We start from the raw sequence: 56,803 nt of genomic DNA, 5'->3' as shown, positions 1-56,803 counted from the left end.
GAAAATGACATTGACCTACTTACAAGGTCACAGGGAAAAATATGTCAAGCAACTTCTGAAGAATCAAAAAGCATAGAATCTTGTAATAATATTTTGCTGGTAGTTTCAACAGATGGAGCCAACAAAGTTTGTGAGGGAAATATTTTTAGTGCAATATAATATTTAATGAGAATATTTTGCTATGACTGCTTAAATATTCAGGTGAGCGATACAGGCCCTCTTGTTTAGTCTTCTCTCCGTACGACGCTTCCCTGTCAGCGTTCTTTGTATATTATTCATGGGTAGTGACTGATGTCATAACGTGTTTAGAGCTTTAAATTATAATTAAAAAAATATAAATCATTAAATAATGGTTCGAATGATACTAGCTTTTATAAACAATGCTTAACGTGCATTACACGGTATAAAAGTAATCATATGTCTAAAACGTCACCATGTTTATCCTTCATCAGTAGTGAATGTATAGCATATCAATTTCCCTTCTTTTATAAAATCCTAAAACCTAGTCAGACTAAATCACGTGCATTTCCATCTGTTATATTTCCACGTCGAGAGTCAATTTTAATGCCTTTGATCATCAACAAAAATGAAATCATATTTTTGAGTGACGTCAAGAAAACCACATGGCTTCTGAAGATGGGGTCGAATAAGACGTATTTACTGCGTCTAAGGTCATTTGTGACAGATAGCCATCCCTTGGATTGTGGTGACTGATAGTCATTCCTTAGATCGTTGGTGTCAGACCGTTAGCAAATCCTCATGTCTTGATTTTACTGGAGGCAACAGGAACGAGGAGACATCCTCTGCGGAAATGTTCATCATTCATGATCACCCAGTTTCCCTTTTGAGGATGTATGTGAATCCATGATGTGTTTTTGTTTTATTTGTTGCTCCCTAGTTTATGTTTTATTTTCTTTTCGAGTTAAGTTAGGGATGTTATAGTGGTGATATGACGTTGTAGTACATGTATGTATTTTTATTTCGCTGAACACGTATACATCTTTACTAATGTAAAACCCCAATTAATCTTACCAGCAACAAGGCCCACCTGGCTAGTTACATCATACAACAAAGCATGATTGATACAAATGAAAATGTTTTCTCGGTCGGCTTTAACATATTCGTTACGGACATGAAGCCGAAACCAAGCTATCAATAAAAAATTACATATTTAGATATATAGGTATCACAAAAGAACGTTCGACAGATTGAAATGCACACCCTTAAGCTAGAGTGTTATTTGACTGATAAAACGTCATGACAGTTTGAAATATTACGACTCTACAGCAATCCTATTAAGGTAACGTAATGCTAATTCGGAGTATGTGGATGATAAGTGGGCACCGATCGGTCCGCGGCCTGGTTTAAACAACACATCTATAACTAGTTATTACAATAACAAATCCTTATTTACAGACTTTAAGGCACTGGGCTACAATTTATCTCATATATGTGATCAATACATTTAAACTGGTTTATCTGTTCTACACCTGCATTAGCTGGTAATCTCAGCATAAAGGTATTCACCAATGTCAAACTATCTCAGATGTTTATGAGGTGATCTGGTAATAAGTTGACGACTTTAACGATGCACAAGATAGTCAGATGTGTGCCTGTTTCTAATATCATAGTATAGAGGAGATCGTCTTTGTAAGGCAATAAATACCATACGTGTCTTATTGTGAGGTGAGGCTTTATATTATATATTTTCACTTGTGAGGAATGTGATTTAAAATATTAAAACACTCATATCATAGGTTGAAATTATATAAAGTAACAAGGTTTGCTTTATTTAATTCAACCGTAGAACATTTTCCCTTGCGTCTTTCAAAATCCGCTTTATTTTGATATACCTTCTTACAATTCATCGACAATATTTATAAGTAAAAAAATCACCGGTTATGATTACAATATAGCATCTGTCCCTTACTTTGGAGAACCTTACTTCACTTGTAAATGTTCGTGTGTTATGTGAGAGTTTGATTTATATGGAAATTGAACTTAACATGATTAAACACTTCAAAATCATCAGTTTATGATATCATATTTAATTGATGACTTCCTATGGCAATGACTTATACATTTCTGTTGTAACTACATATCATTAAGATACAATCGCTCTTTGCTATACTGAATCGTGTTTGCTGTCTCTTGGAATATTAAAGATGTACATGTTCATCGACATTGGCACCAGACATCGTGACGGGTGTCACATTCGGAGTGAAACACTCATCCTTCCGGAACACCTGTCACTTCTGCGACCGCTAGGGCCGAGTGGTTAAGGTATATGACCACCTACAATTACTAGCCTCCCACTGCTGGGCTACGGGTTCGAGACACAGACTGGGCAGACACAAGGTACTGGCTGCAGATTAGTGGGGGTTTTCCTCCGGTAACTTCGATTTCCCTCCACCACTAAGACCTGGTACGTCCTTAAATGACCATAGCTGTTCTTATGACATAAATCACAAATCAGTCAACTAACCAAATATTTCACCTCCGTTTTTTTTTATTGGGGTTATAATAGCCTTCCCTTTGGTTTGGTTTTGTCTCTGTTCCTTTCGTTGTTTTAACAAGTCGACTTGGAATTGTGATTTTGCTCTATGTTTCCGTACCTTATGCAGCTGACACGATTTAACGTATTAATCAATTATAAAATTACAATGAATGTTACCAATTCTGTTTGAAATTTTATAATTGAAAGTTAGTTTGTTTTTATGGCCCGAAATCCTTGATATCGAATAGGTCCAACAGTACCAAAAGATATATCATTAGGTCTAACACAGATACATAATTAATAGAAATATAACTGGTGAAAGGTATTGTGTTGAACTCTATGAAATCAGTTTAATATGTCTGTAGTGAAAAACGACATGGTACATATGACACGCAGTCGTGAATGACACAGCCTTAAACGGTCAGGCTCTTTGATATGGGTTGCTGTGTGGGATCAATACAGTTTGTATATGAAAGAAGTAAGTAATCCCTAAGTCATATCGTTATACATTTTGATTTAGTTAAGCCACATCAATTCTTAATTGGTGTCATACGTATCGTAGTTATAACTCGTTACAAATGTCAAATTTAGTCTATTGTTTAGAATAGTGTAGCAAGACTTTCTGGTTCCTTTTCGAAATTGTATGAAACGTACAGTATACTGATTTCATATATTCACCTCTTTTTTGTAATGTGTTATGATGACGACATTTTCTTTCTAATCTTGAATAACAATGTCTTTATACAGAAACATGACTCGAATGACTCTCTGGTAGAGTAACAATAAGGATAGGCAAATTATTTTTTAACTATATAACCTTATCAAGAACGAACCCACAAACAGGTGAGTGTACCTTTCAAAATTGGGAACAGATACATTATTACACTTCATCTTACGGCTATTTCGTCCATCTAGGACTTATCGGTGATGCTAGGCACCAAAAAGTTGAAAATCCAAATTGGTTAAACAACCTTTATGCTTAGAGAAATAATGATAACGATAGTTTCCCTGATTTCAGATTTTCTGTTACTACCTCATTGCTCTTGCCATTTAGGGGAATTCGGAATTCTTCAATGATATTAGATACTTGTGATTTTCGCCTTTTAAAGTTAATCATCCTTAGCCCAATAGACCAATATGACCGAGACAATTATAATTATAAAGATACATGTGTTTCAGAAAACAAAGTATTCAATACAAAACAAACTAAAACTGCCATGAAAGTTCTTTCAAATGTTACTTTTTCATGTCAATTTAGTATAAGACTCCAATTATCCTTGTGGCTACCATTTCAAGAATACCATTCAATCACATTTGATTTGATGGCAATCATATATATTTGTTGTACACGTTAAAGTGCTTAAATTCCTTAAAACTGTTTGAGAAGCTTTCAAGTTTGGTGATATAAACCACTTCTGGATGTGATATGTGACATCCACAAAATCTAAATAAGCCGAACAGACGATTTTGATTGTGAACTGTGTAAAAAAATAATTGTGTGCAGAATATTCTAACCTTTAACATTTCCATTAAGATAATATCCCGTAAACTATCAGCGATGTATAGTATATTCTTACGTATTATATTACTCTGGAAATTATAATCTCGCGAATTAACAGGGATATACAGTATGTTCCAATCCATTACATTACAGTAAAAGTCATGAGCTTGTGAACTACGTTTGGTTCACACTATAGAATATATTGAGGTTGCTCTAAGCATGCTAAGGATTGAAATCTTCGATGAAGCACTGTTAAAATACTGTGTTATAAATGTACATGAATACATACACTTAATCACTGTGGTCGTTATCGATTTTGCAGACGCTGGGTGTCATAAGTGGACCATATAACATATCGAGTGTTATACCTGCAAGGTAAATTATAAATCATTCTCTAATGAATAAAATAATGTTCAAACACCATTTGTTTACACTGCTGGAACCTACTGTACCCTGTTAACTTAGTAATACATTACCGTAACCTGGCAAAATGAAGGATGGAGGATAATAGCATCTAGCCTGATCTATAGTTTTCCTTGTGTAAGAATGACGCGAGCTTAAATTTTACGTCAACACACAAGGGCAAGATATGAATTCAAAATCGACAAAAAAAAAAAAAAAAAAAAAAAAAAAAAAAAAAAAAAAAAGAACCAAAACATCATTTAAGCAAACTGAAAGACACATGAAAAGCCATCCAGCAGGCCAATATTATTCTGAAACTTATAAGAATTCAGTATTCATGTAACATGAAACAAATCTTAATGTTCGTGTGGATACGTGAATGGAAATAGATTTAATTACGCCACTGGCTGGACTTTTTTGGTTTTGTTTCGGACATTAACCTACAATTTGTAAAATATAATCACTACTAAACTCTATGTTACACGTGACTACTTCACTTCCACCACTGTTAACTTTCTTTTTCTTGGTAGTCACATTTATACCACCCTCTACCTCCTGTTGGGTTAACATATCACAGTAGATTCGTTTATCCAGACGGGACACATGTGATAAGGAAACTATACCCAGGGTTCAGCACCGTTATACAATACTGTACATGTATTTCGTTTCGTTTTTGGGCATCTGAAGTTCTATTTTTCTATAATTGTTGATACGTATCGGTTGTGAGTTCCGATTTTGCCCTTGATCTTTACTTATTTAAGTCTTGTTTTCACTCTTCATAATTTTGTAATAAAATTATGTTTTTAATTAAATACATATCCTATATCTGTTCAAACAAAGATTTTTTTCCTAATAGAAACTCAATATAACAAATTGAAAATCACTTATTACTTTCACTTTTGTGCACTCTAACAATAATAACTTTCGTGTCTTTCAAATAATAATCAAATTGCTAGCTAGCTCATACGCGTAATTTAAACGATTTAAATATTATGGAAAACATACATCGACTGCAATGCTAGCGAGACCTCGAGGCTATTGGTTCTAACATGAGAAGTGGAGGCAATTAAGCTTGATAAGTTGTGAAAATCTAGGTGTGCTTCGATCGTTTTCAGTAAAGACATCTGCGTTTAGTATTCAAATACTGTTAAATTGCTTCCCTGAAGACCCAGATCAATGTAACACCAATTGTCTCCTTATGTAAAGTACCGTGCTCGAGCGGTTTTTACTGTCCTGTTCAACACGTAAACAGGAACTAAAATGATCAAGTATGGTTACCTTAATAGAATGAAATGTTTCGTTGACGTTGTTATGAAACAGTATTAGAAACTTATCTTGTGTGAGATTAAAAAGGGCTGGGCACAGTTATAGATAAAACAAAAACGTACTGTTTTTCTACACGCAACATTTGTTAATACAGATTGGTTACATGCGAGTTTTAATCGTTAAGCTAACAAACCGTAAGGAGTAAATTCAGGCCGAATACACAGCGAACTTCAAATGGTGCACGAACGATTAAAAGGGGGCAGTAAACCTATTAAATACCAGCCCTCGATTATGGACAAAGTATTGTAACGACATATAGAAGTCAGCCGAAATGTGTTTAAAATGTTGATCAGAGCTGGAGTATTAGCAGAGGAAGATAACAAAATAAAAACAAGCCGTCCGAAACATATTTCATAAATATTTTGTAAAATGAATAGATCTATAATTTATCTGTAATATAAATTTCAGGTACAAATATAAAATCAGAAGAAAAAAAAAAGAAAAAAAAGTACTGTACGTTATATATCCATCAATGATTGTTATTTTTAAACCATTGTAATCAGAAACCAATTAAAGCGTCATTAAAACAAACTTAAAGACATACAATGTCATACTACTGCAGTGGAATACATCAAACCAATTTTAGTCTAAAACTTAGGACGGTACACTTACAATACAACACACTAAACATATTCAAAAATTAGTGTAGGTAAACGATATACCTCTAAGAACATGTAAGTAACTATAACAATATGTTTTGTGGCCATCAATGATTACTACCCTTTGTAGAAATCATTGAACAGAACTTGTAATCGGTAAAGGAGACTTTTTCTACCTTCTAGTGTACTTAAAGTAAACGCAAATAGTGAATTCACATTCGTAGAAACCATCCGTTAGTGTTAGTTTCAAGGAAATAGTAAACATTTCCTTTTTAAAGGCGGTACTCGTGTCACACAAAAGTGAAAGATGAGATTAAATTCGATTTATCACTCGATACATAAAGGATGCAAATAAACAATGTACTTGTGTTTCAAGTTAACATGTTACCGAAAGGTAAAATTCAATCAAAGGTCATAAAGGATGTTTTATTTCGCTTTGTATATCATGAATCAAGTGAACAGTAATTTTTAAAATGCTACAATGATATCGTTCAAATGTAAACTAGACAGTAAACAGGTATACGATACGTTTGTCTGTGTGGTGTTACTGCTTTAATTATGATAATCTACCAAGGTGTATTCAGACTGAACACGTACACACAACCCGGAACGACATTTAGGGTACTTAGCGAACACTTTAGTGTCATACATCATAATTTCACCACTTCGACATGTGTGGGATATAGATTTTTACATAAATTATCTGTTTGATGGGCGACACAGAAGTTGAATTGGAATCCAGACCAACGCGATTCCAATTTATGGAACTCTCCATATTAGGATTTCTCTGAAGTTCTAAAGAGCAAAAATTGTCTAATGAGTGTATTAGAATGTATAAGAACCTGTAGAATGGTTTTGATAAAGTTAAGTAAGATCAGGAAACGTTATGTTACATGTTGCATTTTCATGTATTTAAACATAATCTTACATAAGTTTTAATAAAATATAAAATTGCTAATTAACGGAGCATTGAGCAAGATAGTCATTTCGTGTACATACAACTGTAGTACAGCTTTTGATATGGAAAATGAATTTCGGTGATATTTCAAAACCTTGTTCAAGACATTGTTGACGAAGAACAAAAAAGAAAAAAAAGAAAATACTATCGAAATTCAGATGTTTTCCTTTAAATTTATATTTTCAGGTTAACAAGCATTGCATAGCAAAATTGCTCACCTTAAAAATATTATACACTACATTGTCAACCGTTCCGAGACTTCTTAACCTTGCTGTTTTGTATATTAGTTTCATTTAGAATAGTTTTTAAATGGAGTAATTATAGCTACTATAGTGAACGGATTCAGGTACTATGACAAAACATTGAGAGCACAGTCAAAATTTGCGCAATGACATTGTGTTCATAAGTCTAATACTTTTATTTCTTTTTTTAAAATGCAATGCAGCGTTGTAAAGGACGTTATTTTAAATTGCCTACTTGTTTTTCACAACGTCTAGTATTACCGACAGCATTTAGAATGACAATACAGATTTAATCTTAATGCTGATATTACATGGTTAAAAATCAAATTATTTCGTTTATTTATCTTTACCTTACAATTTCACCGTCTAATAAATGTTTGTACTTAAAATTGCTGTGTTATTTATATGTTATTTAAACTTCGGTTTGCTATTTCCGTTTTGTCTCAGGGCCCATGTGTGTTTTAGTTAAAATTGCGTGTACCTTATTTGTTCCTATTCCTGTCACAGAAAGGTGTTAACTGCACCTGATAAAAGAAAATACTCTTGTAGATTGTGTAAGCTAATACTTTTTATGTTAGGCTTTGAATTAGCACAGACAATATCCTGCAAAGTGCCAATACTAAAGAACAAAATCAGAACTGAAATTCGACACGAAATCAACAGTAACTGAGGAGACATTAAATAAACCGACAGACAGCATTAACCCACTCGAACCACGGAGGCTATAGCAAGTTGTTCTAAAGACACGTGTTTTTTGTACCAAATGTTTATTATGTAGTCCGTCATTTCCAGGAATGAAATTATATACCATTTTGTGTGTACTAAACTTGAAACAAATCCTAATCAAAGAAATATCAAGTTTCGTCTTCTGTGATGAACAAAGGACAACACTGTATTTATTATAAAGCTTATTATCCTAAAAGCGTTGCACAAGTAAGTTATGACTTGTATAAACGCAATCAAATAATATACACTATTACGTGTTAATGCACCAGAAGCCTCGATCAGAAGTTACATATGACGCAATATGTATTTAGTGAATATAAATCCTCACAAATAAGGTATTTGGGATACATTTCCAAATCATGACTCCGAAAAAAGGGATTGTTATACACTATTTAAATACTTTTAGATCAAATAAGGACTCCGAGACAACGGGCTATTTGAAACACATGAGTTTGTTATCAGATTGTGAACATGTTGCTCGCTTTTTTCAAAGATAAGTCGGTTGCAAAATACAATATTTCTGGAAAATGTTTTCGGTGGTAAAAGAAATATCTCCCTAGCATCTTGGTGCTAGACTATCTGACACGCTTTGTCTCAAAATGACGTAACATCACACCAACGATAGCAATGATGTCTAATCAACAAAACAATCGACATCACAGTCACTACTTTACGTTACCGGAAATCTTCGTTGTTTTCAATACAATGTATTCTTTTTATAGACTAGAAATGGCATCAATATGTCATTCATTAATTAGGCTTGATAATGTAATTAAAACCCGTGGGAAGAGATTTCATAAACTTTATTCTTACGTCATAAGAATTTGACCCTATGGGTTTAATTACATTATCTGCACATCCGGACGTTGATGAATCGTATATTTTTTTTCATGGTTGTAACTTCAAATCCTTGCGAGTATATTACATCCGTGAAGACAAGTTTCCACAAAAATAAAATGTTTTTCAGTTTATAAAGCCGAAGATCTGTAAGAGTATATCCAAGGGCCTATTGAGAAACGAGAGCATGACATATATACTATAATACCTCCTCTACATGCAATGGAATACGCTAAGCCTTAACTTAAAGGGGCATTTTTAAATACACAACACCATTGAACATAAGCCAGATGACACGGAACGAGATAGTGTTGGGAGTTTTGGCCGTACGATTATTTGTCTATAGCATAAGAAATACCATACAGGGCTAATCGACAGGTGTATCAGTAAACATCCAATACCTATATAACCGTACTACAGATAGGAGTTTACCTGTACTGGAAAGGTAACAGTTCAGGTGTGAGGACTCTACTGAAACTGTCCCTGGGAGAACTTTCGTGTTAGGAGATGTAGATATATTCTTCAACTTGTTTTGTCCGGTATTAAATCTCAAGCGTATTGTTACACTTGCGGATGTACACGCGTAAGTGAATATTTACATATTTTATTTGATTTCAACATCTAATGCCGTTATATAGGTTGAGCGTGCCCTGACATAAAGCACCACGAGATATTGATGTTTTCTGACATTTAACAGTGGACGTGGCTGCTATCGCTCTAGGTAGTCCAGGATAAACACATCACACCTGGAGTTAAACCATACACAGCGCAACCTGTGCCTAGTTTGGTATTGTGTGGAATATTTAACAGTCATAGGAAGTGGACATACTTCTCTAGATACTACTTTCATTTGGTAAGATACTGGATAAGAAATACAATGTCTTGCGAAGTGATTTTAAAATGATTTAATGAAAGAGACAAAATTCATCATGTTTCGGATAGCTTCCTACTCCTCTGCTGATGGCCACCCTCTGTCTCTCGAGTCAGAGCGGAGAAAGGCTATGAGTTTAGTGTTCGCTGTTGAACGAGAACTGGAAACGTTCTACAACAAATGGTTGAAAACGGCAAACGATGACCATGTGGATGAATGGGTCACATACCTCACAGCTGTCAAAGGCAAGATAGGAGTGAAACAGTGGTCCAGCTACAAAGAATTTGCCTTTCACATGGAAAAAGTCAAAGAACAATCCATCGCAAACGCCAACAAGAAGATATACTTGGAACTGAAAAGAGTCGTGAATCGTGCAAAAGCATTTGACGCCATGATTGTTCAAAGTAGAAGGCGACTGCAAAGTGCGCTACATGACCATGTACGCAAATATTGTCTAAGCTTCTGCCAGGAAACTGCATGTAAAGGTAGGTCCAGTTTTCTTCATCTAAATACTTTTATTTACCACGAGCAAACGTAAATAGTTATTTCATACAAATACAAATGCAATAGTCCAGTAAACATTAATAGTATGTAACGTTTGTATTTTATTAGGATTTTATTATCTTTATTTTCACCACCTGAAAAAGTACGAGCATATTAACTCCTTGAAGTCATTGCTCTTCCGAAAGAGTTACATGAAATAACAGGTAATAAGAATGACCTGTATGGTATAAATTTGGAACGTTATGACAGGTTTTGTAGGCACCTATCCCCTTTGCTGTAGTTCTTTGCATGTTTCGGAATATTTTAGACATTGAATTTTCATTTTGTTGACATTTAGTACCACAAATTTCTAAATGGACGAAGTGGCCATATGCTACCGTTTACTTTGGTCTTTTGCATCGCTTAGTTCAGTTTTGAATAGGTGTTTCCTTTTTGGTGATGTTCTTATGTTTAAGAGGGTATAGACAGTTTGATCCTGCACATTTCAAACACTGTACATCATCGCATAGCGGGGACGTATACGATATGGTAAAGAAATATGGAAATTTTCGAAATATATTCGCTGGATAAATTTCTACTAGCAAATTTTGTGAAAATCAATTGCTAGAGAACCATCTTAAGATTATCAATTCATGTCATTTGACAGATATTTTAGCAGCGCAAGAATACGAGAATCACATCGGAGTGTGGACAGAGAAAGTTCTGGATGGCATTGCGTTGCTGGAAAACCGTTTTCGAGACTACCATGAATTTGCCTTGTCCAATTTCGAAGAATATATCCAACGCTACGGTACACTGTTGCATTTGATGTCAGAAGTCATTGAAGTGTTTCCGAAAATCACAGCTCCTATCAAAGACTGGGTAACAGCAGATGAGGCCTACCCGAGGAAACTGCTCGATGAATCTAACAAATATCTACAACAGAAGCTGGATATCACAGAAAACATACGCAGGCGACATATGAACTCTGAGGAGCGAAAAGGAAAAGTGAAGAGGTCAGGGTTTAATTCAAAGTTAATAAATGGTAAGCTCCAGCATGTACTGACAGAGAGGAGGGTATGTCGGAAACAGGAACTGGCATACTCGGATACACTGGGATTTATAAACGACGAAATAGAAATGCAGAAAGAGGACTTGATTGAAACCCTTGATAAACTTCATCACAAGGACACAACGACGCAGAAAGCTGTAGATATGATAATGGAAAATGCAGAAAGCATAAGGCAGGAAATCAAACAATTGGAAAAACGTGCTAAAATGATAACAAAGAAAATGATGGATATCAAAAAGGGAAGATACGAGGTGCAGAAAGAGGTTCATAAACTGAAGAAAGTGTACGAAGGAAGTATTAAAGTGACATCAAGAATGTACGATGCATTTGACAAAGACGAACGTGACACACGTGAACTGGAGGAAGCACAGAGGAAACTGATAGTCAAAGTCAAAGCAGCCAAAAAGATTCGAGACGTCAAGATGAACGCAATGACTGTCAAAATGGTGCATGCTCATGGATATATGCCAGGCTTGTTGCAGGACATCGACAGTGGAGGTAAGTGGGCGGTTAAAATATAAGAAGTTTTCTATAACCAAGAGTTATCTTTGACAAATAATATTAGCGTACAAATATGGTGCATATCAGATTGTCGACAATTTCCTTTCAACAATCTCTTATCAAGGTCGACATTGACCTGTAGGTGTCGAACATAAAATATCGTGAAGTGATCAAATAAATTGAGTAGGCACAAAACATTTACGAAAAAAATAGTCACTAAACTACTTGTAAACTTATTATCATTTTCTTTATGTTTTCTAGAGTTTCTTAAGTGGAATAGATCGTTAATGAATAAACATGTGTTTTTCATATTCAATATTGAATTAAGATCATAGATAAACGTATGAAGTTCGAGGCTTTCCCAGGTTGTTTGGTATAGTTTCTGTAATCTTTCTCTCCAGGTGCTATATAAACACATTATCGCTACGTTATATTGACCCTCCTGGTCGCTTAGGTCAATATTTCACCAAGCCGGGTACAGTGGTCAATACACTCGGTACAGATCTCTTTAGGAAATAATCAACTAGATAAATAACGATACACTTTATATCAAAATGTCTCCTGTCCAGCACCAGAGCGACAAATGTGCTTTTGTGTTCAGATAATCATAAGCTTAAAAACTCGTTCTCTTACAGACATATACCGCATTCTATAAAACCGATAACCTGTGAATAACAACGAAAATAAATCGTTAGTGTTTGAAGTGTTGGAACTTTCATTTAAAATCACATAAACTAATTTTAATTCAATCTAAACAGACTTGTTTGTACCATGTAAATATGGGACTCGTTATGGTCTTAGAATGATGTTTTTCTTGTATACGTGTGTATTCTGTAAGGTGTATTAAGAGGCATTATACTGACAGCAAATAGTTTCTGTTTACGTTATCAACGTTATCAACGTTATTATCAACGTTATCAACGTTATCAAAGCAACTTCCTGTATGTATTATTTCTTTTAGGCATTTTATCGAAAGAACCTGCTATGGTAACAATATCAATGATTTTCTTTTAAACCCATATCGAACAATTACCATTATAATGTAAATAAATGAATAAAAAACAAACTGCACTACTTTACCTGTATATGATACACGTACATTAAATACAAACATTTTTTTTTTTACAATACTAATGAAACAAGGTTTTTTTCGAAACTTATAATGTTGGCCCGGGTGGAAGAGCTCCGACGGTCGGGCAGGTGACCCTTTGCCTTTTCACGTCCGATCGGGGAATCAAACCCTGGTCGTCTTGGTGAAAGGCGGGTGCGCTTTATATTGCGCCATCGGAGCACACTTATATAAGGGTAAAGGATATGTTTCCACTGACTTTCTTAATTCTTAAACATTATGAAGCATTTCTTATTGACAGAATAACAATATGAACGGTCAGATAGGTGAGTGCAGGCTCATTGTGTTTTGATGAAATCCTGATGAGTTATAAGATGTGCCAATTTCGTGTATTTTCTTTCTATGGGTACAGAACAAGTCACCGTTTTAAGCGTTAAAAGTATGATCAGATACAGAGGTGAACAACTGTATCACTACCACATTAAAAAGTTGCATACGACAGGCTCCGTCGTAGTAAGTACAATTTTTTTTTTATCAAATAGTCGTAATGCTTTACATATTTCAAGCAGTTATTTTCCCCGAATAATCTGTTGGTATCTTTTTATAAATATGTTATTAAAATGTGTTTTTCCGTCTCCAATGGTGTAGTGAAAGAGTTCAAACCAACTGTTACCTTCATCGCCGCAGAAATATGCGCCGATGTAATTGTAATATAAGTTCCTAATATTATAAAATGTGAATATAGTATATTTTACTAAGAATAATTAGTTGGTGTCTCGTGTAGCTAATACATTAGTCCCGACTGCCATAAAGTAGTTTCATATAGACGTAAATATACACTACACAGGCCATGACATGTCAATGAAGATATAATTATAAAATCTTACAGGTAAATATCACTGTATATTATTGAACGTCAGCTTTTTAATATTGTTAAAAGTACGTCTCGTACATTTAATAAAGTTAGCGACTCTAATAGTCTTGCCAAGTGCAGCCATATCCACTGACAGAATATCTGACACCCTGTATACGAGCTTAGATATCAATACCGATTACCTTATCCAGAATCAGGGACGTGTAAACGTATCTCTGGTATTGATAACAGACATGTCAGCGAAGTTTGATTAGTATTAGATTTAATATGCCTCGTTCATAATCAACAAAGCGAGGGTGTAGATAATCTAATCTTTACTCCAACAACACCGTATATCAAGAATCTGATTACTTTTCAAAAAATGAGGTGCTTTAATATTCATGTCTATCTAAAAAAATAAATCAATTTGCGAGATATAATTGTGTTTACATTATCACGTTCTTGATTAGTCAATTATACGAAAATATTTAACGACAATTCATTGAATATATTTTGCAGGTTACCTATATGCAGTGTGCTATTAGTTTAGCGTTAAGCATCGATTTCAAGTTCGATGCGCAGTATGACGCGAATAGCTATTGCTACATAACGGATGATAAACACGCTCATTGAAACATGAACTTATTTCCTAGCGGATAGTTTCGAATAGGTCAGTTCGTTGAACTAAGTATTCGGGAGATATAACCAATCTACCGTGGTATGTGTGATGATATAAACACTGTACAACACTAAGTCTCATGTATGTTCGCAAATTCGTATATGGATCTTAATGGAAATCAAAATTTCGCGAATCTTTCACTTCGTTCACATTCTAGACCTATCGTATACCACTCTAGACTGGCAGAGTTAAATAGATACATCATCATCCTATCGTCTGAAACTGACCCGAACTTACGATTCTTCGTCAATATGTGTGCTTTACCAGCTTTGCAATCACATGCATTATCTTACACCTCAACAGTTTTCGCGAGGCAAACTAATTCTCGATATGTTATGCATTCAAAAATATCAGTACACAAGCACAGGATTGTTGATTTTGTAATTGTATGTCTGGTTGCACCAGAACATTGTGAAAACTCAGGATCAGCTATACTTCAAGCAATGGTAATGTTTCCCCCAGTATCTGCTATACTTGAAGTAATGTTAATTTTGTCCTCGGGTTCTGCTAAACTTAAAGTAATGTTAATTTTGTCCTCATGTTCTGCTATACATAAGTCAATGTTGATTTTGTCCTCAGTATCTGCTATACTTAAATCAATGTTGATTTTGTCCTCAGTATCTGCTATACTTAAATCAATGTTGATTTTGTCCTCAGTATCTGCTATTCTTAAATCAATGTTGATTTTGTCCTCGGTATCTGATATACTTAAATCAATGTTGATTTTGTCCTCAGTATCTGCTATTCTTAAATCAATGTTGATTTTGTCCTCGGTATTTGCTATACTTAAATCAATGTTGATTTTGTCCTCAGTATCTGCTATACTTAAATCAATGTTGATTTTGTCCTCAGTATCTGCTTGGTTCGGAAATGTTTACTCTCCGCAGTATCTGGTTTGCCGTCGGGTTTTCGGGGAACACATTGTGTTTGTGTTGGTGTCTCTCGATTGTTGCATGGTCCTGCGGACATTGTGGTGTAATTTATCCTATTTGTTGACAATATTGATTTCGTTTGTGAAACTTGGCTTCGCGGAATTAATAGAGGGGTATGATGTATCTCTTTTTGTTTCGGTGTCTCCTCGATTTCTGTTTTTGTCATTTGGAATTCATTATTTTATTTTGTTCTTGTATGTTGACCCTATGATTCTAACACACGAAATTAAATTGTTTAAAAACGTAAAGCTTAACATAAAACAAGGTCCATATACATTTATTTTGGAAAAGAAGGTACGCAAATATTTCATCATTCCAACGGTATCAATTTCCAATTATTAAACCTGATAATTCTAATACGACAACGAGTAAAGACCTCCGATATAGACCCCCACACTATTGGCCCTGACACATATACCTTCTGAGTAGATCCGGTAACAATTAAGTACGGATATCTTTGTACTTTAATCATTGATAATTGATTGATCGCCAGTGCTGCTATATCTGTAAGAGTTACCTTTCATCGAATACAAAGTTGTTCTCAATTATCGATCTCTTTCACCAATTTATTAAACAAATAATTCTTTAAAATACGTATTGAATACTGCATAAACCTTGGCCTGTGTGTATGTTAACGTTACTGTATATCAAAATTAGTGAAAGCCGACTGATTTTTTTCCCACTTTACCTGCCCATTGATCTTTATGTATCAACAAAATACAGAAGGGACTTCCGACATTGAAGTAATTATATGTTTTTAATTTCAAAAGTTGGATATCTATCATTCGCGAACGTACAACTAAAAGCGTGGCCATATTCAATGGATAATATTATAAGATAGCAAATTTTAACCTGATCAAGTTTCGTGAAACAGTCTACTGGGCGCTCCAACACTATACCATCGCCGAGTCATTTCTTCAAGGTTCCTCTCTCGACCAAGGTAGCGTTATATGTCTGGACCAAGGTAGCGTTATATGTCTGGACCAAGGTAGTGTTGTATGTCTCGACCAAGGTAGCGTTGTATGTCTCGACCAAGGTAGCGTTATATGTCTCGACCAAGGTAGCATTATATGTCTGAACCAAGGTAGTGTTGTATGTCTCGACCAATGTAGCGTTATATGTCTCGACCAAGGTAGCGTTATATGTCTCGACCAAGGTAGCGTTATATGTCTTGACCAAGGTAGTGTTGTATGTCTCGACCAAAAAGGTAGCGTTATATGTCTCGACCAAGGTAGCGTTATATGTCTCGGCCAAGGTAGCGTTATATGTCTTGACCAAGGAAGCGTTATATGTCTCGACCAAGCTAGTGTTGTATGTCTCGACCAAGGTAGCGTTATATGTCTGGACCAAGGTAGTGTTGTATGTCTCGACCAAGGTAGCGTTATATGTTTGGACCAAGGTAGCGTTATATGTCTGGACCAAGGTAGTGTTGTATGTCTCGACCAAGGTAGCGTTATATGTCTCGATCAAGGTAGCGTTATATGTCTGGACCAAGGTAGCGTTGTATGTCTCGACCAAGGTAGCGTTATATGTCTCGACCAAGGTAGCGTTATATGTCTGAACCAAGGTAGTGTTGTATGTCTGGACCAAGGTAGCGTTATATGTCTCGACCAAGGTAGCGTTATATGTCTCGACCAAGGTAGCGTTATATGTACCGACCAATGTAGCGTTATATGTCTCGACCAAGGTATCGTTATATGTCTCGACCAAGGTAGCGTTGTATGTCTCGACCAAGGTAGCGTTGTATGTCTCGACCAAGGTAGCGTTGTATGTCTCGACCAAGATAGCGTTATATGTCTCGACCAAGGTAGAGTTATATGTATCGACCAAGGTAGCGTTATATGTCTCGTCCAAGGTATCGTTATATGTCTCGACCAAGGTATCGTTATATGTCTCGACCAAGGTAGCGTTATATGTCTCGACCAAGGTATCGTTATATGTCTCGACCAAGGTAGCGTTGTATGTGTCTCCATTCCATTTATTACCTGTGTTTTAATAGCATGTTTACGGTAACAAATGGTTCCCAGTGCTAGAATTCACGGATTTCCACAAAAACAAATAACGAAATCTATCCGCTATATAGTTTAGCACCATATCAAGAAGCATTCCAATATTTGTTGCGTTCATACCATCACAATTTGAAGCTTTCCCATTTCGATAGGTACTTTTTTGGAGGACGACGTTATGAAATAATGAATGCTCGATTTGATAGAAATATCTTCGTGTTGAAATTAAAATCTTAAATCTTAAACGTGTTTTTTACCTGAAGATTTGGGAGTTCATAAACATATATTTCGTTAGTTGATTTTGTATCGATATGCAACTCTTCGTTTTGTTGTAATACAAATATCAACTAATTATACTGGGTATTTAGAAAATAATACATACAGATGTTCCAAGCATACAGCTAATGTTTCGTATTGCTTAACAGTAAACTAATACCATCTTTAGATAATTTAACACAGCAACGATAGAAAGCTATTAACATATATCTTAATGAATTTGAACAATCGCCTTCATAAAGATAAGCATTTTTCGTACATAGAATATACTTTGTTTTGGACTTAACAAACCTTTCATTTACTAAATGACTAAGATTGTCCATTTAAGTTGTTTGGCCACGGAAAATGAGTGAACAAGATCAGATAAGACAAAAGAGCAAAATAAGACCCTTTTCAAGACGTACATGATTGTAATTCGTATTGCAAGTTGTATCCACAAATTCATTAAGATAGTGAATTTTCTAGTTAAGCAACCATACGAGTCACTATCTTACTAACAACATGACACAACATCTAATTAAGTAAAAAGATAACTTATCTTATCTATTTACAATGACTCTTCATCTCGTCAAGTAATGATATGACTCGACATCTAATATGGTAACAATACAGGTTACGACATCTAATATGGTAACAATACAGGTTAACATCAAAGTAAGTGAATATAAGACAAAATATAATCAATTAAAATAAGTCAACGATCGCGAAACCGCAAAAAAAACACTGCGCGTACCCAAAGTTGTATTTTGCTTTTTGAAAATCAACCCACTACGGTACAAGTTTACCCAGATTCTGAACTCTCACAGCTAAATTAAACTAGCAACGTCAGCCAGAGCCATCACCCACAATAGTATTAAAAGTACTACTGACGTCACCCACAATTGTATTAAAAGTACTACTGACGTAACCAGCAATTGTATTAAAAGTACTACTGACGTAACCAGCAATTGTATCAAAATTACCTACTGACGTAACCAACAATTGTATCAAAATTACCTACTGACGTCACCTACAATTGTATCAAAACTACCTACTGCCGTAACCAACAATTGTATTAAAAGTACTACTGACGTAACCAACAATTGTATTAAAAGTACTACTAACGTAACCAGCAATTGTATCAAAATTACCTCCTGACGTACCCAACAATTGTATCAAAATTCCCTACTGACGTCACCTACAATTGCATTAAAACCACTTACTGACGTAACAAACAATTGTATCAAAACTACCTTCTGACGTCACCTACAATTGTATAAAAACTACCTACTGTTGTCACCCACAATTGTATTAAAAGTACTACTGACGTAACCAGCAATTGTATCAAAATTACCTCCTGACGTACCCAACAATTGTATCAAAATTCCCTACTGACGTCACCTACAATTGAATTAAAACTACCTACTGACGTAACCAACAATTGCATTAAAACCACTTACTGACGTACCCAACAATTGTATCAAAATTCCCTACTGACGTCACCTACAATTGAATTAAAACTACCTACTGACGTCACCTACAATTGCATTAAAACTACCTACTGACGTCACCCACAATTGTATTAAGAGTACTACTGACGTAACCAGCAATTGTATTAAAAGTACTACTAACGTAACCAGCAATTGTATCAAAATTACCTCCTGACGTACCCAACAATTGTATCAAAATTCCCTACTGACGTCACCTACAATTGTATTAAAATTACTTACTGACGTAACCAACAATTGCATTAAAACCACTTACCAACGTAACCAACAATTGTATTAAAACTACCTTCTGACGTAACCAGCAATTTTATCAAAACTGCCTACTGACATCACCCACAATTGTGTTAACACTACCTACTGACGTCACCTACAATTGTATTAAAATTACTTACTGACGTAACCAACAATTGCATTAAAACCACTTACCAACGTAACCAACAATTGTATTAAAACCACTTACTGACGTAACAAACAATTGTATCAAAACTACCTACTAACGTCACCTACAATTGTATTAAAATTACTTACTGACGTAACCAACAATTGTATCAAAACTACCTACTGACGTCACCCACAATTGTATCAAAACTACCTACTGACGTCACATACAATTGCATTAAAACCACTTACTGACGTAACCAACAATTGTATTAAAACTACCTTCTGACGTAACCAGCAATTTTATCAAAACTGCCTACTGACATCACCCACAATTGTGTTAACACTACCTACTGACGTCACCTACAATTGTATAAAAACTACCTACTGTTGTCACCCACAATTGTATTAAAACCACTTACTGACGTAACAAACAATTGTATCAAAACTACCTACTGACGTCACCTACAATTGTATTAAAACCACCTACTGACGTCATCCACAATTGTATTAAAACTACCTACTGACGTAACAAACAATTGTATCAAAACTACCTACTGACGTCACCCACAATTGTATAAAAACTACCTACTGACGTCACCCACAATTGTATTAAAACTAGCAACTGACGTCCTACTGTTGTCACCCACAATTGTATTAAAACCACTTACTGACGTAACAAACAATTGTATCAAAACTACCTACTGACGTCACCCATAATTGTATTAAAACCACTTACTGACGTCACCTACAATTGTATTAAAACTAACAACTGACGTCCTACTGTTGTCACCCACAATTGTATTAAAACCACTTACTGACGTAACAAACCATTGTATTAAAACTACCTACTGTTGTCACCCACAATTGTATTAAAACCACTTACTGCCGTAACAAACCATTGTATCAAAACTACCTACTGACGTCATCCACAATTGTATTAAAACCACTTACTGACGTAACCAACAATTGTATTAAAACTACCTACTGACGTAACAAACAATTGTATCAAAACTACCTACTGACGTCACCTACAATTGTATTAAAACTACCTACTGACGTCACCCACAATTGTATTAAAACCACTTACTGACGTAACAAACCATTGTATCAAAACTACCTACTGACGTCACCCACAATTGTATAAAAACTACCTACTGACGTAACCAACAATTGTATCAAAACTAACAACTGACGTCATTCACAGTTGTATCAAAACTAACAACTGACGTCATTCACAGTTACATCAAAACTAACAACTGAACTGACGTCATTCACAGTTGTGCTCAAATTAACCAATGACTTTGCCTACAGCCGTGTAAAACATTCACACTGAGGTGCCCACAGCTGTGACCTATGTGTTACTAACGAATTCCATAATAGTGTTAAATGTTTATTGTCGTTCTTTTTTTTCCATTTACACTTCAACTCATTCACCCCTGAACTTTCATAATGAACTATTCCAACCTTTGAGTTGGAAGAGTTCAAATGTGTCTTCATGGGTGAATGAGTTAATCAGATTAACCGACAAAACTGTTTAGAGTCTTCTTTGCTTTTCGGCGACATGATATTATGTTTTCTTTGCTAGAAATTTTCGAAAATTGTCAAATTCTAAATAATGAGTACAAGGTAATGGAAGAAAAGAGTACTACCGAGCGCCAGTGAAAATCGAAATAGTAGAAGATATTGTTATTTTATCCTGACGGTGAAGACGAATATCACGCAGGCCTATAATGGTTAAATTTCATATAAATTGATCATACATGGCAGCGTATTTAACATGAGAATCGATTTAAATGGCTATACAAGTACTTTAACCTTTCCATCTGTATATATATCGAGCCTTTAACGTAAACGTAGTTAAAAATGATCGTTTACCTAGACGAAAGTAAATAAATGGCTGGAATATAGCAAATTTACATAGAGCAATAAAAAAAAGTTTCGAAAAGAATAAATATCTGGCAATTTTCCAAAACACTTTCGCGGTGTGATTGCTTATCGTGGCTTTCAAATGATATGTATTTATGGAAGCCGGATGAAGTTTTTACAAAAACGACATTGCTTGAACCCAGTTTATATCTTGGATGATGTATATTAGTTACGTAATTTTTATTTATTTTCTGTTTTATTATTTAATGTCTATATCCTTTTATCATATCCCGTTCGCATAATCAAGATCATAAATCGTGATATTCCTAAGGAAACATTCACTATTTGCACTCCAAAACATTCCAGAACAGATACACGTCAATTCAATCATATTTTCACGAAATGTATTGACATATTGTATATATGATTTGTATCTTACAATGTGTCTATACATGAATATTACTACAGTGTATACGTAGTAGCTAAATAAATATGAAGTGTTATCTGAGATTTCAGTGTCTACCATAATCACCGTCTTACATCGTAGTTAACAAACAAACGTTCCTGGATTTGACAGGGGGACATGACGGGTGACACAAGACGTGGGGGCATTCTATCTTTATTCTCTTCTTAGTTTCTGTTGTTGACTTTCATATCAGATTTTGTCTGTTTTAACTGTTTTTTGTGGGGTTTATTTTTTTAGTTTGTAGCCTATTATTTAGCGTTATATTTCTTTACGTGATCACTACAATTATGTAATGTGCCTTTAATGACGCTGCTAGTATAAAAAAAAAACATGAGTTCCGAAGTGTTAACAGAACCAAATTCCAAACTCAAATTCGATAAAACTATGGCAACATATCAACAAGGGAAGTGTTTACATGGGAACCATTGAGAACGTACAAAGAGAAAAAGACCACGTGTTCCGGAAGGGTAAGCGTATTCTGCTAGATCAACGACATCCACCATATCAATATTGGTCAAACCTAAATAATGTCACGCCCTCACAAACCACAAGGCATACTAATGAGCATTATAATAAACGAAAACATCCAATACATCCGCAGGTTTGTAGGGGTAATACAGCTTATTCACAGTTTATCGTTAGCCCGTATATGTTTAATCCATGAACACTATCAAAATGTAAAGAAATTTCAATTTTGAAGTTAAAGATTCATCAAACGCATTTTATGGCATGGTGCGGCGTCCGTCGTCCGTCCGGCGTCCGTCCGGCGTCAACTTTTTACTTTAAACAACTTCTTCTCAGTAACCAAAAGGCCTAGGGCGATGATATGCATAAGCATGCTGGGATAAAGGCCTACCAAGTTGTTCAAATAAATGACCTTCATCCATTTTCAAGGTCACAGGGGTCAAATATGTTAGAATCTTTAAACAACTTCTTCTGAATAACCGAGAGGCCTAGGGTGATGATATTTGGCCATTAACATGCTGGGGTAAAGGGCTACCAAGTTTGTTCAAATAAATGACATTGACTTAATTCAAGGTCACAGGGATCAAATATGTTAAATTTTAAACAACCTCTTCTGAATAACCAAGAGGCCTAGGGTGATGATATTTGGCCAGTAACATGCTGAGATGAAGGGCTACAACGTTTTTTTAAAAGAAATGACCTTGACTTATATTTAAGGTCACAGGGGTCAAATATGTTTAAAACCTTCAAACAACTTCTTCTGAATAACCAAGACGGCTAGGGTGATGATATTAGGCCAGTTACATGCTGGGATAAGGGCTACCAAGTTTGTTCAAATGAATGACCTTGACATGTATTCAAGGTGACAGGGGTCAAATATGTTTAAAACCGTTAAACAACTTCTTATGAATAACCAAGAGGCCTAGGATGATGATATTTGGCCAGCAACATGCTGGGATGAAGGGCTCCCAGGTTTGTTCAAATAAATGACCTTGACTTATATTCAAGGTCACAGGGGTCAAATATGGTTAAAACCTTTAAACAACTTCTTCTGAATAACCGAGAAAGCTAGGGTGATGATATTTGGCCAGTAACATGCTGGGATGAAGGGTAACCAAGCTTGTTCAAACCTTGACCCACTTTCAAGGTCACATGGGTTGAATATATTTAAAATCTTTAAAAACTCCTCTTCTGAATACCCAAGAGGCATAGGATAATGATATTTTGCCAGTAACATGCTGGTATGAAGGGCTACCAAGTTTGTTCAATTGAATGACCTTCGCCCATATTCAAGGTTACAGTGGTCAATATATGTTTAAATCTTTAAATGATTTTGTCTGTATAACCAAAAGGTACAGGGTAATGATATTTTGCTAGAAGCATGCTGGGTTGGAAGACTATAAACTCTGTTCAACCTAATGTCCTTGTTCGACATTCAAGGTCACGGGCGTCATATGTTTAAATCTTTTAATAGGTTCTTATGAATCAAACACTGATATTCTGCCTGTAGTTGTATTTTAGTTCACTTTTAAGATAACAAAAGTGAGATTAATACCAGGTGAGCGATTCAGGACCATTGGGCCTCTTGTTTTATTTTATTAAATGGTATCTGTCAAAGCTTGCATGAAATGCATAAATCAATATTCCATTAGTAAAGCGATAGTTGTCTTTGATTAATGACGAAGGTTTTTTTTTAATGTGATTCGTGTTAAAACGGATAGTGTCGTCACAAACAATCTGACAGATTCCATAAAACATAAAATCGTATACAGTAACCCTATGTTAATTATGAGCCGAATACAGATAAATTTAAAAGGCAGAGGTAATTTCAAACGCCGAAAACGAACGGATAAAACTTGTTTGAAGCATGAATGATGACATCCATTAAATCTAAATCTGTTGCTTCCCATAATAAAAATAGACAACCATGCAATCGCTCTTTTTATGTTCGTATTCCCTCCGTTGATTTAATGTATTTTTTTGAATTCCAGATAATATTTACATTTATCAAGACGTACCTGGTATACACCGTAAACTGTTAAAGCTTTTAACTGAAACCATTAGATTATTTATGGTTTTATGATTACCACTCTAAAATTGTCACGTTTTAACGAATGTAGTCCTGAGTAGATAACGTGGTCCTGTAGCTAGTTCTCCTTCTGGTAACAATTTAAGTATATTCCCGAGCCTTTGGTCACGGATCGTAGGTCTTCGACTGATCCCCACAGCTGGATTGAACTGGCTCATTTACTGTTTAATAACTCAATCTTCGCGGTCACTTATTTTCGCGTTTGAACTTTCAATTTATTCGCAAATTAACACATTTTAGGGAGCAGAATGTAAACATACAGCTACATGAATGTACTTGCATGCACCTAATACATTTTCAGTTGTATATACCCAAGTTCAAGTTCTTTGTTACCTTGGGTCTTTTGACCCATCGGTTTCAAAAGTGAGATATATTTACAATATTTACAGACAATACAATACAATAAATACAATACATACAATACAATACCAGCAAGCAAACCAAGTACGAATCTAATAACATTTTATTATATGTGGGATTATATAACTTACCAACACATGATGATAAACAACCCTAACATACCTCAACATTCATACATTTAATTTGACACTCTGCTATGAAACCTATTAACTGTTTGTACTGACTTTATTTCACCTATTTTCTAAAAAGTCGATCTTCAGAATAGAAACAGCTTATCATGGAATTTATACAATAATTTACAAGTGAAATAATACAGATATAAAACGTTTCTGATAACCATTAAAACTTCAGGTTTATACATTTCTGATATTCAAACTTCAATAAAGGCTGTGCAAGATTCACGTCAAACTCAACGTTGTTAGTTATAACTTGAAGTTATAATTTAACAACTGAGCATCCCCCGTAGCGTCTGTGCCTTGGTATGGTTTTGGTTTATAATACATTTTCAAATTATCATTTGAATAAACGCTCTTTCATAAAATAAATAAATGTGACACTTGATCAGTCCTGTAACCACTGCAAACAAAATATTAGACCTAGTTAAGCATTTTCTTTGTAAATTCCACTGTTGATCTTACGTAGCTGTTTTTGTGTTTTCCAGGACAATCCTTCCGACCACAATCTCTGGACTCTCCCAAGACCTCGATACAATCTTTTGACAAATGGCAGCGCCTTAGTTACAGAGCGTCCAACAAGTCGCTTGACAGGGCACGTGAAAGTCTGGAGAAGCAGACGATGACGGACAACATGCGTCGAATGATCATTGTAACATAAGACTTCGAAACATTGTACCTGTCCAAACCGAACAACACCGGATTCTACTGGATTCTGTTTACCCCATTCACACCTGAAGACACATTTGAACTCTTCCAACTCACATTTTCAAGTGTCAGTACAATTTTAAAAAGGATAACACTTACCAGTAGCATAGAGATTATCGTTATGTGTGGAAACATAATGGAGCATCAGAATTAATGGGACAATACCACCGACCAGTAACACATATATATATAGCACGTGTGGGTTGGATGAAATAAAAAGGGGAGCAACGTTGACTAACGTTAGTAGGGGAGTGAAAAGAATGAGAATAAACATATAATCTAGAGTATCATCAGCACTGGCAAAAATGAAAAAGTGATTATTTGAACATGGGGAATATTATGTCATAGACTTAGAATAACATTTTAAAGCATAATTACTTAATGACAGGGACAGCAACATAACCAGTGTTACGTGGAGTAACATATCGGAGAATATTCATAAAATGAAATTTAAAGATATCAACATTGACTAGCAACGCAGTGTTAAGTAGCATCATGAATGAAGGAAGAGGTTTCAGACTTAGTCCAAAATTAGTACTCTTTAAAATTTGTTCGTGCAAGGGTCATGCGTGGACGATTCTGAATCGTCCACGCACGACTCTTGCAAATTCTATTTAGCGTCTTCACAGTGACAGCGCCACACATAGGTATATATAGATGTTGATTAAAAATGACTGAAACAGATTTCTATAGGGATGACCAATTAGCATTGCTCTTGATGACCCATTAGCATTGCTCTTGTTGATGAATATACATGTATTTATATATAAAATGTTTTTGTTTTGAATTTGTATTTATTTTATAAGCAATCTGTGATAAAGAACGATAGTTTTTATATGGCACATGTGCTGTACAATTAGTGTTCAATTGCACTTGGGATAAATAGTATCAAATTCCCTATGACAGCCTTGTCGTTATGACAAGTTGAAAATAGTTTAGAAACATCATTTCTAATAATATCTCATTTCGTAATTTTCGCATTGCACATTTAAACATACAAATGCAGTATATATTAGACGGATTTGTAAACAAAGCTCAACTCTTTCCATACTTCGGTCAATAATACTTAACGCCACAAAATCATGTTGTATCTTCATTGACTCAACGACAAAGTGAAATTTTCCATTTGAGTGTTTCCTGGCTAAATTACGGAAGATGTTTTGCAAAGAAACAGGTTGAATGAACTGAATGAAAGAGTTGCTTTGTATATTCTTCTATTATAGCATCAGGTCTCACTCGGTGTATTCATTACAGTAACAAGTATGTGTTTGTCTTGCATCGATCATTAAGAATGTGTATAAGTATATTTAAACTTTCCTATAATATCTATCAGTAGGTGAATAAAGATAATCAAAACCATTTTGCCTGTCGTAATTTGTTTTATTGTTCAAAGCAACAGAAATTGGCACATATATCTTCATTAGTTTTACGAGACACATATCCTATGTAAAACACTCGTGTAACGGATACTGAAACAACTTACTTGAGTTAAAAAGTTTAGTTTCTTGTCACATAACCTCATTGTCATTTTGGCCGGTGAAACAGTCAGCAAAATACATACTATAGCTGCCGAAACAGTCAGAAAAAAAATAAACTGGATCTGTCAAAACAAACGGCAAAATACATACTATAGCTGCCAAAACAGTCAGCAAAATATAACCTGTATCTGTCAAAAAAGTCGGCAAAATACATACTATATCTGCCAAAACAGGCAGCAAAATATAAACGGTATCTGTCAAAACAGACAGCAAAATATAAACCGTAGCTGCCGAAACAGACAGCAAAATATAAACTGTACCTGTCAAAACAAACGGCAAAATACATCCTATAGCTGCCAAAACAGTCAGCAAAATATAAACTGTATCTGTCAAAACAGACGGCAAAATATAAACTGTATCTGCCAAAACAGTCAGCAAAATATAAACTGTATCTGTCAAAACAGTCAGCAAAATATGAACTGTATCTGTCAAAACAGACGGCAAAATACATACTATAGCTGCTAAAACAGTCAGCAAAATGTAAACTGTATCTGTCAAAACAGTCAGCAAAATATAAACTGTATCTGTCAAAACAGACGGCAAAATACATACCATAGCTGCCGAAACAGTCAGCAAAATATAAACTGTAGCTGCCGAAACAGTCAGCAAACTATAACCTGTATCTGTCAAAACAGTCAGCAAAATATGAACTGTATCTGTCAAAACAGACGGCAAAATACATACTATAGCTGCTAAAACAGTCAGCAAAATGTAAACTGTATCTGTCAAAACAGTCAGCAAAATATAAACTGTATCTGTCAAAACAGACGACAAAATATAAACTGTAGCTGTCAAAACAGTCAGCAAAATATAAACTGTAGCTGTCAAAACAGACGGCAAAATATAAACTGTAGATGCCAAAACAGTCAGCAAAATATAAACTTTTACTACACATGATTACTGTGAAAGTTTAGAAAGACACAATTACTACACAGGATTACTGTGAAAGTTTAGGCAGACACAATTACTACACAGGATTACTGTGAAAGTTTAAGCAGACACAATTACTACACAGGATTACTGTGAAAGTTTAGGCAGACACAATTACTACACAGGATTACTGTGAAAGTTTAGGCAGACACAATTACTACACAGGATTACTGTGAAAGTTTAGGCAGACACAATTACTACACAGGATTACTGTGAAAGTTTAGGCAGACACAATTACTACACAGGATTACTGTGAAAGTTTAGGCAGACACAATTACTACACAGGATTACTGTGAAAGTTTAGGCAGACACAATTACTACACAGGATTACTGTGAAAGTTTAGGCAGACACAATTACTACACAGGATTACTGTGAAAGTTTAGGCAGACACAATTACTACACAGGATTACTGTGAAAGTTTAGGCAGACACAATTACTACACAGGATTACTGTGAAAGTTTAGGCAGACACAATTACTACACAGGATTACTGTGAAAGTTTAGGCAGACACAATTACTACACAGGATTACTGTGAAAGTTTAGGCAGACACAATTACTACACAGGATTACTGTGAAAGTTTAGGCAGACACAATTACTACACAGGATTACTGTGAAAGTTTAGGCAGACACAATTACTACACAGGATTACTGTGAAAGTTTAGGCAGACACAATTACTACACAGGATTACTGTGAAAGTTTAGGCAGACACAATTACTACACAGGATTACTGTGAAAGTTTAGGCAGACACAATTACTACACAGGATTACTGTGAAAGTTTAGGCAGACACAATTACTACACAGGATTACTGTGAAAGTTTAGGCAGACACAATTACTACACAGGATTACTGTGAAAGTTTAGGCAGACACAATTACTACACAGGATTACTGTGAAAGTTTAGGCAGACACAATTACTACACAGGATTACTGTGAAAGTTTAGGCAGACACAATTACTACACAGGATTACTGTGAAAGTTTAGGCAGACACAATTACTACACAGGATTACTGTGAAAGTTTAGGCAGACACAATTACTACACAGGATTACTGTGAAAGTTTAGGCAGACACAATTACTACACAGGATTACTGTGAAAGTTTAGGCAGACACAATTACTACACAGGATTACTGTGAAAGTTTAGGCAGACACAATTACTACACAGGATTACTGTGAAAGTTTAGGCAGACACAATTACTACACAGGATTACTGTGAAAGTTTAGGCAGACACAATTACTACACAGGATTACTGTGAAAGTTTAGGCAGACACAATTACTACACAGGATTACTGTGAAAGTTTAGGCAGACACAATTACTACACAGGATTACTGTGAAAGTTTAGGCAGACACAATTACTACACAGGATTACTGTGAAAGTTTAGGCAGACACAATTACTACACAGGATTACTGTGAAAGTTTAGGCAGACACAATTACTACACAGGATTACTGTGAAAGTTTAGGCAGACACAATTACTACACAGGATTACTGTGAAAGTTTAGGCAGACACAATTACTACACAGGATTACTGTGAAAGTTTAGGCAGACACAATTACTACACAGGATTACTGTGAAAGTTTAGGCAGACACAATTACTACACAGGATTACTGTGAAAGTTTAGGCAGACACAATTACTACACAGGATTACTGTGAAAGTTTAGGCAGACACAATTACTACACAGGATTACTGTGAAAGTTTAGGCAGACACAATTACTACACAGGATTACTGTGAAAGTTTAGGCAGACACAATTACTACACAGGATTACTGTGAAAGTTTAGGCAGACACAATTACTACACAGGATTACTGTGAAAGTTTAGGCAGACACAATTACTACACAGGATTACTGTGAAAGTTTAGGCAGACACAATTACTACACAGGATTACTGTGAAAGTTTAGGCAGACACAATTACTACACAGGATTACTGTGAAAGTTTAGGCAGACACAATTACTACACAGGATTACTGTGAAAGTTTAGGCAGACACAATTACTACACAGGATTACTGTGAAAGTTTAGGCAGACACAATTACTACACAGGATTACTGTGAAAGTTTAGGCAGACACAATTACTACACAGGATTACTGTGAAAGTTTAGGCAGACACAATTACTACACAGGATTACTGTGAAAGTTTAGGCAGACACAATTACTACACAGGATTACTGTGAAAGTTTAGGCAGACACAATTACTACACAGGATTACTGTGAAAGTTTAGGCAGACACAATTACTACACAGGATTACTGTGAAACTTTAGGCAGACACAATTTCTACACAGGATTACTGTGAATCTTTAGGCAGACCCAATTACTTCTCAGGATTACTGTGAATGTTTAGGCAGACACATTTACTACACAGGATTTCTGTGAAACTTTAGGCAGACAGAATTACTACACAGGATGACTGTGAAAATTTAGGCAGACACAATTACTACACAGGATTACTGTGAAAGTTTAGGCAGACACGATTACTACACAGGATTGTGCTTTTATACTTTTATACTTTTCCTGCTCTTTCCAAAGATGTTCTTGGTTAAATGAATGTAATCTAAGAAACTGACCATGTGAGAGTCATTATGTACATGTAGTTACGGAGGAAATGGAAAGCTATCAACAGAAGTGGAATTGGGGTTACTAGTTGGACTAGCTGTATTAATCTTACAATTCATTTCACACATAGGGCAGTAACTAATTCACTAATGATTGACCACATGATGCCCTGTCTTGTAAAATAATCACACTTTTCATCCTGTAACAAGACTTAAAATTTAACATAAAGTCAAACATTGAACAAAATAATAGAAACACAGACCTGGAGTGGATGTCTAATTCAACAACACAGACACGGAGTAAATGTCTAATTCAACAACACAGACCTAGAGTGGATGTCTAATTCAACAACACAAACCTGGAGATGATGTCTAATTCAACAACACAGACCTGGAAATGATGTCTAATTCAACAACACAGACCTAGAGTGAATGTCTAATTCAACAACACAGACCTAGAGTGGATGTCTAATTCAACAACCAAGACCTGGAGTGGATGTCTTATTCAACAACACAGACACAGAGTGGATGTCTTATTCAACAACACAGACCTGGAGTGGATGTCTAATTCAACAACCGAGACCTGGAGTGAATGTCTAATTCAACAACACAGACCTGCAATATATGTCTAATTCAACAACCCAGACCTGGAGAGGATGTCTAATTCAACAACACAGACCTGGAGTGGATGTCTAATTCAACAACACAGACCTGAGTGGATGTCTATTTCAACAACACAAACCTGAGTGGATGTCTAATTCAACAACACAGACCTGGAGTGGATGTCTAATTCAACAACACCGACCTAGAGTAGATGTCTAATTCAACAACCCAGACATGGAGTGGATGTCTAATTCAATAACACAGACATGGAGTGGATGTCTAATTCAACAACACCGACCTAGAGTGGATGTCTAATTCAACAACACAAACCTGGAAATGATGTCTAATTCAACAACACAAACCTGGAGATGATGTCTAATTCAACAACACAGACCTGGAGTGGATGTCTAATTCAACAACACCGACCTGGAGTAGATGTCTAATTCAACAACACAGACCTGAGTTGATGTCTAATTCAACAACACAAACCTGGAGTGGATGTCTTATTCAACAACACAGACCTGGAGTGGATGTCTAATTCAACAACACCGACCTAGAGTAGATGTCTAATTCAACAACCCAGACCTGGAGTGGATGTCTAATTCAACAACACAGACATGGAGTGGATGTCTTATCCAACAACACCGACCTGGAGTGGATGTCTAATTCAACAACCCAGACCTGGAGAGGATGTCTAATTCAACAACCCAGACCTGGAGAGGATGTCTTATTCAACAACACAGACCTGGAGTGGATTTATATTTCAAAAACACAGACCTGGAGTGGATGTGTAATTCAACAACCCCGACCTGGAGAGGATGTCTAATTCAACAATCTAGACCTGGAGAGGATGTCTAATTCAACAACACAGACCTGCAGTGGATGTCTATTTCAACAACACCGACCTGGAGTGGATTTATATTTCAAAAACACAGACCTGGAGTGGATGTGTAATTCAACAACCCCGACCTGCAGTAGATGTGTAATTTAGGAACACAGACCTGAAGCGGATGTCTATTTCAACAACCCAGACCTGCAGTAGATGTCTAATTCAACAACACAGACCTGGAGAGGATGTCTAATTTAACAACACAGACCTGGAGAGGATGTCTAATTCAACAACCCAGACCTGCAGTGGATGTCTAATTCAACAACCTAGGGTAGTAGTGTACAGTAGCGTACGGTGGCCATGGTGATATTTTTATACAATGAATAATCCATGTAATATTACATGTATCAAAGATTAAAAAACAAATCAGCACTAAAATTGGCATATACATGATGAATCGGACTATGTGGGCTTCGCATTGAAAAACAAAACAAAATCGAATTTGGTTTGAGACTACATTTTTGGCCAATTTCAAATCTGTGTCTGCACAACAAAAGCTAGCTTTTCATGCAGTCTATTTTTGTACTTAGCACATGTGTAAATATTGTGAAAAATCCAGTTGAACGACCTATGCTTAAACGTGAGTATTTCTGTTACCGAGTAGATGATATTCAATTTAAGACAGGTTTTAAGAAAATAATTACTACTTGCGTGAGTCAAATCTTGGGTTAAAAAACATGTTTTTTTGCGTTTTTTGATGTGGTAACCATGGTTTTCACAATTCCCAAATCTGTGGAAATCACTTTTTGAAAAAATACATTTTCCTAAAAAAACTATTCAAAATGTAGTTTGTAAATATATATATTTATGTAGGTGTGTTGTGCAGGATAAATCCGATATCCATGTTTATCTGAGATATGCCCTTTATTTTTAGGATCAAGCCATTTCTACTGTACTCTGCTACCTAGACCTGCAGGAGTGGGTGAATTTGTTCTGAAAAACACTAACAGGAAATCTTTCAAAATCACAATAAAAAGAAGTCTTTAATTTCAATCTGGAAATAAATACGAATTTATTTGTATGAACACAAATCGTTCTTACATACTTCTGTAACATATATTTTGCATTAAATACCATTATGAAGTCTTTGCACATAATTAATTTTTCACATAATAAAATTGTTTCATGTGACATGATGATTCATTTTAAATATTAACAAGAGGCCCATGGACCTTAACGGTCACCTGAGTTATGTAAAAACTAATATTATCGATGTTGCCAAATTAAAAAGAAATCATTTTGTAACAAAGGTAACTTGAACTACATGTAATGCAAAAGTAGTGTGAAAAGATCTGGGTAGTATATATATATGTACTTTGTACAAATAGTGGTTCTATCAGTCAGCTGACACGACATGTCCCTTTAGCTAAGTGGTAGAATGTTGGCCTCTGGAACCTGAGGTCATGGGTTCGATCCCAGCTTTGGCACCTCATCTTTCCACTTCTTTCTTACCTATTACAGTAGAATGAGCTGTTGGATTTTTTTGTTTTTGTTTATTTGAGTAAGGTTACTGGCTAAAAAGAAAACAACTGTCCTATCAAATATCTAATATACCCCCCCCCCCCCCCCCCCCTGCAAAGGGGCAAAAGTGGAGCCTGGGGGTCATGAAATTCATTATTTTGATAAAGCACCTGAAGACCCCTTCATCTATGAAGATTATTTGTTTTCAGCATATCTGAGTCTAGAGAAGAATTCCAAGATGGCCAAAGCCCAAACTGTCATAGTATCAAACTGTCATTTCAAAGTTATAATGTCTATCAAGTTTCAATGATTTCCAATTGGAAATGAACAAAATATACCCAAAAGTATCATTTTTCTATATAACTATAGTAAACTTTACCCCATCCCCAGGGGATAAAGCGCTTTTTTAGCCTATCCCCAGAGGATAAAGCACTTTTTTAGCCCATCCCCAGGGAATAAAGCGATCAAGACCATTCCATCTATGTAGATTACTTGTTTCCAGCATATCTTGGTCTGGTTAAGATTTTTTAATTTAAGCCAATTTGACCCCTGTGAATTGCCCCTGGGGAAGGGGTGAAATTTACTATAATTTATATAGGAAAATGCAACTTTCGGGTATATTTGGGGCGCCCCTCAGCCTTTTAGGGTGGGCCTGGGTGGGCCCGGGCCCAAACTGTCAAAGTATCAAACCGCCGTTTCATAGTTATAATGTCTGTCAAGTTTGAATAATTTCCAATTGAAAATGAACCAAACATACCCAAAAGTATAATTTTCCTATATAAACTATAGTAAACTTCGCCCCCTCCCCAAGGGCAAACATGGAGTCTGGGGGTCATGAAATTCACAATTTTGATAAAGCATCTCAAGACCGTTCCATCTATGATGAGTATTGGTTTCCAGCCTATCTCAGTCTGGAAAAGATGACTGATGAAATTTCTGGCTATATGACCGCATTTGGGTTCCGCACCTCAGCCCCTTGGGATGAGACAGGGTTAAAAATGTCAAAGTATCAACCTGTCATCTCATGGTATAATGTAAAGTAAGTTTGAATGATTTCCAGTAGAAAATGAACAAAATATACCCGAATGTTGCATTTTCCTATATAAACTATAGTAAATCACCCCCTCCCAAGGGGCAAACGTGAAGCTCGAGGGTCATGTTATTCAGAATTTTGATAAATTACCTTAAGACCCTTCGACCTATGAAGAGTATTGGTTTCAAGCATATATATATATATATCTGGGTCTGGAGAAGAAGATTTTTAAAATTTCAGCCAATTTGACCACTTTTAGCCCCGCCCCTCAGAGCCCCTGGGGGTGGGAACCATATAATTCACAATTTTGGTGCATATTTGACCAAGGAAAGTTCCTGCATTTTTTTTTATTGAAATCGGATCAGCGGTGTTTGAGAAGAAGTGGAAAATGTAAATTGCTTAAGGATGCACGACAGACGACGACGGACAAAAGGCGATTAGAATAGGTCACTTGTGACTTCGTCTCAGGTGACCTAAAAAATACCTCTTTATCCACAAGTTATAGCCACTTATTATATCACTCTGAAGTCAAATGTATAATAAAATGAAACACTTGAATTTCATTTTGAACTAATTTGCTATAATTATGAATGATAAACTTTTTCTTAAGAAACTGTGGGTTTTATAGTTTAAAGATCCCTGTCCCACTGCAGGAAAATACTAGAACTGTAAGCCAAAGGCTTACTAAGGCAAAGCATTGCAAAGCAATATAGTCTCCTACCAGTAATGATTTCTTTATTGACTGAGCTGTACACTTAATTAAGTATATATGTCACTCACATACTTCCTGTACTCCCTCTCAATGCCAAAACATACTTGCAAACGAAATGTTGTTAGCCTAGATGAACCAGTTTTGCTAAAATCATCCTAGAAGTAAAGGAAGGGATGTCAGGACAAAGATTTTTAACAAAGAGACATAACTCCTTAAAAAGGGTTGAAATGAAAAAATACTACCATGATGCAAGACATCAGGGGGTTATTACCATATCTGTTAACTTTCAATGAAATTGGCCCAGTAGTTTAAGAGGCAGACAAAGCTTTTTTCAACGAAGGGCCATAACTCCTTTTGAAAGGGTTGTAAATAATACCTGGTGGTAGTCATCATATCTGGAAAGTTTTATTGAAAATGATCCATAACTTTAGAAGGAGTTGTCCGGACAAAGAGTTTCAGGAATTTTTTAACAAAGGGCCATTATATATATATAACTTCGTTGCGGGGGTATAATGAGTGATTCCTCTGTGATTTTTTTATATACAGTTACCTCCCCCTCATCATGCTTTGGATATAACTATAGCACAAATGGGCCAGTGCTCTCTCCATATGACCACTTTCAATTCTCATCACACTCACAATTCAACAGCACAAACCCTAACATAATATGAGCATTTTGACATTAAAGAATCATTTAATATGTATCTTGATATATAGAAGTATTCCCCTGTGTTGCTTTAACTTTCCTCAGAAGGATCACAATGTCAGTAGGAGTAAGACCCGGTATTCGACTGGCTGCTGCTATCTGTAAAAAGGACAAGAATATTTCAATCAAATAACAAGGTCAACAAGTAAATTTAAATCTTTATTTGTAAGATTTTCCAAACAATTTCTTTTTGCTTCAGTTATCAAGTTTTCAATGCTGTTTATGTTGCCGATACCCCCTACAATGCAAATCCTTCATCAATACTAGAGAAAAGCAAAAAAAAAAAAAAATAGAAAAAAAAATCACAAGATATGTCATTCAAATAATGTAATTTACACAATCTTGTTATTCCATTCTCTATTTCATGAATAATTTGTTATATATAACAAATATAATACATAATAGTAAGTAATGGCCGAGTGATTTAATAAAACCTTTAATTCTCCACTCGACTTACCGTTGAAGGCCTGGCTTGGGACAAAAGATCTCTGGAGGCATTTGATATTGATTCTATACTGAAATTAACCAGTAAAAAGTGAAATAAAATGAATATTGAAATGAGACAGCTGAAGCTGTATATATACAGACAGGTAGAACTGTACACCATTACAGAAACTTCCACTGCTCTTGTATATATATTCAATGTAGGACAGTTTATACTTTTCATGTTTTTCTATATATTATAGGGGTAGTACATGTATTTTGGAGCTTAAGCTCGGGCACTATTCCTCCATAAACAACACTATAGACCTGTTCCCAAAGGCAGGGCCTCAATATATACATTCTGTTTCATGGGAAATTTGGACATTACACAAGGTACATGTAAAGTCCTGCAAGGAAAAAAACTGTCATACAATATTCTTACTGTTGGAAATGACAGTACTAAAAGTATATTCACAAAGAAAATGACCAAGGTATAGAAGAGAAACAGCTCACAGAGGACAGTGCCCTGGATGATGGGTGATACAAGTCAGGGACCGAGGAAACTACACTAAAGTAGAAGTTATTGGGGCTATCCAATCTTATCCCACAACTACTACGTTTATGTTACTGCATATTTGACAGGTGATATGTATATTCTGTTATATCACAAAGACTACAATTAGTTTTCCATCAATTACTTTAACTTCACATGAAATTACAGTAAATAAATATGTCTTCACCACAAGCTATACGTACCACATGTAGTCTAGATCTTCAGGAAGTAGAAGTCTCTCATCTTTTCTCACTTCCTCTATTGCAGCTTCCTGGCTAGTCAAAACATTCTCATAGATAGCTGAAATAATTTTATCAAAAACGGTAAATATTGTCATTTTATTAATAAGGACACTTACCCTTCCTAATACACACGTTTTTCTTCTCATATTTTTTTGTTATTATTTCCATTTTGTGTATATTGCATTTGATGACATGGTATAATTTATATTAATTACTATGTAAACAACAGTATAGATGTGTGTGGCGATGATATGTCAACATCCGATATTGAGACGTAAGTAGGAAATGTGTATATAATGAACCTAATAGAGATGGTACATGTGATGATTAAATGAACATCAGAAATACGGCGTCCAGTACAAAGATACAAATGTTTATTCACGAGAAGACACAGGACATGTGACCAGATGACTTGATGAAGCATATGTGGACAGATGTGGTCTGGGTACAGGCCTCACATGTACATTACATTATATAGTGTGGGTATACATGAGGCCATTATGGTTTCTGCAGCTGAGCATGTTCTATCGTTATACACTCTATCAGATAAATAACTCTTACTACTGTAGTGCAATAACTCTGTGAAATATAGTGTTTTGTAAAATATCGAGATTTCTATAAAAATGCAGGAGTATGGGCCCACATGAGAATGGCATACCACATGATAGCCTCTGGTATATAATGCAATTTTAGGAACATTACTGAAACTCCTTGTAGTTGAGGGTTCAATAGTGTGAAGTTGTAAGTGACTGACCTTGGTATTTATGTGTCCTTTACCTACCTTGATTGTACAAGTTTTCGGTCAGCCTCCAGTTCTGTAGTAAATGTTTCAGTGATTCTGGCTCGGCTTCTATCACCTTTTGTATTGTTATAGAACCTTGCTTCAAAACGTCCCAGAGACTGAAATCCACAAATCATCGAGTCAATGAGAAAAAATAACTCATATCAAATATGGCTTAGAGTAATAGATATTATTCAAGTAGTAATCTATATTCATCATTACAATACTACAGTTACGTAACAGGAAAGGAAGAAATGCAACTACCAGACTAGGATTCCAACCCAAGACCTCCAAACTCTATACAGATGCTGTAACTAAAGGAGTTATATGGTCACTGACAATAGACCCAGTCCAGTTCTGCTACATTTTAAAGGTGTGTCACAGGATATCGACTTGTTTGTGATGTTATATCTGACTTGTTATTATTTACTCTCACAAACCAGATTAACAAATCATTTTCCAGTAAAACACTAAATATAAATAGCTTTCCACTTATGTATTCCATAAAAGCATACCTTTTGGGCATTTCTTTCTTTTGTTGAGGAAGGCCTAGACGTTTGTTCCATTCTGAAGACATCCTTTTTATGGACTTGAGCAAGTCTATGTTCTGATCCAAGTCGTTGTACATGTCCACCATCTTCTGGTACCTAAACTCATCGACACAGCCTGCCCTGTATCCTGTATAACAGAAAACATGCTCTGTATCCTGTATAACAGAAAGCATGCTATGTATCCTGTATAACAGAAAACATGCCCTGTATCCTGTATAACAGAAACCATGCTCTGTATCCTGTCAATTAAACAGAAACTAGGCGCTGTTACTTGTCAGTTAAATAAAATCCATACCAATTACCTGCAATATAGACACCATACATCTGTACCCTGTCAATAAAACAGAAACCACACCCTGTTCTTAATAGATCAGGCCAATACATACAACATATACAGATTTGAGGACATAATTTCTTCTTTACACCAGAAAGACTTGAACATTTCCAACATTGTAAAATAATAATACATAAAAATCTTTAAAACGATGTTAATATGGAATACTTATCTATAATTTTAAAAAAATCAAAAACATGAATTAAACTTTCCCGATGAAACCTGATGGCAGACACTGTAAATGTTTACACTCATTTTTATGGATTTTTTTGCAGAAATTATTGTAATGAAATTCAATATTTATACAAATGTAACAGATTCTGAGGTTACCTTTTTCTGTGAGACGCTTGTCTGCATTATCTGGTCGCAGACTCAGTCTATACTCAGCGCGACTAGTGAACATGCGATACGGTTCATTGGTACCAAGGGTTGTTAGGTCATCCACTAGAACACCTATGTAGCCCTCTGTTCGATCTATTGTTAAACTTGGTTTGTTCTGTACTTTTAGAGCAGCATTAATACCAGCCAGTATACCCTGCAAGTTAAACTTAATTTTAATTTACCATTTTCAATTCTTTCAAACTGTCAATTTCACCAGTGGTGATATACACAAATGTGTAACAAATTTTATAAAAAGTTCCTCAAAAGTTCAAGATCCCACATGAGTCAATACGATGTGTATAAAACTAGCTAGAGACTGCTTCAAAATACTTTGAGAAGGAAATTTGTTTGAGATCTTCTATACAAGCACTAAATTAACTCTCAGTTCTTAGACACTGCAAATTGACAAAATTCTGATGTTTATTCATGAATGTAATGTGAATCCCTTCCTTTGCAGCTTAAATTTTACATGTGTTGTACATTTTCTCACTTTCTTAATATAATTTTCATAAAATTGTAACAAAACAAAAGTGCTTGCTTGCCTTGGTCTTGAGATGAAGGTGCTGTTTTTGACCTTGACCTGTAACTTACCTGTGCTGCTGCCTCTTCATACCCTGTTGTCCCATTGATCTGACCAGCAAAATACAGGTTCTGGATCCTTAAGGTCTCTAGGGTTGTACTGAGTTGTCTAGGGTCTATGAAGTCATATTCTACACCATAACCTACACAACAAAACGTTTGATTTAGGCAATCCAGTTTCCATGTTACTTATCCCCCCTCTGTGTAGTTACAACAATAACTGTGTAGACCAGGGTTTGAACTTTTTGACCTGAGATGAACATGCTTTATTGTAACCTTGACCTAAAGGCTAGAGGAAAGATGCTGACTGTGACCTTGACCTTGATAAAAAACTCCTGATTGTGACCTTGATAAAAAGACTCCTGATTGTGACCTTGACCTTTGATATATTGATCCTTTAAGTGGTATGTATAAATTAAACACCAGCATCATATGTGTAGCCAATTATTTGAGATTATCTTGAATTTAAAGTTATTTCCAGGGCACAACTTATATCTTACTTGTAATTGTTCTACATGTGTCCTCTGATTATATTACTGACTTCAAAATCTAGCATTGTCACAAATTGAATATAATCTTGCTCAATTTTCTTTAGTTTACCCCATTACATATCAGGCCATACAAGAACTGATCTCTCCAGCCCTCTTCAGGACATACAAGACCTCACAAGAACTGCCCTCTAGCGCTCCCATCATTTTATACATGTCTAACAAAAACTGCCCTCTCCAGCCCTCGTCAGTACATACCAGGCTTTGCAAGGACTGCTTTCTCTAGCCCTCGAATACTCTGTATAATCCTGACCTGGTCCTCCTCAGGCATAGTACAGGCCAGACCAGTCGGGTACACCAGCTCATTGTTGAACCCTGCAGCACACACAGTTTCATAACAAATTATAGGTACTTATTATGTTTCAAATCAAAAAATTATCTTTGCATTTTGATGGCCATGCTTAGGTTCAACATAAGAGTGTGTTATTTTACAATGTGTGATCAAAAGTTTGCACTATTTCTTTGTGGCAGTTTCATCATTTTAGTACAAAAAAAAGGAAAATTCAATATTTGCAAAAACTACCCGATATACAGTATTGTGGACATCAATGTATTTTGCATTGTTCTTCATACAGACCTTCAGGTTCCAGCCATACTTGATGAGATCGACCTTTGAACCTCAAGACCTTTGATTCCACAGAGGGACAAAACCTACAAATACACATATGTATATTATTAAACAACGTAAATGTGGTTTAAATTAGATGTATTGATCCTCTGAATAAGGAGTTCAGAATTTTCAGTTTCGTTTTCTTTTACTACTACCCCTCTAGTCTAGACCTTCAATCATTTTGCCAGATATGTTGATGGATACTGAAATTATTTTGGAGGTCAGGCCTTCACCAAACATGACCCTGCTTGTTCCAATGGTGATATTTGTTTAAGCATGCATCCCTGGACACTGGACAAAGATAATTGTTGTTCTTCCACTCATGTACAAATTGCTTTGAATTTGCTTTACACGCTGCTTCGTGACATAGTTATTGCTTTATTTTATTTTAAACAAAAATTCTACTCCAAATTCAGCGTCCTGTAATGTTCTTTTAAATAACAGGTGAACCATAAAAACAGATTACCCTACCTTGGGCCTGTGATTTCCTCCATTACATGACGGTTCTTGTCCAAAGTTTCCAAAACAATTTTATCAACATCTGGATTAGTGCGTGTCATGTGACAATCAAGTTGTTCTTCAGTCTGTCAAAATAAATCAAATTATATAATTTTCTAGATCTTTCTATAACAATGTATTTGAAAGCCTGTATACCTGTTCAAAATAAATGCCATGATTATTTAGATGTTTTATCAAAATGAAGTAAATTTCAAAGGTGTAAAAACTCACTGTGATCCAGACTCTGTCATTGATAAAGGAGAATGGTCTGGGATGGTTGTCTGCCTTTTTGACTTCTGTCTTAGAGAAGTCAATGGTCTTTGCCTCCAGTCTAGGAGGGGTTCCTGTAAGTACAAGGTGACTATTTACTAGTTATTACATGTATTTAGCAAACTTTCCTTCTTCATGTATCTTGTTGGCCACTTCACAGTTTCATTATTTTCATTGTATAATAGGCATGTTTGCCATGAATTCTTAATACGTTTTGATTATTAATTAGTTACTCTTTAGTTTACAGGCTAAAACACACTCTACGATCGACTCCATTGTTTAGCCTAAAACTCTAACTTGTATTAATTAGTTATAAGATTCCAACTCACATCAAATGCAATAATTAGTTTTGAAACAACAACTTACTCTACATTAATATTATCCTCAAACATTTTCAGCCTACAACTTGTTCTACTCAATAGCTGTGACCCTACACTTCATTATTTTGAAATTATTATCACCAAATGTGAAGCATACATCTCTGACAGCTGCTATTGTACGTACCAGTTTTTAGCCTTCCCATGGAGAAGCCAGCGTTCTCAATACTCTTGGCCAGTCCTACTGCCGGTTTATCTCCCATCCTTCCTGCGGCCCAAGTCTTCAGTCCGATGTTAATACTACCCCGTAAGAACGTCCCTGTGGTCAGCACGACTGCCTTACCATAAACCTTGTCACCAGTACCTTTTTATTCAAACAGATGAAGAACAGTTTTACAAAACATGTGATGTTGACATTTTAAACGATTTTTGAAATGGCATTTTTTATTCCTACCTTTATATGTATGTGTTTTAATAATCCATATAATTTTTTTTTTTTTTTTTCCAAAACGCACAATACAGACTTACTCTATACATGTACTAGCAAATTTTCACCCAGTCAAATTGTTGCCCATCGACGGTTAAATCCATTTTCGCATGGAATTGCTATGATATGTTGTTTAGAAATATTCGCTCTAATGATAAATAAAGGTGAAATATTAACTTGCAGGGAAAATTTCCAAGTACGTTGTATACAGTATTATATGTTATAACTTGGGTAAAACTACAAAATCTGGAAATCTACATATAAGGGATTTCATTGCATAATTTTCTAAATGCAAACTGATCCTTTTGGATTTGTATACTCCACAAAAGACCCAATTGCATATAAACCAAACCAGTGTAGTCAAAGAATTTCTTACTCTGAACACTACTAATGGTTGCTGCAATGTTCAGTTTTGACAAGTTTCTTTCTGTACCTGAATCTGATGCCTTCATAAATGATAAACTCCAAAGTTGTGTATCATTTCAATCAGGAAACTGAAAACAGTGACATCCAGGTTTATACCAGTTAGTGTGTACTAACTATATAAAAATGGTGGACTCAGAAATTGATCTGGTGTGACTTCTAGATGGGATCAGGAGGATTTTCTAAATGTCCCCTCAACCCATGCACCCTGGAATCATAAAAGTATATTATGTCATACTTCGACTCTAGCTAATATACAAAGTACACACTTTGACCCCTGTGACACCACAACTTACCCAATGCGACCCCTACACAGGCCTGTTTGGTGAGTTTATGTTGGGGATTGTGTGGTTCTCCTAGGATCAGGTCCTCAACAGGGGAGGCAACCACTGTAAGATTTTCGGTAGCCATGACGTCTTTCTGTAGGTTAGTCTTGTACAGGTGTCTGTCTATCTGCGCACGTAAACCCTGAAATAGGACAGCAAGTAGGTAAGTCCAGGTAATAATTCTGCTAAATCTCACCAACAATAATGACAATGTAGTCATACTCTGTGACTTTTAACTATTTTATTAGGATTTAACTGTATTTTGGTTTCATCATGGCAGTATGGTTGCAGTGAACATTATATTCCGCTATTCTATGAATCATATCAGCACATCATTAACAATACGTATGCAAATCATTATGACTAAATCATAATGGTTGCAACTAATATACTGTACAATTCTATCCAGTTAAGATTTCACTAGCTTTATCCTAATAGAGAAATACAAACAATTTACAATAAATCGTCACCCTGTTAAATCAAAGCCATCTTAGTATGCAATTGCATATACATTACATACAAATTGATGGCCTGCATTATTACATACTTACCCAGACCGCTGGTCCCTTGGTTCTGTTTAATACTTTATAATGAATACCAGAGATATCTGTAAAGGAAACATAGGAAAATTAACTCCCTATTACAGATTTAATTGACAAACGTTTTAAATAAGTAATCTTGAAATTTGATGAAAATTAAAATGAAATTCTTTAAAATGTGTTAAAAGGTGTGAAGTGAAATAACTTAAATGCAATTAATATCAAAAGTTAAATATCAAACTTAATTTTATAAGAGTTAAATTGATGCAAAAGCTCACAGGATGTCCAACCAAATGAAAACAGTTTCAAAATGATATTTACCACAGATGCGAGCACAGACTCCTCCCAGGGCGTCAACCTCAGTCATCAGATGACCTTTACCTATCCCTCCAAACGAGGGATTACACGACATCTCACCTGTAACAGCCATGTCATTTCATTAATTCCCGAAATTATCTCCCTTGTTAATATTAATAATAATTTACAACATTTATACAGTGCCCATTATAATTTACAAAATTAATCAAAGGTGCTTTACAGCACACGAGTAATAGTATGCCTACATTTATAGTTATAAATATAATAGATCAAAAACGGAAAGGCATACAAATCAGCATTTTACATTAGGTAACAAAACCTTTATCTCCATATGCATATAAATATATTTATATATTTTGAGATGGAACTTGCCCCATATATAAAATTGTAAGTAATATGTATCCTACAAACATACTTTTGCAAGGATCCAGTGTTATTCAGGAAGCTACTGTTGATATTACTTCATCGACCCATAGACATATTTATACATGTATAGATATATAGGAAGGTGTGCATATGATGTCTGAGCAAAAGAGTCTAAAATGCAGACATAAAAAGGTGAGTTTTTATATCCATCTTGAATTTAGTCAGTGTTTTTGACTTCCTGGTAGCAGATAGTAAGCTATTCCACAACATGGCGGAAACCCCTCCAAAGCACTGGTTAGCCCTCGGACGAGTTAGCAATGACTTGGGATCACACAGTGCAACATTTCAGGATATGGTTGAATATTTATTTCTATAACAGCACAATTAAAGTACAGCTATTATAACTGTGGAAGTTATCCAGTGAAAAAACCATGACTAGTACTAGAAACAGATTGCATGTATTGCCAAAACACTGAATTGTAAAACGGTTATAAACACAATTACTAACTTCTACATCTAAGCATTACCTATAGTTTCTATCTTGTGAGTAATCAGTAATGTCCGACTGCCGAGTCTTGCCGAAGCACAAGCGGCTTCTGTCCCAGCATGTCCGCCTCCAACCACAATGATGTCATAGTGACCAGAGTCGTTTTCAGCGGTGTGTGATGTCAAAGTTCGCATGGAGTTTATGTGCCGCAGCCAGCGCCATCGCTGAAAGGTCATTGGTATACCTGGAACACGAAAAAAATTAAGATCAATTTCTACATGTTGATAAGACTAATAAGAGTTATGTCATATGGCTGTCACAAGTTGTATCCTAATAATGTTTTACCTTAGTAGATATAGACAAGACAGCTAAGGAGGGAGTCTAGGTGAGATCATTGTTGTTTCTAAATGGGAAGAATATGCCATTTCCTAAATGAAATTTGAGAAAATGTGCCCTAAAGCCACTGAAACCTCCCTGGATATCATATAATGATTATCACATAATAAAGATCCTCATGGTATTGGCTCTGGATCCCTTAAGAAAACAACCAAGGATTTCACTCATATCAGTTGAATTTGTTGAAGTCAGTGAGGACTGTGATTTACATGCGAATAATCTATAAATGGAAATGAAAAACAAGCACCTGAAAGTGAAAAGTATATTTTTTAAAAACGAACAAACATTTATCAACAAATTCCATCTATGTTGAATGGCCGGTATACAGTATGTGTTTCAGAGTGTTTTAGGCTAGCATTTAAAGAAAAGAACAAAACCTTGCACGAAAAAATGTTCCCCACTGGGGATATATGATATCAATCGTATCACTGGTGATTTAATGTGGGTTTTTTAAACATCAAATTAATTATAAAAGAGAGCACACTTTGCTTTACAACAGAAACAGACGTTTTCAAAAGCTTGAGTTTTCACATTCCTGTTAGTGTTTAAAATAACTCAGCCTTTATTATTCATACCAAACCGATGAATCTAAAATTTTCAAAAAAATCTTTAGAACTGAACAATTTTTATGATTATTTTTAATTTGTTGATCATGATGAATTTGTTTTATTTATATGATCTAATAAAATATATTATTCTTGTTTGTTTAATTATCAGTTTTGCTGGATCATGCAATTTGTAAAATTTGTTTTTTAATTTGTTTTTCGATTGGAATCAATCACATAAAATTAACAAGGTAAAACTACCTTTATGTTTTTTAAGCAAATAGTGTCCACTAGTACTGCTGATACATGGGTATCTCCTATGGGCTTTGACAGTGGAAGAAATTGGTGAAGAGATGTGGCCTCCACAAAACTGACTGGGTCAGGAGTCAAACCTATGACTGGTGGGTTTTTTTCTAAATGAAATACATTCTTACGTTTTCAGGGCATACTGCGGATATCTAATTATTTGTTATTGTGATGTGCACACTAATTAACTTATATAATTCACGTTGTCATATGCGATACATTTGCTCCATTTTTATCCTACACGATTTAATGTTAAAATTGAATAATGTAATTTTCATTTTAAACACTCGAAAAAATTATCTACATATTAATACCGAGCCTTGATTAAGAATATCCTTCATATCACAAAATAACTGTCGTATCACGTAGCCAGTTTTGACGGATCGAGGCGTCGAAACTGATGACTCGTTTACTCTGTATATGCATGGATTTTTTTGTCCTGTTGATGACATAGTGTGACATTAGAAAGAATGATTTGAAAAGAGTTGGTGACAATATCATTAACGTCATCATATCACCAATCAATATATTCCTTTTTACTCACGGTGACTTTTCATGGAAGCCGCCATCTTGAACAAAAACTAATATTCCCACCGGGAACCGCATACTAAATCCGGATATTACATCAGATGGACACATCAGGGACGAGAAAAGTGAACCATCATTTCATAGCACATTTGTTTATTTATATAAGTTCAAAAAGAAAGAATTATGAAATTATCTTATTTAAATATTTTATAAAGATATAAATCACTTAAATTTATATATTTTCTATGATATCTTATATATAATTTAATGAAATAAGATCGACATTGCTCCTTGATATACAGGTTAGCGTCTGGTTTTGTTATATCAGTACAAAATGAAAATTATTTGATGTAAAAGGGTACTGGGTCGGGTAAGTGAATTATCAATATTTTGTTATTTTGCTGTGGATTAGGAAAATAACACATACCCACTGAGCTACCATATTGCATCTGTTCCAACAGTTCTCCTATATACTGGAAATTAGTAGGTAATCCAAAACAACAGAAATCACTCTGGGCACTTAATTAATTGTCTCTCACTCGCAGCTTTGATGAATATTTGACAAATCAGTAAATATTTTTTTCTTGGAAGGTTGATCTTCTTTCAGCTTCAACGTTAAACAAGCTGATCTATATACAAATACTTTTTTACAAGTTGACCTTTACAATAGACAGATTGGAGAGTAGAAGTTGACTTCACTGAAGGTTAACTATTTGACATTGATAGTAAGAACAGTAATGACCTTAGCCATTGAGATAACTGTAACCTTGACATTAGAGATCTCCATGTATGTGATGATGCCAGGAAAGAATCAGGTACACATGATCAAGTCTTTAACTATTCTTGTGACCTTGACAAATTGGACAAGTACATGTACATAACCTTGAAAATGGAGACAATGTGACCATGACAACGGCAATCATATTGACTTGACAAAAGATATATTTCTGATCCTGACAAACATAATTATGACCTTGGATTAAAGATGTTTATATGTGACCTTGACAATACAGATAATGGCGATCTCTACACTAGAGCGCATTGTGTCCTTGACAATATAGATAAATGGTGACCTCTACACTGAGAGCACAATGTGTCCTTGACAATATAGATAATGGTCACCTCTACACTGAGAGTGCATTAGATAAATGGTGACCTCTACACTAGGCACATTGTGTCCTCCAAAATATTGATAATGGTGACCTCTACACTGACCTCTGCACTGAGAGTGTATTGTGTTCTTGACACTGAGAGCGTATTGTGTCCTTGACAATATAGATGTCCTTGACAATATAGATAATCATGACCTCTACACTGAGAGGGCATTGTGTCCTTGACAATTTAGATAATGGTGACCTTTACACTGAGAGCGCATTTTGTCCTTGACACTGAGAGCGCATTGTGTCCTTGACAATATAGATAATGGTGACCTCTACACTAGACACATTGTGTCCTCCAAAATATAGATAATGGTGACCTCTACACTGAGAGCGCATTGTGTCCTTGACACTGAGAGCGCATTGTGTCCTTGACAATATAGATAATGGTGACCTCTGCACTGAGAGTGCATTGTGTTCTTGACACTGAGAGCGCATTGTGTCCTTGACAATATAGATAATGGGGACCTCTACACTGAGAGCGCATTGTGTCCTTGACAATATAGTTAATGGTGACCTCTGCACTGAGAGTGCATTGTGTTCTTGACGCTGAGAGCGCATTGTGTCCTTGACAATATAGATAATGGTGACCTCTACACTGAGAGTGCATAGTGTCCTTGACAATATATATAATGGTGACCTCTACACTAGACGCATTGTGTCCTCCAAAATATAGCTAATGGTGACCTCTACACTGAGAGCACATTTTGTCCTTGACAATATACGGAGAGCGCATTGTGTTCTTGACAATATAGATAATCATGCCCTCTACACGGAGAGCGCATTGTGTTCTTGACAATATAGATAATGGCGACCTCTGTACTGAGAGCACATTCTGTCCTTGACAATATAGATAATGGTCACCTCTACACTGAGAGTGCATAGTGTCCTTGACAATATATATAATGGTGACCTCTACACTGAGAGTGCATTGTGTTCTTGACAATATAGATAATCATGACCTCTACACGGAGAGCGCATTGTGTTCTTGACAATATAGATAATCATGACCTCTACACTGAGAGTGCATTGTGTTCTTGACAATATAGATAATGGTGACCTCTGTACTGAGAGCACAGTTTGTCCTTGACAATATAGATGATGGTGACCTCTACACTGAGAGCGCATTGTGTCCTTGACAATATAGATTTAATGGTGACCTCTACACTGAGAGTGCATTGTGTTCTTGACAATATAGATAATNGTGACCTCTACACTGAGAGCACATTGTGTCCTTGACAATATAGATAATGGTGACCTCTACACTGAGAGTGCATTGTGTCCTTGACAATATAGATAATGGTTACATCTACACTGAGAGCGAACTGTGTCCTTGACACTGAGAGCGCATTGTGTCCTTGACAATATATATAATGTAGACCTCTACACTGAGAGTGCATTTTGTCCTTGACAATATAGATTTAATGGTGACCTCTACACGGAGAGCGCATTGTGTCCTTGACACTGAGACCGCATTGTGTCCTTGACAATCTAGATTTAATGGTGACCTCTACACGGAGAGCGCATTGTGTACTTGACAATATAGATAATCATGAACTCTACACTGAGAGTGCATAGTGTCCTTGACAATATATATAATGGTTACATCTACACTGAGAGCGCACTGTGTCCTTGACACTGAGACCGCATTGTGTCCTTGACAATATATATAATGGTGACCTCTATACTGAGAGCTCATTGTGTCCTTGACACTGAGACCGCATTGTGTCCTTGACAATCTAGATTTAATGGTGACCTCTAAACTGAGAGTGCATTGTGTTCTTGACAATACAGATAATGGCGACCTCTACACTGAGAGTGCTTTGTGTCCTTGACAATATATATAATGGTGACCTCTACACTGAGAGCGCATTGTGTCCTTGACAATATAGATTTAATGGTGACCTCTACACGGAGAGCGCATTGTGTCCTTGACAATATAGATAATCATGACCTCTACACTGAGAGTGCATTGTGTTCTTGACAATATAGATAATGGTGACCTCTGTACTGAGAGCACAGTTTGTCCTTGACAATATAGATGATGGTGACCTCTACACTGAGAGCGCATTGTGTCCTTGACAATATAGATTTAATGGTGACCTCTACACTGAGAGTGCATTGTGTTCTTGACAATATAGATAATGGTGACCTCTATACTGAGAGCACATTTTGTCCTTGACAATATAGATAATGGTGACCTCTACACTGAGAGTGCATTGTGTCCTTGACAATATAGATAATGGTGACATCTACACTGAGAGCGCACTGTGTCCTTGACACTGAGAGCGCATTGTGTCCTTGACAATATAGATATAATGGTGACCTTTACACTGAGAGCGCATTTTGTCCTTGACACTGAGAGCGCATTGTGTCCTTGACAATATAGATTTAATGGTGACCTCTACACTGAGAGTGCATTGTGTTCTTGACAATATATATAATGGTGACCTCTATACTGAGAGCGCATTGTGTCCTTGACACTGAGAGCGCATTGTGTCCTTGACAATATAGATAATGGTGACCTCTACACTGAGAGCGCATTGTGTCCTTGACAATATAGATAATGGTGACCTCTACACTGAGAGCGCATTGTGTCCTTGACAATATAGATAATGGTGACCTCTACACTGAGAGCGCATTGTGTCCTTGACAATATAGATAATGGTGACCTCTACACTGAGAGCGCATTGTGTCCTTGACAATATAGATAATGGTGACCTCTACACTGAGAGCGCATTGTGTCCTTGACAATATAGATAATGGTGACCTCTACACTGAGAGCGCATTGTGTCCTTGACAATATAGATAATGGTGACCTCTACACTGAGAGCGCATTGTGTCCTTGACAATATAGATAATGGTGACCTCTACACTGAGAGCGCATTGTGTCCTTGACAATATAGATAATGGTGACCTCTACACTGAGAGCGCATTGTGTCCTTGACAATATAGATAATGGTGACCTCTACACTGAGAGCGCATTGTGTCCTTGACAATATAGATAATGGTGACCTCTACACTGAGAGCGCATTGTGTCCTTGACAATATAGATAATGGTGACCTCTACACTGAGAGCGCATTGTGTCCTTGACAATATAGATAATGGTGACCTCTACACTGAGAGCGCATTGTGTCCTTGACAATATAGATAATGGTGACCTCTACACTGAGAGCGCATTGTGTCCTTGACAATATAGATAATGGTGACCTCTACACTGAGAGCGCATTGTGTCCTTGACAATATAGATAATGGTGACCTCTACACTGAGAGCGCATTGTGTCCTTGACAATATAGATAATGGTGACCTCTACACTGAGAGCGCATTGTGTCCTTGACAATATAGATAATGGTGACCTCTACACTGAGAGCGCATTGTGTCCTTGACAATATAGATAATGGTGACCTCTACACTGAGAGCGCATTGTGTCCTTGACAATATAGATAATGGTGACCTCTACACTGAGAGCGCATTGTGTCCTTGACAATATAGATAATGGTGACCTCTACACTGAGAGCGCATTGTGTCCTTGACAATATAGATAATGGTGACCTCTACACTGAGAGCGCATTGTGTCCTTGACAATATAGATAATGGTGACCTCTACACTGAGAGCGCATTGTGTCCTTGACAATATAGATAATGGTGACCTCTACACTGAGAGCGCATTGTGTCCTTGACAATATAGATAATGGTGACCTCTACACTGAGAGCGCATTGTGTCCTTGACAATATAGATAATGGTGACCTCTACACTGAGAGCGCATTGTGTCCTTGACAATATAGATAATGGTGACCTCTACACTGAGAGCGCATTGTGTCCTTGACAATATAGATAATGGTGACCTCTACACTGAGAGCGCATTGTGTCCTTGACAATATAGATAATGGTGACCTCTACACTGAGAGCGCATTGTGTCCTTGACAATATAGATAATGGTGACCTCTACACTGAGAGCGCATTGTGTCCTTGACAATATAGATAATGGTGACCTCTACACTGAGAGCGCATTGTGTCCTTGACAATATAGATAATGGTGACCTCTACACTGAGAGCGCATTGTGTCCTTGACAATATAGATAATGGTGACCTCTACACTGAGAGCGCATTGTGTCCTTGACAATATAGATAATGGTGACCTCTACACTGAGAGCGCATTGTGTCCTTGACAATATAGATAATGGTGACCTCTACACTGAGAGCGCATTGTGTCCTTGACAATATAGATAATGGTGACCTCTACACTGAGAGCGCATTGTGTCCTTGACAATATAGATAATGGTGACCTCTACACTGAGAGCGCATTGTGTCCTTGACAATATAGATAATGGTGACCTCTACACTGAGAGCGCATTGTGTCCTTGACAATATAGATAATGGTGACCTCTACACTGAGAGCGCATTGTGTCCTTGACAATATAGATAATGGTGACCTCTACACTGAGAGCGCATTGTGTCCTTGACAATATAGATAATGGTGACCTCTACACTGAGAGCGCATTGTGTCCTTGACAATATAGATAATGGTGACCTCTACACTGAGAGCGCATTGTGTCCTTGACAATATAGATAATGGTGACCTCTACACTGAGAGCGCATTGTGTCCTTGACAATATAGATAATGGTGACCTCTACACTGAGAGCGCATTGTGTCCTTGACAATATAGATAATGGTGACCTCTACACTGAGAGCGCATTGTGTCCTTGACAATATAGATAATGGTGACCTCTACACTGAGAGCGCATTGTGTCCTTGACAATATAGATAATGGTGACCTCTACACTGAGAGCGCATTGTGTCCTTGACAATATAGATAATGGTGACCTCTACACTGAGAGCGCATTGTGTCCTTGACAATATAGATAATGGTGACCTCTACACTGAGAGCGCATTGTGTCCTTGACAATATAGATAATGGTGACCTCTACACTGAGAGCGCATTGTGTCCTTGACAATATAGATAATGGTGACCTCTACACTGAGAGCGCATTGTGTCCTTGACAATATAGATAATGGTGACCTCTACACTGAGAGCGCATTGTGTCCTTGACAATATAGATAATGGTGACCTCTACACTGAGAGTGCATTGTGTCCTTGACAATATAGATAATGGTGACCTCTACACTGAGAGCGCATTGTGTCCTTGACAATATAGATAATGGTGACCTCTACACTGAGAGTGCATTGTGTCCTTGACAATATAGATAATGGTGACCTCTACACTGAGAGCGCATTGTGTCCTTGACAATATAGATAATGGTGACCTCTACACTGAGAGCGCATTGTGTCCTTGACAATATAGATAATGGTGACCTCTACACTGAGAGCGCATTGTGTCCTTGACAATATAGATAATGGTGACCTCTACACTGAGAGCGCATTGTGTCCTTGACAATATAGATAATGGTGACCTCTACACTGAGAGCGCATTGTGTCCTTGACAATATAGATAATGGTGACCTCTACACTGAGAGCGCATTGTGTCCTTGACAATATAGATAATGGTGACCTCTACACTGAGAGCGCATTGTGTCCTTGACAATATAGATAATGGTGACCTCTACACTGAGAGCGCATTGTGTCCTTGACAATATAGATAATGGTGACCTCTACACTGAGAGCGCATTGTGTCCTTGACAATATAGATAATGGTGACCTCTACACTGAGAGCGCATTGTGTCCTTGACAATATAGATAATGGTGACCTCTACACTGAGAGCGCATTGTGTCCTTGACAATATAGATAATGGTGACCTCTACACTGAGAGCGCATTGTGTCCTTGACAATATAGATAATGGTGACCTCTACACTGAGAGCGCATTGTGTCCTTGACAATATAGATAATGGTGACCTCTACACTGAGAGCGCATTGTGTCCTTGACAATATAGATAATGGTGACCTCTACACTGAGAGCGCATTGTGTCCTTGACAATATAGATAATGGTGACCTCTACACTGAGAGCGCATTGTGTCCTTGACAATATAGATAATGGTGACCTCTACACTGAGAGCGCATTGTGTCCTTGACAATATAGATAATGGTGACCTCTACACTGAGAGCGCATTGTGTCCTTGACAATATAGATAATGGTGACCTCTACACTGAGAGCGCATTGTGTCCTTGACAATATAGATAATGGTGACCTCTACACTGAGAGCGCATTGTGTCCTTGACAATATAGATAATGGTGACCTCTACACTGAGAGCGCATTGTGTCCTTGACAATATAGATAATGGTGACCTCTACACTGAGAGCGCATTGTGTCCTTGACAATATAGATAATGGTGACCTCTACACTGAGAGCGCATTGTGTCCTTGACAATATAGATAATGGTGACCTCTACACTGAGAGCGTATTGTGTCCTTGACAATATAGATAATGGTGACCTCCACATTTTGTCCTTGAGAATATAGATAATGGTGACCTCCACATTTTGTCCTTGACAATATAGATAATATCTCTTTGACAGCTCAGATGGATGTCACTTTAATAGTGATGATACTTGTGACATTGCTAATGAAAATATGTGTGACCTTCAGAACAGACTTTGGCAGTACAGCAACTGTGCCTATGACATAAAAAATATTTGTGGTTTTGACCAAATAAACCAACGTATTACCTTGACTCTAGAGATATGGGTATACTTCAGTGTGACAGCTGTAGAATAATAACACAAACAATATTTACAGGAGAATTTTTTTGATTTATTTAAAAACATAATAATGATATGAAATATTAAAACATACGGTCAATGAACCTGAACTTGATTGTAAAAAACAAGTTAGTATTATAATTAAAGGTATGACATTAGTAGTGTCAGAAAAATAATAGATAAGCTTGTCATTTTTACAGTTTAAGGTTAACTTGAGGCAAAAACGTTTTTTTAGAAAATCAATAACATCAGAACAAAATTTATTTCCAGAAATATAATTTATGAATTGAAAGTCCTGTTTCTTTCACATAAATACAGGCAAGCTGGATCTGATATATATACCATATACATAAACCTATATATTAAGATATTTGTTCAATGTCGCCTAACTTGATTCAACGTTCAGAAATTAACTTGATAATGCAAAAATAATCACGAAACTGCCATTTACTACACCAGTGATAACACATGAAAACTACAAATACAAGATACTGTCTTCATTACTACCATTGGATCTCTCGCATGTCTGATAGTGTTTGACGCCTGACGACAGACCTGAAGGAACAGGGTATAAAATAATTGTGTAGAAACTGATATTTTGATATAGTGTTACACCAGTTTTACTGTATTCAAATATTGAAATAAAACGATGTTAAAATGTTTTTTGAAGTATCTTGGTATAGGGAAGTAATCCAGTTATACTGAGTTCAATAGTATAAACTTGTCTTTAACTTTCAAAACACAGTATTCACAAAATAGCTGAATAAATAATTTGAAAATGATTTTATTGCAAACACACTTTTAAAAAAATCCTGTCTTTAATTTTCCTGAAATTAAATTCTGATCTTACTTTTATTTGGTTGGTACGATACTGTATATGTGAAGCATCTATTAATATCAAGGAGCGAAAAATAAAATAAAGATACATTTGAAAAATTTACATCTGAAAAATTTACAGTGTGTGTTATGTGATAAGGTATTTCGATAGGTAATAGCAATATGGTATGAGTCACGATATATTAGTCAGAAAGGAAAGTATCCAATAAATCTCTAGAGAAAATACACTTGTATTAAAACATTCTGTGCTGAATTAAGTAATACCCCACTACAAAACATTACAGTAGTAGTATGTATACAGAAGATACCCCCTGAGTGATGAGTGATTATAATCTATAGTTAGTTTATTCACAAGTATAATTTACAAGCTTCAACAAGTAGATTACATCAGAGAACAAACTTAAAAGATAAATCATAATCACTCCCCATATGTTTTAGTTGAAATATCTGAAGTCAAAGACAACCTAGGTTTCTTTCTGTGCCAAATGCGTTATTTGAATTGTACAAATTGAAACTTTATCCAAGTTTCAAGTAATAGTGAAACTTACCACAGTCAAGGCCTAAACATAAACCTTAAATACAAAGGGAAACCACCCCTGTACATATTTTCTGTACTCTTGAAAGTACCTTAATCTTTCTTCTTTCTAAGAAACTAGAAAATATAAACAGGAAAAACAAAGTAATACGGTACAGGGTTGACAAAACAATATGTGTATCATTCTAAGTATTGTGACACAGGGTTGATAATACAATACATGGATCAGTCTACGAAGTACTGTGACACAGGGTTGATAATACAATACTTGGATCAGTCTACAAAGCACTGTGACACAGGGTTGATAATACAATACATGTATCAGTCTACGAAGCACTGTGACACAGGGTTGATAATACAATACATGTATCAGTCTACGAAGCACTGTGACACAGGGTTGATAATACAATACATGGATCAGTCTACGAAGCACTGTGACACAGGGTTGATAATACAGCACATGTATCAGTCTACATAGCACTGTGACACAGGGTTGATAATACAATACATGTATCAGTCTACGAAGCACTGTGACACAGGGTTGATAATACA

The 56,803-nt window shown here is 35.9% G+C and overlaps 2 protein-coding genes across 2 annotated transcripts; one reads left to right on the top strand and one right to left on the bottom strand.

The window, feature by feature from the left end:
* The first annotated feature begins 9,388 nt into the window (after positions 1-9,388).
* Positions 9,389-27,187, top strand: LOC110446882. Its single transcript, XM_021492225.1, has 3 exons — positions 9,389-10,444; positions 11,110-12,012; positions 25,606-27,187. Exons 1-3 carry the CDS (start codon positions 9,997-9,999, stop codon positions 25,776-25,778), a joined length of 1,524 nt encoding a protein of 507 aa, XP_021347900.1. The 5' UTR covers positions 9,389-9,996; the 3' UTR covers positions 25,779-27,187.
* Positions 27,188-36,049: 8,862 nt separating this feature from the next.
* Positions 36,050-47,141, bottom strand: LOC110446850 (protein MTO1 homolog, mitochondrial-like). The gene is made up of 17 exons (XM_021492174.1): positions 47,077-47,141; positions 45,326-45,529; positions 44,436-44,531; positions 44,127-44,182; positions 43,546-43,717; positions 42,527-42,703; positions 41,984-42,096; positions 41,726-41,838; positions 41,222-41,295; positions 40,843-40,959; positions 40,109-40,239; positions 39,467-39,671; positions 38,767-38,929; positions 38,252-38,370; positions 37,432-37,528; positions 36,710-36,767; positions 36,050-36,351 (listed from the first exon to the last, which is right to left on the bottom strand). The coding sequence occupies exons 1-17, from the start codon at positions 47,099-47,101 to the stop codon at positions 36,241-36,243; spliced, it is 2,031 nt and encodes a 676-aa protein (XP_021347849.1). The 5' UTR covers positions 47,102-47,141; the 3' UTR covers positions 36,050-36,240.
* Between the last annotated feature and the right edge of the window lie 9,662 nt (positions 47,142-56,803).

Source organism: Mizuhopecten yessoensis, unplaced genomic scaffold, assembly GCF_002113885.1.
Source record: "Mizuhopecten yessoensis strain PY_sf001 unplaced genomic scaffold, ASM211388v2 scaffold3023, whole genome shotgun sequence".
Lineage (NCBI taxonomy): Eukaryota > Metazoa > Mollusca > Bivalvia > Pectinida > Pectinidae > Mizuhopecten > Mizuhopecten yessoensis.
Note: the sequence above shows the minus strand (reverse complement) of the source record. Positions and strands in the feature narration are given on the sequence as shown.

Bases quoted from the DNA above. Each gene is read 5' to 3' on its own strand.
- LOC110446882 (XM_021492225.1), top strand. From the start codon at position 9,997: ATGAAAGAGACAAAATTCATCATGTTTCGGATAGCTTCCTACTCCTCT. The intron at 10,445-11,109 runs GTAGGTCCAGTT...GTCATTTGACAG, and splicing joins CCAGGAAACTGCATGTAAAG to ATATTTTAGCAGCGCAAGAA. The intron at 12,013-25,605 runs GTAAGTGGGCGG...TGTGTTTTCCAG, and splicing joins GCAGGACATCGACAGTGGAG to GACAATCCTTCCGACCACAA.
- LOC110446850 (XM_021492174.1), bottom strand. From the start codon at position 47,101: ATGGCGGCTTCCATGAAAAGTCACC. The intron at 42,097-42,526 runs GTACGTACAATA...TTGTACTTACAG, and splicing joins CATGGGAAGGCTAAAAACTG to GAACCCCTCCTAGACTGGAG. The intron at 40,240-40,842 runs GTATGTACTGAC...TTTGTTGTGTAG, and splicing joins AGCAGTCCTTGCAAAGCCTG to GTTATGGTGTAGAATATGAC.